Here is a 68,178-nt window from a genome sequence, read left to right as displayed (position 1 = left end):
TTTTTAATAGGACACGTGGCGAGATGTAGACCGTTGGATGAAAAAAATTCCCTCCAACATTTCTTCGGCTATTGCTGGGGATCCCGATCTCGGGATCCCCAACAATGGCTGGGAATTGCCCATCAAAAATGGGTGAAATCTTAGCTATTAAATTTCATCCAATGATCTATAATTTGCCACATGTCCTTTTAATTAAAAAATGCCAAAATATTATTTAAGTTTTAAAAAGAAAATATAAAACAAAATAATAATAAAATAAAAAATTAGAAAAAAAGTATGGGGTGGCCGGCCACCCAATCTGAGACATGAGCCACCCCCTAGGCCAAACTCATTTTTCTTTTATTTTGGGTTTGGCCGTAGGGGTGGTAAAATACTCGCCACAAGAACCCTTGAAGCAGCGATATTGTGGTTAGGGGTGGTGAGACTCTCCCACGAGATCTGTTGAAGTGCTTGGTAAATTTGGAAATCACTGAGAGTAGGGCATTTCAGGCCATTACAGCGGCAACAGGATGAACTGAAGCCAAATGGAAATTTGGCCAGAAGCGACCGCAGAATTGATCATCTTTTATTATAATTTTTTTATTATAATTTTTTATTTTTTTATTTTTTAAATTTTTTTTAATTAAATAGACATATGGTAGTGTATAAATCATTAGATGAAATTCAATGACTAAAATTTCAGTCATTTCTTATGGGTAATTTCTCGCGGGATCCGAATCCAGTTATTAAAGAGTATCAAATTTGACGGCGACAACTTACATTTTGTTGCGTGAGTTTTATTTTGCAAGTGAGTACATGGGCCCACCACTCCACCTTTTCGTTTCCTAAACAAATATTTAGATTAATTAAAGCATATGCTTTTTTTTATTATATCTATCTCTTTTTTAAGAGTTTGTTTGAAATTGTATTTGAGAAATAAAGTTTTTAAATCAAAAAAAGTTTTTACGCAAAAGTTTTATTTTAAAGCTTTTGTCAAAAGTGCGTTTTAACTATTTTTAGGCTTTTTATTAATTTAAACTTTTAAAATAAGTAAAAATTTAATAATATCATTTGAAAAAAAAAAAAAAAAAAAAGAAAAGCAGGCACTTTCAACCCAATTAGGCCCAAGCGCCTTGACTTTCATTCCACAAACGGGACAGGCTAGGGCTTAATGAATGATTTGTTTGGGCCAAGAAAGGCGATTGCACAAGAATACGGATACTTCAATGCTCGCCCACCACGGTCCACGGCACTAAAGGGCCGAGGAGAGATACTACTTTATAGTGATTCTATTCGAAGTTCGTAGAAAGTTTTTTTTTTTTTTTTAATCCTTTAATTCGGTCTATTAGATATATGATTCTCACGTATATTTTTTATTTTCACATATTTTAATAACACATATCAGTTCAATATATAGACAATCTTAGAAAAATTCCCTTCCACATCATTTTTAAAAAAAATATTGTGTATTCGAAATTTTATATATATAGGAATTTTTTTTTTTTGAACATGTCCGCAAAAGAGAAGGGAGGGGGATTCGAACTAGTGACCTCCGCTTCATTAGGCATGGTCCTAACCAATTAAGCAATCTCTTGGGGACATATATATAGAGAATTTTACGTTGAAGGGGATCACCTTATGTGGAGATGATTAGGTATGGGAATGACCATATATTTTATTGTGTGATCTCACCCTTACATCTTCACATGCACGTACATGCTGGTTCAAAAGGATGAGACTTAAACGTTTTCCTAATTAAACACTTACTCCTATGATGAGAAAACATTACTACGAACATGAGAATATGGGTGAAAACACATGGAAAATGTGAAAAAAGGACTCGCGAGGATGGTGTTATTGAATTTTGTTTCTGTATGCATTCAATAAGTAATGGGAAAATGTTTTCCTAGGAGTAGGTAAAATTTTAGCCTACCATAATAAAGTAGACCGACTCAAGAAGTAGGACAAAGATCCTCTCTATTTCAAACAAAATCAAATTTAAAGTTGGTGCATCTAACTGGTGCCCGAACGTTGAGCTTATGTATACATAGGGTCAACGTTTTTCTTTTTTTAAAACATGACATCATGTACCAACTTTAAATCCTGACCAATAAATGAATACTTTCAATTTTGTTTGAAATTGAGAAGATTTTATTCCTAAAAAGTGAAAATTGTCGTCCATTAGCCATGTTTTGTGATCAACAAGATTCAAAAGTACTCTAAAACACTAAAGCCGGCTAAGGAAAATGTTTAAATTGATAGGAATGAATGAATGAATTTAACTATTTAATTTATATTTTAACATTTTTACTTATGTGTGGCCCAATACGTATGATATTTAAAATATATATTGAAATGAGAGTTGATCGATTTAGCAAAATAATTAAATTCATTATTTATCATTTGTTTATATTTTTGAAATAGGTGAAGATTTAACATTAAATCAAAATAAAAGTAACATTATTGAATTCTAACAGCACTTCACAGTTACTGCAGAGGAGAAGTTTGAACCACATTTATGACAAGATCAGATTTTCCAAAGCAGACGCTCATAAATAAATAAAGAAACCTACGTAAAAGCTGAGAAAGTGTCCTCATTCCCATTGAATTACTGCAAATGAATCCTTGAAAGAAACATATGGAGACACATCAAGCCCATGTGCACCCTCTGGCTCTTCCCTGTGTGCACGTTAATACTCAGACAGAACCAAACTGTTGCAAGAGAACCAAACCCGGCCCCCAACTCCTTAAAAGAAACACAAGCCAGACAAAACAACAAATTCTAGCTATCTCGATCTTACACAAAACAGGCACTTCATGGTAACCGAAGAAACCAACCTCACTTTCCCTATTCTGAACCCGAATTGGAAACAGGGACCCGGAACCCCACATGTACACGTGTCCCTCTAGAAAATCACGTACTACTGTACAAGCTTCCTTTAATGGAAGAAATTTTGTTGGGCAACGGGCAACATAAATTCCCTGGGATCTACACATGGCAACGTATCAGTTGCTTTCACTCCGGATAACCCATTAAGTCAAAAGCGATGTTTCATCAAATTTCCTTGTTAAGAATCGTTGAAAAAAAAACACTGAGACCTCGCCGTGTATTCTGGAGGAACCGTCGGTGTCAAAAGGTGGCTATAACCTGTACCACATTACTATAACTAGACAGGGGTCTAGAGTTTTAGGTTGCTAGGTTTTTGGTCTTGGATCGGTTGTTGAGTGTGTGTAATATTATAGTAGCTAGCATAGAGCCAAAAGTAAAAACAAAGAAGGCGTAAATAGTGCCAATATTGATGTGATCTTCGCTCGCTGGCAACATAAAATAATGGTATATATTGAAATTTGTTGTTTATTCAAATTGATTCCATGGAGTTGGTGGACTATTTGGAGGGTGTAGAGTGGAGAACGAAAGTGTGGAACAAATTAACACTGGTGTTTGGAATTTATCGGAGGATCAAACGTACGTACGTGGGTGTAATATTACTTCTCTTGTTGATGTTGGTAATCATACAGGTAAAGAGGGAATTCATGTTGTGTGATGTACCGTGTACGTCACTTGGTAATTTTTTACTTTGGTCCTTTTGGGGATGTAGCTGAAGTGACTCTTAAGTGTCAGTTTTACTCCCTGTTTTTCACCCCTTCCAAAGCCCACTGTCAAATTATATGCATCTCTCTCTCTCTCTCATGTTCCAACTCGCAGTTAATTAGTAAGGGTTTCACCGTGTCAAACAAAAACGAATGAATCTGAATTGCCATCTTCAGAAAAACCTAGCTAGCCTGTAAAACAGTGATGAAAGTACTATAACAGCTGGATCACATCTCAAAAAACTTGTTTTCTTTTTCTTTTCTTTTCCTTTTTTTTTTTTTTTTTTTTTTTTTTAATTTGTTTTATTCTAAGCCAAAAACCTTGTTGTTAAAATGTCATGATCAGTAGTATGCTAGCTAGCTCCACGAAGTAATTCAGAAATTACATCTGTTTTTCAATTGAAGTAATGGGGAAAAGATGCTTTAGATAGAACACGACTTCATCATGTGTGTGTGTGTGTGTCAATTTTATCAACAACCACAACTTCGACCACCTTTGTCATTTTATGATCACAGCAAGGATCAAGTGGCAAACCCAGCTGATCATTATCATACAGGACAGCTAGCTCCAGAACAGATAGAAATGAAATCATCAGAAAAATTGGACACAATAATTAAGTCAACACCATTGAAAAACAAGCTTTTCATTTCATTAATCAAGATTCAATATAACCTCTGCCTGTTAGCTTTAAGATCAATAAGATCAGGTAGGAAAGGAAAGAGAAACAAATTAACATCAACGATTCTCTCTTCCATACAACAAACAAAATGCAATTACTTCACTTTAGGTGGATCACCAAGCCTGAGCTCAAGATCCAAGTCCTCAGCTGTCGTCTGAAGATGGTATGCATTATCATCTGAACAAGCCTTGAGAAAGAAGGACAGTGAAGAAACTGCACTAGTCTTAGATCTTTTGCTACTAACAAACGGATTATTCATGCCCACAGACAAATCAGTTTCAACATAATCATGATCATAACCTAGACATATAGAGTGATCTTGATGAGCCCTTGAAGGAGTAGTACTCTTTTCCAGTCTAACCCCCACAGTCTCGGAACAAGATGGAGCAATTACAGAAGAAGAATAAGCAGAGGCAAAAGTATGATCATGATTTTCACTTAAATTTTCTGGAATATTCGATAAGGCAGCTGAAACCCTAGAATCACCTGGAGATGCAACGGTAGTAGGGCTAGAATGGTCATTGATGGGGCTAAGAGATTGTTTGAGCCTTGCTCTATCCCTTCTATGGACGTTCATGTGGCCACCTAGGGCTTGTGCAGACCTGAATTCTCTATTACAAAAATTACAAGAATAAGATCTTGGAGGCCATATGCATCCCCCAAGAGCCCCGCCAGCTGCGTCTTCTGCAAACGCCCTCTCTTCCCATGAGTTGTTGTTAAGAGAAAAAGTAGTCATTGATGGCGGAGAATGCGACTGTAAGATTTGTTTCCTCCTCATCCACATCCAATAAGGAGCTGCTGGGGCTGGAGCTGGAGCTTCCTCCATCATTCTTCCACCGGCCGAAAATCAAGCCAATATATATATATATAAAAGAAAGGAATAGCGCTAGGGTTTGATTTTCCGGGAGGCTATAGGGTGTGAGAGATATAAGGTAATAATATTGAATGCATGAAAGCAACTGGAGAATCTATGAGGAGGAGAAAAGGTCTGGTTACTATATTTGCTTTCCCTTGGCTCTTGCACTGAAACTACTCTGTTGGTTTTTAGTAGGTTTGCTACACAGTCGATGTTACTTTGGCAATTTCTACAGGGGTCCTACTTTAAGCAAACTGTCATGCATTTGATTGATCCACATGGAGGAAATGACTAACGGTCATTGATATATATGAGAAAGCATAATATATAGTTAGGATATGATTTTGTGACAATAATTCTGAAGCTGCCGTGCACTAATTAGATTAGATGGTAGAAACTAGAAAGCTTCAATATTTTGCAATCCCTAATTATAGATTCAAAACCATCTATTCCATCTTTCCTGTTCAACCCCCAAAAAAAGGACAATAATGAAAACAACAAGAGGACCACATGTGCATGGTGGCTACTAAACAAATTCTTTATTTCATGAAGGCATAATACAGAAAGCTACTTTGTCAAATTCTTTTATCTCATATGAAGACAACACAGAAAGCTACTTTGTTTTAAACTCACAATAGGCATTTCTATAAGAGTAAGCATTTTTAATCACTATATAATATTGATGCGGCGGTCTCAACTAACGATTAAGTAATGCTATATATATATACTATATTTTTATCTTACAATTATCACATAATGCTGATGTAGCAGTTCTAATAAGCCATTTGATTATTATTTTTAAGCAATAAATGATCTAAGGATTGATTGATTGAAACGGTCACGTCAGTATTGTGTGATAAAAACATGGTTTCTAGTATAAATAACTCACTAACCATTTGATATGTTATTGTTATAAAGTCTATATGTCCAATATTGGTTGATTGTGATTGTTATATTAGCATTGTGAGACAAAAAAAGTAATATATAATATTTCTCTCTTTTAAATTAACGTGACTGTTTTATGTGAAACAAATCAAATTAGTTATTAAACAATTAAATTTATTTGTCAAATTTTTTTCTTAATCAACATGAAGGAATGTGCAATGTAATTGTAGTAAAAAAATGTAGTATTCCAAAAGCATTTTCCTTTTATAAATGGGAAGGAAGACTATCCTTGAAAACTATATTAGAAATTAAAGACAAGCATCTTTGAAGATTGATACAACATGACTAGCCTAAGCCAATGCTACGGCAATGATCATGACAATTCATTTAATTAGGTGATTGTCATTTCCTGAAGTCATTGGTTTTTCATTCCAAATATTATAATAATTCTATCCCCTAAACAAAAATATTAAAATAAACAAATAATTAAACAACATGCTGCATGATAGGCCTATAACCTTGATTTGGTCGTTTCAAAACTTCTGGATGTGTCGTGCTCAGAATCTTTGGGATTTTCCTTCCAAATCACGTCTAGTTAACAAGTCAAATAACGTATTTAAACACATTTTCTCTCTCTCTCTCAAGAATTAATTATCTTTATATATTGTTGTTTTATCACGAATATCCTTTTGGGTTTATTTCATTTATTTTATATATATAAGGTTAAAATAGAATAATTTACCGTATGTCTTTTTTTAAAACCAAATATCCTTTATATATATATATATATATATATATATATATATATATATATAAACAATTCAATTGATTATAAAATCACTTGGATCATGCAAACTTTCCACCCCAAAACTGATATATACTTAAATATTCTCTCCTTCGTAGGAAAAAAGTACAAAATTATATACTCTTTACAATGGATTATGGATCTAATTTCATGTTTGAACAAAATATAATAAGATGCGAGCACGTATTTTGAGACACGTGCCATATGGCAATGCATTGCCAATTAATGTCTGATCGAGTCCAATTTCACATAAATACTGGGCAGAAAAACCTGCAGACCGTATATGTACAACTAGTTCAGGAAATAAAGGTTCCAACATGTTCTAAAATAGAGATAATAGACATATATAATTCGGATCAGATTAATGGTTTATAATTTTTAGGGTATTTTATCGTGTAGAATTATTTAAAATCTTGACTATTACTTTCAAATTAAATAGTACTTTAGATTTCGTCACATTAATATTTATTACTTCTATGATCAATTCAGTGTTTAGTTACCACGTTTTACTACATTTTAAAAGTAATAAATTTTGACTTGGCAGAGCTGAAATCAATTAATTTGAAATAAATAGTTAGAATTTAAAGAATTATACATGATAATTATGAATTAACAAAAAAATCTTATCATATTCCTAAGTACTATATATGTGATAACTCTTCACACCTTTAACGCGGATAAGTTATTCATGGGTAGGTAGGAAAACTAGAGGGGAGGAACCGGATTCGGCCTCTCCGAGAAACTATTGTATGATCCAGATTAAATTTTATAGCGTTGATTTAACGGTATACATGCATGTCACTAACATCGAGTCTCCAAATAAGAACTTTTCAACCATTCTTTTTTTTTTGAGGGGGGGGGAGGTAGAAGCATTTTATTGAATTTTGTTCTGGATAGCACTTAATTTATTGAATTCCATCTCATCGGTGGTCAAAAGCCATTAATTTGAATTGAAGCACATATATATATAAAACTTAGATGGAAAGAATGCGGGTCTAGGTAGGTTACATGCATAATTCCAAAAGCTTTAAACAATCAGGCAAGATTTTTATAATATAATTATCAAAATGATTGACTGCTGAAGACTATATAATCCTTACTTCATTAAATATACTTCTAAGATTGTCTTATACAGATAGATTCTATCTACTATGTCTTATTTCTCAACTTGTGGAAGAAGAAAATTTGAAAGAAAACACGACGCCTACTCAATGTTTATGACTTGATCATAAACCAACAAAGAGATGGCTTAAAAAATGGCTTTTTTTTTTTAAATTTATTATTTTATTAATTATTAAAATCCATAATGGAGTGTAAGGAACAATTAGACATTTTTAGCCGACTGACAGATGAGTGGGCCGGGTTTGATATTTGGTATGACATGACACTTGGTGACACAAACTGCAAAAATAAGTTTAGTATATATATACACAAGCATTTATCAAATATGAAAGAGAATATATATATATATATATATATATATATATATATATAATGTTAATGTATTGAATTAAATTCATACCTACCTAGCCCAATGGCACGGCCCCTAAGATGAGAGTGTAGTAGACGACCATCACTCCTATCACTTCCCCCCGGTAGGGAATAGGGTGATGGTTACGGTAGTGTCAAGAAGCACGTATCTTAACATTAATTTAATAATGAGAGTAGAAGGACAGCGATATGGAGCAATTACGTGGACCTGGATCCTCTCCATTTCACTTGAAATGGACCCTCTTCATTTCAAGTGAAATGGAGAGGATCCTTTTCCCAATTACGTACCTTGCCACAAACACTGATTGAGAGTAACATCAAGATAAGGTTCTGGCCAATAACCGAGTGACTCGTGGCTTGAGCTATACAAAAGAAGAAACCCTTAGGGTATGTAAGGCAAGAATAACCATTCTTCAAGTATAACCCATTTCCACCATTCTTTTACACTTTGCTTTAAGATTACTCTCATCGGTACATCCAACAAAACTCTCTCTTCCTTTTCATCTCTTTAATTTGCAGATCGACCTCTCAACTTGGGCTCGATCGGTAGTGTGGTTCATTGTATCATCAATGGTATTCATTAGGTACAACATTTGCAAGAACAATAAATTATGTTTGCTGAGGGTTCTCCTAATTAAGTTGAAAATACTATATATATATAGTATTTAAGTTTTCTCTTGAGTTTATGCATATGGAATATATATGGGATAAGATTGACTTTCTTACAATCAAATTCCATGATCAAATGTCATTGATAGTGTACGTCATGCATACGTTGTAACACGCCATTTGTAGTTTGAAACTAGCTACGAAATGTTGCTTATTTTGTCTAATGTGAGCTGTCCTTTATTTACAAAGTCAGTATATAGAAAGAGACACTAATTGTTAATTAGTTTGTTGCTAAGAAAATGTTTAAGAGTATTACAATTTTTACTTAAATTTGCTTATAAATTACGTGACAGTTTAAATGATGTTTATTAAAGCCACGTGACAGCCCACATGACGTTTTCAGGGCGGCCGGACCCTCCACCGCGGAAAGGAGTAATTTTTTTTTAAAATTTAATCTAACCAGTAACATTGACATAAATATCTTAATAAATAATAAGCGATTGAAAAGACTCATAACATTTCTTTATTTTGACTAATTTTCACATTATCAGTGATAAGATTGTTACAATCCCTATTTTGACTAAACCCTACCCTAAACCCTATCCGTTATTATTATTATTTTGTAGGTATACTATATCAACATCTTGGTGACATATTTGTCTTCTCGTCATTCTTAAACACTTACTTATTATCTTGTCACACGTCATATTTGAGGTTTTATATAAATTCTATTATGTGGTAATTTTCGATAAAGTTGCAATTATATATATATATATATATATATATATGTAATATGTTCTACATTTATTTAGAACCGCTAATAAATTTTTAATGAATTTTCACTAGATTTTAATTCAATAATAATTTTATAAATCACGTATTGAAGTAAATTTTTGAACGAGCATGAGTGGCATAGCTCTTCTTGCAAAACAAGGGGGAAGCTTTCAGAAAGTTGTCGGTGTCGAGGGATAGAAAGTGCTTTGAAGTCCAATTCGGTGAAGGCATAGTGAAAGGAGATTTAGAAAGGATTTGGCTAAGGCTACTATTCCTGCTCTCTCTCATCTGGGACTTAGGGGCCTCTAATTAGACTTCTTATTCAGGGAATATAAGTGTGGTTTCCGGTGTGGGAGACCGTTACCTAGCCTAATGGGAGAAAGGATTGACTATGGTGTGTCTCATAGAGACGCAAGTGTTTCATTTAGTCTCGGACTTCGTGTGGACTTGGCCATCGGGCCCTTCCTTGGTCAATACTGGGGCTTGGGCCTAGGCATAGTTTGGCTGCTAGGCTTGGTCTTAGTATGGTTTCGGCCTTCCGACCTCTCTAGTTTTTGCACTTTAAACTTTACTTACGCTTTAAACTACCACACATTTCTCTTTAAAGTTAACAAAATTTGCAGTGTGAGTGTTCGATGTATCAACCCCTTTCAATCATCTCATTCTATTTAACTCAAACTATAACAAGTGAAATATCTTTTATACCATTTAAAAGTTATGAAATATAAATATACCCTTATTAAAAATAAATACAAATAATAATATTTAAAAAATAAAAAAAAACCCACAATTACGACCACAAGCCGCCCCACAGCAGGTTGTGGGTCATTGACGACCCACGGCGTGGGGTTCATCTTAAGTAATGCTTCCGTAGCAAAAAACAACAAGTGAAGGCAGGCTGTGTTCTACGATCATATTGTCCTTGGGCTTTGATTTTTTTTTTTTATGGGCCTTGATTTAAGAAATATGGAGATGGAGTAGGGTCAGGATATATATAATATATATATATATATCTTCTAATAATGCACAGTCAAAGGAACTTCAATACTTTTCGGGACTTTTTTCCCCCTCAAATTCATTGAATTTGATTTTTTATTTTTTTATTTTTTATTTTTACGTAGTACGTATCTATTTGTGCAAATGACCTCTTTCTCGGATCCTAAACTTATTTGAACTACTCTTTGAATCAAATTTTTAGGATAAAGAATTACATGCTTTAAAGACAATATTGGTCTAATAACTTGAATTGAAAGAGTTTATTTTAACTTAGTTTGAAAAAAAACTTTATCCTTACTAAAATAACATTAACAAGATGTTAGGCTTTGTCTAAATGTTTTCTCAAAGTGGCAAGTAAATCATGTGTATCGTGAGGCGAATAGGGTGGCCCATAAACTAGCAAAACTGGCTCTTAAACATGCCAATAATATTGTATGGTTAGAAGATGGTCCTTCTTATATCAGAGACATTTGATTGACAGAGCAATTGCTTTGTCAATGATCCATTTATGATATCTACCAATAAAGTTTTTCCAAAAAAAAAAAAAAAACATTAACATGTCATTCATATTAACTTACTTGACTCAAAAACTTATACTTATGATTTAAAACTTAATAACATGATGTTAAACATTCATATTTTTGTACCTATTCCAATACTTTTCTCCCTAATCTCAACTAGACCAAAGCAAGGGAACATGAATTCCTTTAATTGCTGGCCGGATTATGTTGTCTTCTTGCTAAACTAGAAATATAAATAGATGATTTAACTAATTAGCCTAGGTTCTCTCAACATTTGTGCGACAAGCTTAACTATAGATGGAGCTGTTTAACAATAAAATTATGCAACCCAATGGTACATGGTCCTGCCCTAAGTACTATTGATTTATTGATGCAAGGTGGCATAGTGGCTTCGCAATAGCAAACAACAATATAATCACAACTCTTCTTAAACCAAGATTTTATCAAGAAACCAATGCAAAAGGGATAGAAAATTACTCATAGAGTGTTTCATATTGATAGATTAAAAAAAAAAAAAAAAATACATAAACTCTGCCTTTTACATATTAGGTCTACTGTATTTATAACAATAAGCAAACTTGGAACAAAAGTAAACCCTATTATGAAAATTTATAGAATAATAAAGGAAATTATTACAATTAAATAAAATCATAATTTAAATAACGTAAATAGTAAAATAAAGAGGAATGATAGAGACACAACTTTAGCCCAACTTTTATCTTATGTGGTCATTTAAAAATAAAATAAAATAAAAATTATGAAGTAATAACATTCTATATGGTCCTTTATTTTATTTGGTATTTTTTTTAAAAAAATACCGAATAAAAAAAGGACCACATAGGATGTTATTACTTAAAAAAAAAATTATTTTTTATTTTGCTTTTTTTTTTTTTAAATAACCATATAAAAGAAAAGTTAGGCCAAAGTTGTGTCTTTAAGTTGTGTCTCTATCATTTTTCTAGAAGACTAGAATAAAACATATTTGATTGCTAGATTTATTTTATTTGCTGGAATAAAACATTCTCTAAAAGTCTTTTTTTCTTGAATGCTTGCCTTTATTTTCGTCCAGATTCCAAATATTTCATTTGCAGTCCGTTTTGACCTAGTAAACATCATAATTAGCCAAACCTCCTGAAATATGACTTTGTAGATATTTGAATTAGCTTTTTAACACCATCAAACTTGCTCAAATCCAGCATCCAAAACTGAAGATATAATTTTTTTAGTAAAACTCATCAAATGCGAATTTGTCGTTTTGATAATGATGGATGGATTTTAGGATTCCCTATAATTGGGGATTTTTAGTGAGGGGCTTATATGGTCCCCCTATTCTGATAAGGGCTCCCCTATGGAAGTCCCACAAAAGGTCCTGAAATTTGAAGCCCCCTGGTTTGTGGACAGAAAATTGTAGACAATCTCCATCCATCAACAAAACCCAGAGAATGGCGGACTTTACCACCGATCTGCATGACCCAACTAAAAGCCGAGACCCACGTACATATATATAAGGAATTGAAAAATGAAGAAAATATTTGGTATTTACGTTCAGTTCTTATTTTACGAAAACCCCCCTCCCCTCGTATCCTTCCGTTCTTGAACCAAAAATGCCGAGGAACTATCATAATGAATTTCCTCAAACCCCAAGAGAACCAAGGGAACCTGTGAGAGAGTCTCCTTTTCCAGCTAGTCAGGGCAGTTTCATCGATCAGAGTTCTTCGGGGATCCGACATTAACTTTCCATCAATAACTGGAAGGCTTAGGGCGTAGATGAAAAAGTTTTCCGGTGACCCAGGGTAGTCTCAACAATTCAGATTCTTTGGGTCCTTGGAAATTACAATTTGGGACGTAAGTACAAAACTTTTTGCTCAGAGGGCAGTTTCATAAATTAAGATTCTTCTGGAGTTCGACGCGTGCTGGGAATAAAACAAAGAGAAGATGAGTCAGACTCGCTCCGAAACGAGTCACGACCCGTTCAAATCCTCCAAATTCTTCGCTTTCCCAGAAAAACTCTCCGAGATCTTCGTGTTCTTCATGCGAGTCGGTCTCCTAGTCTGCCTCGTCGCGTCAGTCTCACTCGCTCTGCACTCGGCGTTCTCGACCCGGAGCCGGTGGCCCTCCTTCCCGGAGCGCTTGTCCCCAAACGTATCGGACCAGAAATCCGGACCCACCAACATCTCCCACCTCCTTTTCGGCCTCGCCGGCACGGTTCACACGTGGCGCGACCGGAGCCGCTACAGCGAGCTCTGGTGGCACCCTAACACCACCCGCGGCTTCGTCTGGCTCGACGAGAAGCCCGATGCAAACGTGTCCCGGCCCGATTTTTCGGTCCCGTACCGGGTCTCGGAGGACTGGACCCGGTTCAAGTACTCGAGCTCTCAATCGGCCGTTCGAATTGCCCGAATTGTTTTGGAAAGTTTCAAGCTTGGGTTACCGAACGTGAGGTGGTTCGTGATGGGGGACGATGATACGGTGTTCTTCACTAAGAATTTGGTTTCGGCGTTAGCGAGTTACGATCACAATCAGATGTACTACATTGGCGGAAACTCCGAGAGTGTCGAGCAAGACGCGCTGCACGCGTACGATATGGCTTTTGGTGGCGGTGGGTTTGCCATCAGTCACCCACTAGCGGCCCAGCTGGTCAAAATATTCGACGGTTGTCTCGATAGGTACTACAAGTTCTACGGCTCTGATCAGAGGGTGTGGGCATGTGTGAGCGAGATCGGTGTGCCTCTCACCAGACTACGTGGGTTCCACCAGGTACGTTCGGTTTGTTTGTTTGCCTGCATTTCCTTTATACGTGGCAGAGCGTATTTGTTGTTGCTACGTGTGAAGTCAAAGATTTTAGCGACTCATCTGAAACATTCGAACAATTAGTTAAGACGTGGCAAAGACCCACAGGGCCTCAAAACACAGACGTGTCGTTATTCGTTAATACCGGAGTTAGTCACACGTGGCAGTAAGCCAATAGTCGGTGAATATCGTGCAGGTGTCCATTGAGAATTTTATCATCTAAAGTTTTAGTTGAACTAAAAAACAGCCTCAGAAGTTCATGAAAGTGTTGAGGAAAATGTCTCATGGTCATCCAACATATTAGCCACAAAGTAAACAACACTGTTTTTCTTTTCCCTGGTTTAACAAACAAGTCTACAACCATTATAAATATTTGTAATCATAGTATGCCATAATCAGGAAAAAGAAAAAGAAAAAGAAAGATAAAATCAAGGGGGATCATTAAGGTCGTCAAATGGCATAATATGCAGTAGGATCATTGGATCTCCTCATCTCCAGATTTGGAATTTTTTTTTTGTTCGCTATAATTAATTATAGGAGATGCGAGGGTCGGATGACGTTGTTTGAACAATAAACTTTTTACGAAATCCTGCTCAAGCAGATCGAGATCCTGCTCTTACATAAGACTCAATTTGCATTATAGAATCAAATCTTTGAAAGCTTTAGGTGAAGATGTACGTATTGGTGGGGTTAGGTGTACCACTTTGAAAGTTGAGTCTCCACACTAACTTGTTGATTCTTGGGGTTGGGTGTGCCACTTTGAAAGTTGAATCTCCACACTAATTTGTTGGATGGGCTAGTTGATGATGACCATACACATTTTAAGCACTTTGGCTACGTACGCAATTTGAATTATTCCATCATTTATGGCCTTGTAGGAGGTTTTATAACAAGACCGAACGGTACCGTATAAAATTAAAGTCTCTTTGGTCCGCTTGTACTATCAATTAACTCCACTACTTTCGCAAAAGGTGTCCTGCACTAGACCATACTTTTTTCCAAAGTCTGGTTTATTAATTTCCTTGTCTGACATCTCACATCATAATTTTTACACTTAGTTGTCCTCCTTATAAAGAACTTTAATTAGGTCAACATGAAGCCCAAATCATGACAAATATATAGGAAAAAACAAAAAAACAAAAAAAAAAATCAAAAAAAGGAAAAAAGAGTGACCATTAGAAATGACCGAACCATCGGCTATCTTGGGAGTTAGATTTTTAACAAACATAAAAGTTCTTATGAGTTGTACCCAACTGAATAAGGAGGTATGTTGTCTGAGATAAGAGCATTCTCAAATTTGTTGAAATCTCTATTCCTAGTATAGTCATGTCAATTAGTGGTAAGATATGACTCGCCATTTTGTTGTCATTTAATATTAAGTGATTTTGCTGCTTTAAAATAATATGCTTATGAAAATAATTTTTTTCTTCTCATTCTTTGTCAATATGGTTAAGTTTGTTTAAAAATTATATCGCGGTGATTAATTAGCTTAAGCCCAAATTACGTGGACTTGTTAAGTCTTTGCTACCCTTCTGCTATGAGGTATATGACCCTGCTGATTATTATGAATTTTCAGTTCGACATTAGAGAGGACCCGTATGGCATTCTAGCAGCACACCCACAAGCCCCACTCCTGTCGCTCCACCACCTTGATTACTTGAAGCCTATTTTCCCCAACCAGACCCAAATAGGCTCCGTGAAGTCCCTCATGGATGCATACCGGGCTGACCCAACCCGAATTCTGCAGCAAAGTTTTTGTTACAACCACAGGCGTAAATGGTCGGTATCGATTGCATGGGGATACACCATTCAGATTTACACATCGTTTTTGACGGCTAAGGATTTGCAGACGCCACTGCTGACCTTCAAGACATGGCGGACTTGGAAGGATGGACCTTTTACATTCAATACCCGACCCGTGAGTTCTGACCCATGTGAACAGCCTGTTATTTTTTTTTTGGACAAGGTTCAGGAGGTTGGGAAGAGTGGAACTGTGACTACTTATAGGAGGTACGTGGCTAACCAAGGGAAGAATTGTGATACAGCAGATCATGCCCGTGCAATGGCAGTACAGAGCATTAGAGTCTCCTCAATGAAGATGGACCCAGAGCATTGGAAGAAGGTAGACAACCTTAAACTTTTCATATAGGCTAATTAGAACTTTTCTTAAGAAATATAACAGTAGGAAAAAAAAAAAAGAATGTTTTTCTTCCTTGAAAATTTGGACTTAGCTTTTGAGTTGATACACACAAATAACTCTATTAGGAAGAAGAAGAAGAAAAAAAAAAAAAACTGAAAAGTTGAGGTTATTTTAATATTTTTCATAATTTCTGTTAGGATTTAATGATAAATCCTAACGGAATAGGTAAATTACAACAAATTAGAAGTTCGATGAGTAAAATAGAGAGTTTTTGAACTTTAGATAATCATATCAAAACGCGTGAAACTTCATAAAACTCTGTTTTTTAATTGAAAAATCATGCATTCAACGGAGTTTGAATCCACAACCCTACTCTTAACGGATTGAAATCCTATGTTATTAGGCTACCCGATACAGGTAGGCATCGTATGGCCTCTCTTAAGTTGGCTGAATTTGTCAGTTACTCAGACAACCTAATAACAAGAATTTACGATCTACTTTTCACACTATTCTTATAGGAAATAATGGTAATTTGTTTGGATAATGGATCGGTGGTATAGAGGATAAATAAGAATTGAGGCTTTTAGCTTTGAAAATATATTTACATAATTTGAGTTTGATTCAGTCCATTCGAACTTCTTCCCATCAATAGACTTATTATAATATTTCATATTTATTTCTTTTCTAGAGTTATATATGCAAGGAATGGTGGACTGACCGTTTGTTATTTTACTGCAAAAACAGGCACCACGTAGACAATGTTGTGAGATTATGGATCGTGGAACCTTAGAGAGCAGCGGCATGCGAATTAGGATTAGAAAGTGCAGACCATGGGAAACTATTACCATTTAGATGTAGGAATTTTATATGTGCTTATAAAGAGGGTTTTCACTTGTGTAAATATATATATATGCAGTTAATTTAATAAGTGAGTTAATGCAGAGAAAATAATGAAGTAGAGCGGTAATTTTCTTTCGTTTTCTTTTCTTCTGCAATCCATTTAAAGTAAGTGTGTACAGAATTTGTTTAAACGGACCACATAGTATGGTTATGGCCCTATAGCTTCGTGCGCTAACTGAGAAAAGTATGTACAAATTTACAATGAACAAAGCTTTCTTTTAAATTCGATATTTGTTGGCTTATTCAAAATGTAGGAAGGCTTAGTGCGTCCAGCTGAAGGCCCGCTGGTACATGCCCCGAGCGCACCAAGCGGCGCACATACTAAAACCACTCTCCTTGTACATGTCTCCAAACAATAATAAATCTTATAAATAATAGAATTCGCCTAATTATTAACTTACCAACCAAAAATCATAGAGCTATTGACAATCTTGCGCAAGAGAAAGCAAGTTACAACTTACAAGCCTTAAATGACCTACCATTTGTAAATGACCTACCATTCAAAACCCATTTGATAAGGAAGGAAGGCAGACGAATTCAAGACCCATAAAAAGAAATTAAATTATGAAGATACATCACATTCTGTGTGAATCCTCTTACCAGGCCCGCTTAATAACTAAGGACAAACAATTTCTACAAAAGTAAAACAAACCGTGAATAAATATACACAATTCTAACAAATCTATTTATTTACATTCTAATTTTACACCTTATGAAATCTACTTTTACTAACTTAAGCATTAGAAGTGATTTTGTCATCACCGTCGACATGTCACTTTAACCTTTGACCTTTATGCAGGTACCTCACATCCGACGTTAGACATGCAACATCATTGTATAAACATTTGTCCTTAGACTTAGAGCATGTAATTCACATTTTTAATTTGATTAATTTCTTATGAAGATATGCAGAACCACCCAAGACAGAGAAATGGAAAGCGATATCATCATATATGAGAGAAGCGAAAAGATAAAGAGAAAATAATATAAAAAGGTCTGTCTAGATAAAGAAGCACATGAGTATGTCAGGTTTGAGTCGTGTTGAGACATGGACATAAAATTATAAATCAATCATAACCCAATGGTTTTACATTAAGTTTGTGTCGAGTTTGCAAGTTATGTAAAAAATTATTAACTCTAAATGCCGTTTTTTGGTTTAGGTCGTGTCGATATACAAGAATAAGACTATGTAGATTAATTATAATCCAAATTATTTAATTAAATGGGTCAAACCTTTCAATCATAACCTGCTAATTTCGTGTTGCATTCATGTTGAATTCGTGGCTTGTATCGAAAATTATTAACCCTACTTTAATAATTTATTCCATGTCCCAATAACTTTATGCATTTGAAATTGCCATCTTACAACATCACCTCATAGGACTGATACAAATAGCACATGATAAACACGAAATTAAAAAGATATAACTGCAATATATTTGTTAGCCAAAATCTACTAAGGATCTGTTTGGGATTGCTGTTTTAATAAGTGCGATTTTAAAAATTGTGTTTTTAAAATCGCTACTTTTTAAAATTGCAAAGGCGTTTGGTAAAACATGTTAAAAAATATTTTTTTATCGAATATTTGTTATGCAAAATCATGATTTTGGTTTAAATTCGCATTTTTTTCTTCAAATAAGCACTATCTAACCTACTTATAGAAATCGCATATATATATATATATATTAGATTAAGTGCTTTTTAAATCGCAATGCAAATACTTTATGTTTTGCGATATTTTTTGAAAACGCAGATTATTCTTGCGAAATCGCAATTCCAAGCACACCCTAAATCACGTCATGCATCTTGAGATCTTGCTTGATCAAAATTTACATTGCAAATTACTAAATGAACTACTTGAATTTCAGAGATTTTATAAAATAAAAAATAAAATATAAAATATAAAAACTGAAAGGAAAAGAAACACATGTTATGACCCGCCAACTGTAGGATAGGTTATTCCTTGATCTATCTTAATCACAATGGAGGAGAAAGAGCATGACACACATGCCTCATTAAGAGTTATTGTTAGGGTGGAATGAAGGAGTCATACCATTTTTTATCATGTTGTTAAGAGTGATTATCCATTTCCTTGGAAACCTTAATTTATTTTGCGTTTTCAAAAAAGCAACACTTTATGTGCGATAAAGTCTATGTTTTCAAGCAGGCCAGGCTCAATGGCTAGGCCACTGAAGCGGTCGCCTAGGGCCCCCAGTTAGTAAGGCCCAATTTTTTTTTTAATAAGGCCCAATTTTTTTTTTAAATTTTTTTTTTTAAATTAAGGCCTTTTTTTTTTTTTTTTTTTAAATAAGGCCCAAAAATTTCTCCCATAAAAATTTAAGACCTCTAAAATAAGGCCATAATATAATAAGCCAATTGTAAAATAAGACCAATTAACCCAAAAAAACAAATATGCCACATCAATTTTTTTGGGCAACTAGTTAAAAGTTAAACTTAAAAGTCATGAAACAACAATGAGAATGAAAATAATAATAATATTATCAAAATAAATATTATTTAATTAATATTTAAATATTAAAAAAAATAAGGTCCAACTTCAAAATTTCACCTAAGGCCCTCAAATACATTGAGTTGGCCCTATTTTCAAGTTGCAAGTTTTTAAAAACAGAATTCCAAACAATCAATTTTTATGCAATTTGGTTTAAAATCGTACTTTTTATTTTTGAAATCGTAATGCCAAACGTACCCTTAATAGATTATAACGGTCTTAAGCATGGAGGGAATTGAATTTCAAACTTACGCCGGAGGGAAACCTAGATTATCTCTAAAAATCCACTGTTTATTTTATTTTTAATCAAAATAAGTAACCTATATCCGGTTAATGGAATTTGGGTAGGCAAAACAGAAAAATACAATCACATTTTCACATTCAATAATGATTACCAAGTGAACTAGGATTTTTTTTTTTTTTTTTCATTTTAAATAAAATTGATAATATTTATTTAGTTGTCAAGATTTAAGTTTGAGAAATGCTACACAATCTCACTCACACGCTCCCGTCACTAAAAATCACATTTGAATTCAAAATTTAATAGTAATTTTTAGTGCCACATTAAGAAATGTAAACTTAAAAATGTGTGTAGATAATGCCACAGACGCGCTAATATTAACTTCACATATACCTTTAGATGCACTAACTTCAAATTTTAATTAATCCATTTCATTTGAATTTTTGAAAATTATATTACTTATCACACTAATGTTGTTATAAAGGCTTATATGACATGCTTGAGATTGCGTTTGAATGGCATAAAAGTACTTTTAATATTCAAAAAACTCATTTAAAGAAAAACGTACTTGTTTGGTAAAAAAATTAAAAGCGTTTTTAAGGGTTCAAAAAGCCTAATAATTGCCAAAAAAACACTTTTAGCAAAAGTTTAAAAATGAAGATTTTGCCTCAAAACTCTTTTTGGCTTAAAAACTCTATTTCTCAAACACAATCTCAAACAGACTCTAAGATACTTGCATTTTTATTTTTTAAAATAATTAACATTGTAAACTCCTTCACATTTCACTTTCCCCCATACCTTTTTAGATATAAAACCATTTATCTGGGGCTTTTCGAAATAACAACTATTTTCAGGGATTTTTCCACAAAATTTCCCTCGTAATTTCATTCTTTCGCTCTGTCTCAGAGTCGTCGTCGCTTTTCCACGCTCGGAACCCCAAAGTTCCCGGATAAATCTCAGTCTTTGGATCTACAAAGGTACGCCATTTTTCCCGATCATCTCTACAGTTATCGCGCAGTTCCATTCTCAACTGTTCTCACTTTGTGTTTTCTCTTCTAGTCCTTTTTTGTTGTTGATAATTTCACATGCCTCCCTATTAACGTCCAAAAGAAAATGCAATTTCGAATCTTAATTTTACTTGATTTTGTATTATTTTCAGCAATGAGAAATTTTGCCCTTTTGAACTAAGCTAAACGCTAGTATATAGTTCAATTTCTTTTCCTGCATTTTCCAGGCCACTTAACGACGGAGGATCTGTCGTTTACTTTACTTTTTCTTAGTTCATTGACTATGATCTGGTTGAAATAACAACTCGCCTGGCGTTCAGTTGGATCTCAACTTTGTGTGTTGTATTTTTTTTTTCTTTGTGATTTCTCGTTTTAAGTAGGAGGATTTGACTTTTATAATTAAACTAGGGTTCCTTTTTGAGATCACTAGGAATTTAGGTAAAATTTTGCGGATATGACTGAAATCTTTTAGTTTTGGGTGCTTCAGATGACAATGTGTAAGTAACTAAGACAAACATTAGGCTTGAGAAATACCTGATGAGTGCTCTGCGATTGTGTGGCACTTTGAGAATGTTATTTGTTGGTTCAATGAAATGGAAGTTCGTCCTTAGCTGTTATTGCACAGCTTAACCGTACAAAATTAACCGTTTTGCTTTATCCTTGACATTGGAGTGTCTAGAAGTGCAATCACGTAATGAAAATGCAGTGTGGGCATTCGAACAGGTATCTGCTAGTGGAGATTATGTGTGTAGTGCAAAGCCTTAATGCTTATCTGCACTGATTTGGCAGAAATAACATTAGGCAGCTAGATTTGAAATTTTGAGCTAGCAGGACACAGCTTTTGTTTTACATCTTTATGTATAAAGGAGCTACTAGTTGGGTACACTTTTTCCTCGGAACAATATTGATAGATTCTCAATAATTTTGGTATGTTCAGTACATTATTGTAGTTTGCTTTTTCTTTGGTACTTGTTTCACTTCATTCAACTTGCTTGGCATGTGAAAATTTCTAATAACTATATCTTGGTTTTCTCTATGTAGGTTTGCTTTGGCTAGGTTCCTCTACCTTCTTTGTATAGGAGTTGGTATACAGGAAGACCGTAGGTTTTATACAACAAATATTGTTCAAAGATGGGGCGTCTAAAGCTGCAAGCTGGAATCAATGCAATTGAGGAGGAACCTGAGGACTGTGAGGCCACCTATTCTAATAAAGCTACTGTAGCATGCATGATTAATTCGGAGATAGGTGCTGTATTGGCAGTCATGAGGAGAAATGTAAGATGGGGGGGTCGTTATATGTCAGGTGATGATCAGTTGGAGCACTCTCTAATTCAGTCTTTGAAGGCATTACGGAAGCAAATCTTTTTGTGGCAGCATCAGTGGCATTCTATCAAACCTGCCATGTACCTACAGCCATTTCTGGATGTGATTCGGTCTGATGAAACTGGTGCACCAATCACTGGTGTTGCTCTGTCGGCTGTCCACAAGATTTTAACCCTTGATGTGATTGACCAAAATACTGTAAATGTTGAAGATGCTATGCACTTGGTAGTTGATGCTGTCACTAGCTGTCGATTCGAGGTGACTGATCCTGCATCAGAAGAAGTGGTACTAATGAAGATACTACAGGTTCTTCTGGCTTGTATGAAAAGTAAAGCATCTGTTATGTTGAGTAATCAGCATGTTTGCACCATAGTGAATACTTGTTTCCGAATAGTTCACCAAGCAGGATCAAAAGGTGAGTTGTTGCAGCGCATAGCTCGCCACACAATGCATGAACTTGTTAGGTGTATATTCTCACACCTTCCAGATGTTGACAACATGGAATGTGCGTTGGTAAATGGCACCAATACCATTAAACAGGAGGTATTAGAGTATTTGCATTCCTATTTTCTTGTTGCGATATCTCCTTTTTTCTGTGAAACATATAGTACTTTCTGAATATAAATGCATTGTTCTTTGTGCAGATTGGTGGGCTCAATAATGAGTACACTTTGGGAAGTCGACAAGTGGAGAATGGCAACATGGGTTCTGATTATGATGGTCAACCATTATCCACAAATTTTGCTTCCAATGCTTCCACGGTTTCAGTAGCAACTGGGATCAATGAAAATACAATTGGGCCTGGCAACGGAAAGGAGGCTGTTTCATATGACTCGCATCTGATGACTGAACCATATGGGGTCCCCTGCATGGTGGAAATATTTCACTTCCTATGCTCTTTGTTAAATGTTGTTGAGCACATGGGAATGGGAACCAAATCAAATACTATAGCATTTGATGAAGATGTGCCTCTTTTTGCTTTGGGTTTGATCAATTCAGCTATAGAATTGGGTGGGCCTTCCATTTGCCAACACCCCAGGCTATTGAGTTTGATTCAGGATGAATTATTCCGTAATCTAATGCAGTTTGGCTTGTCAATGAGTCCACTTATTCTTTCAATGGTGTGCAGCATCGTTCTCAATCTGTATCATCATCTGCGGACAGAACTCAAATTACAGCTTGAGGCTTTCTTTTCTTGTGTGATTTTGAGGCTTGCGCAAAGCAGATATGGGGCTTCATACCAGCAGCAGGAGGTTGCCATGGAGGCTCTTGTTGACTTCTGCAGGCAGAAAACATTTATGGTGGAGATGTATGCTAACTTAGATTGTGACATAACTTGCAGTAATATCTTTGAAGACCTTGCTAATCTGTTGTCAAAGAGTGCATTTCCTGTGAATTGCCCTTTGTCGTCAATGCACATCCTTGCTTTGGATGGTCTCATTGCTGTTATTCAGGGAATGGCTGAGAGGATAAGCAACGCATCAGTTGGTTCAGAACATGCTCCTGTGAATCTTGAAGAGTATACTCCATTTTGGATGGTGAAGTGTGACAACTACAGTGATCCTAGTCATTGGGTTCCATTTGTCCGCCGAAGGAAGTACATCAAGAGAAGGTTGATGATTGGAGCCGATCACTTTAATCGTGACCCCAAGAAAGGGCTGGAATTCCTCCAAGGAACACACCTCCTGCCTGACAAACTTGACCCCCAAAGTGTGGCCTGCTTTTTCAGGTACACTGCTGGGTTGGATAAGAATCTTGTTGGTGATTTCCTGGGAAACCATGATGAGTTTTGTGTTCAGGTTCTTCATGAATTTGCTGGGACTTTTGATTTCCAAGAAATGAATTTGGATACTGCACTGCGGCTGTTTTTGGAAACTTTCCGACTACCTGGAGAATCACAAAAGATACAAAGAGTGCTTGAGGCATTCTCGGAGAGATACTATGAACAGTCACCACAGATTCTAGCTAACAAGGATGCTGCTTTGCTATTATCGTATTCGCTCATAATGCTTAATACAGATCAGCACAATGTACAGGTCAAGAAAAAGATGACAGAAGAGGATTTCATCCGGAATAATAGGCACATAAACGGAGGCAGTGATCTACCTCGAGAATTCCTGATAGAGTTGTACCACTCAATTTGCAAGAATGAGATCCGCACAACCCCAGAGCAAGGTTCTGGTTTTCCGGAGATGACCCCAAGCCGGTGGATTGATCTAATGCACAAATCCAAAAAGACGGCTCCATTCATTGTATCTGATTCCAGAGCCTACCTTGACCACGATATGTTTGCTATAATGTCAGGCCCAACAATTGCTGCAATCTCTGTGGTATTTGATCATGCAGAGCATGAAGAGGTTTACCAAACTTGTATTGATGGATTCTTAGCAGTTGCAAAGATTTCAGCATGCCATCATCTTGAAGATGTACTGGATGATCTAGTTGTGTCTCTCTGTAAGTTCACAACCCTCTTGAATCCATCATCTGTCGAAGAACCTGTGCTAGCCTTTGGCGATGACACGAAAGCAAGAATGGCAACTGTGACAGTTTTCACTATTGCCAATCGGTATGGTGATTACATCCGCACAGGTTGGAGAAATATTTTGGATTGCATCTTAAGATTGCACAAGCTTGGTCTTCTTCCAGCTCGTGTGGCCAGTGATGCAGCTGATGAATCAGAGCTTTCTGGTGACTCTGGACACGGGAAGCCTCTCCCAAATTCTTTATCTTCAGCTCACATGCCATCCATGGGTACTCCTAGGAGATCCTCTGGATTGATGGGCAGGTTTAGTCAGCTCTTATCTCTTGACACGGAGGAGCCAAGATCCCAACCTACTGAACAACAACTGGCAGCTCATCAACGCACCCTTCAGACAATTCAAAAGTGCCACATTGACAGCATATTTACTGAGAGCAAGTTTCTGCATGCTGAATCTCTATTGCAGCTTGCACGAGCACTTATCTGGGCTGCCGGGCGACCTCAGAAAGGGAACAGCTCTCCTGAGGACGAAGATACAGCTGTTTTCTGCTTGGAGTTGCTGATTGCTATCACCCTGAATAACAGGGATAGGATTGTGCTTCTTTGGCAGGGTGTTTATGAGCACATATCCAATATTGTCCAGTCTACTGTTATGCCTTGTGCCCTGGTAGAGAAGGCTGTTTTTGGACTCCTCCGGATTTGCCAACGGCTGCTTCCCTATAAAGAGAACCTTGCTGATGAGCTTTTAAGGTCACTACAACTTGTTTCAAAGCTTGATGCCCGGGTTGCTGACGCATATTGTGAGCAAATTACTCAGGAAGTCAGTCGTCTTGTGAAAGCTAATGCCTCTCACATCAGATCCCAATTGGGGTGGCGCACAATTACATCCCTACTTTCCTTCACGGCTCGGCACCCTGAAGCTTCTGAAGCAGGATTTGATGCACTAGTGTTTATAATGTCTGATGGAGCTCACTTGTTGCCAGCCAATTATTTGCTTTGTGTCGATGCTTCAAGGCAGTTTGCTGAGTCTCGCGTCGGGCAGGCAGAAAGGTCTGTGCGTGCACTGGATCTTATGGCGGGTTCTGTTAATTGTTTAGCAAGGTGGGCAAGTGAGGCCAAGGAAGCAATGGGGGTGGAGGAAACTGTGAAAATGTCTCAGGATATTGGGGAGATGTGGTTGAGGCTTGTGCAGGGATTGAGAAAAGTTTGTCTGGACCAGAGAGAGGAGGTTAGAAATCATGCTCTATTGTCGTTGCAAAAGTGCTTGACTGGAGTGGATGAGATCCACCTTCCACATGGTTTGTGGTCGCAGTGTTTTGATGGGGTGATCTTCACGATGCTTGATGACTTGCACGATATCGCACTGGGACACTCCCAAAAGGACTTCAGAAACATGGAAGGCACGCTCATCCTTGCCATGAAACTCTTGTCAGAAGTGTTTTTACAGTTACTCAATGACCTCTCACAGTTAGCTACATTCTGCAAACTATGGTTGGGTGTTCTCAGCCGAATGGAAAAATATATGAAGGTGAAAGTTAGGGCAAAGAAAAGCGACAAGCTTCAGCAGCTTGTGCCCGAGCTTCTACAGAAAACTTTGCTTGATATGAAAACAAGAGGCGTGCTTGTGCAGAGGAGTGCATTAGGTGGAGATAGCTTGTGGGAACTGACGTGGCTACATGTTAATAACATTTCTTTGTCATTGCAATCTGAAGTGTTCCCTGATCAAGATTCGGAGCCATTACACCATAAGCAAGGTCAAACAGGGGGAGGTCCTGTATCTGATGAAACAGGTTCTGTTCCATTAAAGGAAACCGTGACCTCTGAAGGTGCTGTGACTGGAGGTTAGTTATTGTACAGTGTTTTGGCTGCCGGGACACATGATCTTGACCGCTGAGAAGCTACTATAGTAGATAATCTCTATTAAGTAATTGGAATTTACAGAAATTGGTAGACCATATCTTCATTTGGTTGGAGCTGCTTAAGTGAGCCCTTGTTCGAATCCCCAGGCAGGTTGGTCAGTTTGTTGATACTCATCTTCATTTCTTTCCAGCTCCTGTTCCTTCCTTCTCATTTTTTGCCTCCAGGAAACCTTCTTGTTGTGCATTTCCGGCATAGAAATCTGGGTTTCTCCAAGTGTGGTATTATAGTTTTCTAGACTTCTAGTAGGATGCTAATTAAGCCGAGAATTTACCCGTTTTCTTTCCCCCTTTCTTTGGTTATTTGAAAATCTGGAGGGGAAGGAAGTAAGGAACGGATTCGTCCGAGAAATGTAGTCAAATCCTCGTGTAATTTTTGTATCGGCTTGCTCATTGATGTACATAACTTAAAAATTGCTACTTTTCACTTCTAAGCAGTATATTTACCCAGCATGGCAATGAAGCGTTCTTCGGCTTGATACTTCGTGAACTGCTTTGGGGTAAACAGATCTTCAGCATCCCAAAACTTGCAAGCTGTCAGTGAATTAAGCTTTGGACGTTTTTTCTCTTGTAGAGTGGTCGTTTTGTGATTATTAGGTGGGCAGCGAGCACTACACAGTTATACATGTGAAATATTCGGATTGAAATTTTCAACAATTTGCAAATATTTGGTTAGAGATCTTCATCAAGCACATTATGAGAGAGAGCTTATATAGGACTTACATACCCAAATATACTTTGGGCTGGCCGGCTACCTACTTAGGCAAGTAGAGTTTTTTTTTTCTCACGTGTTGCCCCAATTGTTAAATTGCTAAAAATCCTTCCCTGAAATATTCATTGTTTACCGACGGCCAAAAAGGGCAGTCATAACCAAGCGGAGCCCTAAGAATCATATTCCGTTATACTGCAAATAATATCCTATCATGTGTGTTATCTAATCATTAGATGGTACATAATAAAGAGGACCAAAGAAAAGAAAGAAATTTTTTTCTGATTTATAGTAGATATTCATTTTATAATGTATATTATACAGTTGCCTTATAAATAAATGGAGGGACTAGATAATGCTCTATTATTGCCAACATATTACAATAGTCGCAGCAAATCAAGTGTCAAACTCAACTCCAATGAAAGCCGCATCTCTTCCAGACACAGCAAAGCCGCTCCCCTCTGATAAACTATACACTGTGATACTGCAGCAATGAAAGACTAGCTGCAAAGCAGTGTCTCGCGTGTTGCATTTCCAGTTTTTGGATTCACCCTGATAACGAAATTGTGGTTAATTGTGAATAACGCATATTTTAGAAGGCAAATGTAGAAAAAAGTCTTAACTTTTTACCCATCTGCTACTTTGCAAAGGTATTCACGTTGATCATCTCTTAAGGGCACATCCGTGAAGTCTGAGCACATTCAAGGCAAATCAGCAACAACAAACAATGATTAATTACCAAATCTCCATTTAAGGCAAGAAGCATGTAAACCATGCTTGGTTGTCCCAGGAAAATGAAAATATGACAATGGTTCATTTCATTAGCCTACACCCCCACTTCAAAACCAAAAGAATAGTTGGTTTCCTAGGGTTGATTACCCGCACAAACTGATTTTGTAAAAGACTAAAGAGCATACACTTCTGACATCAACTCCCTTAAAAACATCAATTCCCAGAAAACTTTGTTAAAGCACTGTTTCAACGTACCAGCCCCAGTAATGTTGGATCCCCTGAAAGATGTGTTGCCCGTAGCAAGTGCACCTTCCAAGTTAGCATTGCTCAAGTTCACCTGCAGAAAGTGTTACTTGGTTGAATAAGAGAACATCGGGTGAATCTATATGTCTATAAGAGGTAGGAATCATGGAAACTTATCAGATTTTACAAAACATTCGAAGGAACTTCATAGGTTTCAAATAAATATGTATTAGAAGGGCATAATCCACTATATAATTGGCAGCTAACCCCATTTCATAAACCGTACATAATACATTACAGGAGTTGAAGAAGTATTTCCTTTGAATAGAACCAGGCATCACAATATAGAGTAAAAATTACCTTTGTCACATTTGCCAAGGAAAAGTCTGCCCCTCTGAGATCAGCTTCTGAAAGATCAGCACCTTGGGAGAGAAAGAAGAAGAGAGGAGACTAGATAATTATTATAAATTTAGTAAAAGGCTAATTTGTTTGTCACTATATAACACATAGACCATCAATGTAATTTCAACTTCCTAACACATAAGAATAATTAGCCATAAAGCGAGTAGATTATAAAGGAATTTAAGTGCAAAGTCTCATATCAGTTTCTTATTAGGTGAAATTGGACTTTATAAGCAATTCTAGAGAGGTCCAATTACAACTTGACTATTCATTTTGGGGTGATAATGTAGATATGATTAATACGTCGTATCCCTAATGAAGACGTCAGGAATTTAAGCGAGAAGATTGAAACACCCTAGTCCCACATTGGGAAGATGATTAGCCCATTTAGAGTGGATATATGATATATCATTAAAAAAACAAAAAAAAAAAACACCCCCCATGGGTGCTAAATTCCACATACTTCCTTACTAAGTGAGACGTGACTTTATAAGCACGAGTATAAAGAGCTCAATTAACAATGTTCTTAGTCATTTTAAAATAATAGCGATATGGGTATAGCTTTGCTTTTAGGTCGCTACAATTACAGTGACATGCCCTTATAATACATGCAAAAATGTAGGCGAGAATCACAAGTAATCTATTAAAAATGCATGATTTCAAAGTTCAGATATCAATTTAACAACACTCATTTGGATGCGTATCCAAACTGTCACCCTGCTTATATCATCATATATATTCATATGTTACTAAAGTTGTATGCACCATGCAACATTTTCCAAAGGAAAACCCACAATAAGCACAAGAAAACAATAAGAAAAAAAATATACCTGTCAAATCGGCATCGAAGAAGCTTGCACCAAGTAAATTTGCGCCTTTAAAATTTGTTTGCCTCAATATAGACTGAACAAACAAATAAATAAAACCAATTTAAATACATTGCACATAAATTAAACCAAAAAAACAAAAGAAAGAAAAAGAAAACATATATAAATAATTGAAAAGTAGACCGTCTTGAAGTCTTGCTTGATCAATGTCTTGCCGCTAAAATCCTTCCCAGTCAGATCCTGTCCTCTTGTCACCTCTTGACCGTACGGACCTCCACCCTTCCAAAATTACCATACTTTCACGTAAGAAATAAAAGTGACACAAGGGAATTACCGTCGGGTAATAACTGTGGGGGTAGTTAAATTTCGTTAATTTACCTTGAATGCGAGTGCTGGGTCGGCTAAGAACAGAGACGCGGAGAGGACAGCCAGCAGGCTTGCCTTGGAGACCCATTCGCCCAAACACACGACGATCGGACTTGGAGAAGCTAACGTGCGCTTTGGGTGAGAATGAATAGGGATGTGCAGTGTGCCTATCTGGGGCGTAGGATAGCGGGAGAGAGAGGAAGAAGAGCGAGGCTTTGGTGGGAATTTGAAGGCAAAGGAGACGTTGAGGAGAAGAGCCATTGGGGACGACCAAAAGTACTTTGTGATTGTGCCGTTTTATCGGAGATTTATGGATAAAGCTTAAATTTGCGACACGTGGTGGTGTTTCATGCTGCTCTGGGCCTTCATGGTTGGGCTGGTAAAAGTATGGGCCTGGTGGGTCAAGTTGGCCCACTCTTCGATGGGTTTTGTTGGAAAGAGACTTGTTAGCTGTCAACGGATTTGGTAATGGTTGGTGATATTCTGATCGCCGGTTTAGTGGAATATACGAAATCTTGAATTTCAAGCCTTGACAAAATCAACCACCAAAATGGGATTGGTGAAATGACAACAATGAGAATTGATGGATGCTCATCCCTGTCTTGAAATTTGAATGTTATAGATAGGAGTAGCCAATAAAAGAAAATGATGGGTATGGATATTATTGTTAAAAATCATGGGGAAATGTGGCATCCATGTGTTCCTTGAGATTTTTTTTGGTTGACCCAAGTGTTGTGGAAGCATATGAAGCTTGAAAGGGGGTGTACTTTAGAAAAGATTTGGGCTGATGAGTATGCATTTGAGAATATGAATAAAATAAAATAAAGAAGAAATCTAAATTGCGTAACAAGGTGAAACTGTTTTTTGGTTCGTTTTCTATGTCGTGCAATCTTCAGAAAGGGAGGGTGTTGAATTTACCTAACCGTGTACATAATATCAATATTAATAATAATATATTATATATACACCGTTACATATAACCAACTTTTTAAAATGATTCTATCGCTTTCAAAATAAAATGAAAAGGGTAGGAAAGGATTCACCAATTATGTGGAGATACATATTAATAATTGAAAAAACAAATATTTTAATAAGTTGAACGCCAATTGAGTAAAGAGGGCATGAAAGCAACATATTGAGGATGTTGATGACATGGGTCAATTCTTGTGTACAATCATCTCATTTTCATTGATTAGGTGTCTTCTAATTGCAGACCTGAAACTGATGTGTAGCAGCAAGCAGCGGTAGTGAGAGCTTTGAAACCCAACCATGGTTTTTTCGTTTTTTTCTCGAGCTGAACCGAACTGAAACCCTGCCAAGCTGTTGGTGATATATATCTTTGCAGGCGGAAAAGAGAGAAAAAAAACAAGTAACTTCTCAGGTGCAGGGCTTTTACCCCAGCGGGCAGTGGCATTGGTAATAGCAAAATTTCATAAAAGGTTGAGATAGAGAGAAGACTGAGTCATAGTGTGGGAGGGCTAGGCTGGCGGGTGGCTCGTTTTTTGGCGGTGATGTTTCAGAGGTAGGCAATAGATATCTTGTCGGGACTCGCGGACAGTGACGTGTTCCCACTCCTCATGCGCACGTTACCCCACGCCCGCCCAAACCACCGCACCATTCCCTCCCTTTCTCTCTCTCTCTCTTAGACAGCCAGAGAAACTCCACCTCTTAAGAAACCCTCGGAGCTGCTTTTTATTTCTCTACACCCTTTCCCATTAGATCTACCCAATTCTAAACCCTCTGGGCTCTACTACTAATGGCACATGACAAATGTTATAATTTCTAATTTTTTTTTAAACAATTAATTTCAAATGATATGTCATTATCTATGATATATTATTTGATAATTAACTTAAAAAAAATTTAATTAAAGTGTAAATATAGATTGATCCGAAAATTTTGATTCAAATCTAGTATAATATTGAGTATTCCTTATGCACTAGGATCATTTGAACATTTTCATGTAAAAGATTTTTTTATCCTGAGTAATTCTATAAGGAAAAATGATGTGACTATTAAAATTACTATTTGATCAAAATCTAATAATGATGAATCATAAGTTCAATGGTAATTTTAAAAGCCACATCATTCTTAGAGGAATACAAAAAAGAACTTGTAGTATTACTCCACTTGTTTATATATATATATATATGGTCAAAAAGTTTGACTTAAACCCAATGAAAATAACAAGGACTCAACTCACTCAACGGATTTCTTATTTATTTACCATCTTGTTTTTGAAGTGATTGTAATTGTTATTACTCTTTTTGTTTTTACCATAACTATAAAATGAACATTTTCACCCGTGAATATTATCAAACTTAAAGCTTCTCAACAAAATTGAAAATGCAATTTTTATTTATTTATTGAAAGGATGTACATCAAAAATTAAATTGCCCCGAAATTTAAATCAGATTTCAATGATATGTGTTTTATAAATGACATTAATTTCATTTAAACCGGTATGGAAGAAATATTCTTCAACCCATGTAAAATAGTGTAAAGTGTCTATAAATATTTACAAGCCACATTAAATTCATAATCTCGTTAATAGCAGTTTACTAATTTAGACTAAATTTAATGTGTCTTTTAAATGTTTATAGATAGTTGATACTATTTTACATGGGTTTGAGGATATTTTCTCTATACCGGTTTAGAAAAAATTTCTGTCATTATTTAAATAAGTGATTGAGTTAAAAATTAAAAAATAATTATTTTGTGTCTTCTATTTTGTTTATATTTTATGAACGCTAAATATATATTAGTTTTATTTTTGTATATATTAATTAAATCTTAAATTTGAACATATTTTTCATTGATGTTTTGACTCATTCGGTAAGAATTTCTGTTTTTGTTCCTGGTCCAAACTGTCCGAATGCATACTCACATATTTTACATCCACACAAGGGCATGCCGGTATTTTTGACAGCGACTAGATTGAATTTCTTATAAAAGCTGTTTTCGTTGCTGATTTGGGCATTTTAATGGGTTTTCGCAAGGGAGGGTGTAGAATATAAAAGCTCACCCAACTTGCAGCTCGAAACTTTGAACAACACAATACCGTTTACCAGGGAGACAAGAAAACTTTAGCCCTGCAAAACCGCTACAAGTAGACACAGTGATACACAAATCCTTATCGTACGCCAGGGAGAGTGCTAAGGGTCTTTAACGTACACCCACTGCTGCAGCGAAACATATTTTTGCTAAAGATGCTCCTTCAGAATACTTGAGGACCCCTACCAGAAGAGACCAGAAACCCTTGCTGCCCCGTACAAATCTGCTCTGTAGCATACAGGTAGGACAACCAAAGCTTACGCTATGCATTGGCTACTCACGTAGCTTCGGTTTCACGAAAATGGAATGCAAGAAAAGGTTTTTTTTTTCTGATTATATGGAGTGCAAGAAAAGTTTTGTTTTTTTTCTTCTTCTTTCTTTCTATTTGGTTTGAATTATTGGTTCTAGATCTTTGGTGTTCCTGGGTTTTGGCGAAGTGGGTTTTCTGTGGATTAGTTTTAGTGTTTTTTGCTGGATCTGATTTTTGCAATTTGTAGTGGGTACTGGTTAGGGTTTTCATGCAAAACAAGGGAAGCCCATGTGTGTAGTGTCTGATTCATGCAAGGCGGCTAGCTAGTTGGGTTTGGGTGAGGAAAAGGGGATAAGGTTTTGGATTGTATCTGCTGAATTTGGTGCTTTTTGTTGAGATTTAAATCTACAAAAACAGCAAACAAACAAAGAACGAGGAGAGGAAGAAGCTAGCATCTTTATCCATAAGTCTCTCTGTTTGGTGGATATACACATCCAAGCCACCTTTCTTTGTTGGGTGTTTGTCATTATTCGATTCAACAAGGCAAATAGAGAAAAAAGTGACAGAGACAGAGTCAGAGGGATACAAAACAAGTGGTAACAAAGAGAATTTATTTCCCTTCTTGCTTTGATTTTCTGAATTTCCAAGAGTTGAACAAACAAATGGCGAATCGATGGTGGGCTGGGAATGTGGCGATGAGAGGGGTGGACCCCATGTCCTCGGCCCTATCGCTTGACCTGAGAAACCCAGACGACGACAATGGCGGACTAAACCGACTCGGACCAAGAAGAGAGCAAGAGTTCTTGGACAACAACAATAACACTACTCCCACCAATAGCAGCACCAGCAACACCACCCCACAGAAGCAAAACCCTGAAGACGAAGATGGCCGAGACAATGATCTGGAATCGGAGGACCCCAACACCGGAGGCCAAGAAGCCGGCGAGCCTGGTAGTAGCGGCCGCAGGCCTCGAGGCCGGCCGCCGGGATCTAAGAACAGGCCAAAGCCTCCAATAGTGATCACGAAAGAAAGTCCCAATGCTCTCCGAAGCCATGTATTGGAAATCAGCAGCGGCAGCGATATTGTCGAGTGTATTGCCACGTTCGCCAACAGGCGGCATAGGGGGGTTTCGGTTCTCAGCGGCAGTGGCATTGTAACCAATGTTACCCTTCGACAACCTGCGGCCCCGGGCGGAGTCATCACGCTTCAAGGAAGATTTGAGCTTTTGTCTCTATCGGGTGCCTTCTTGCCTGCCCCATCGCCGCCAGGGACAACGGGGCTAACTGTTTATCTAGCTGGCGGCCAGGGTCAGGTTGTTGGTGGGACTGTCGCCGGTGCGCTCGTGGCGTCGGGGCCGGTTATGGTTATTGCAGCCACGTTTACTAATGCCACGTATGAGAGGTTGCCGCTTGAGGATGAGCCGGCTGGGGAGGGGATGCAAGTGCAGCAACAATCGGGGACCAGTGTAAATTCAGCCGGCCAGAGTTTGGGTGAACAAGCGGCAGCTTCAATGCCTCTCTACAATTTACCTCCAAATTTGCTTCCAAATGGTCAGATGCCCCCCGATGTTTTTTGGGCTCCTCCTCCTCGCCCTCCTCCTTACTGAGAGAAAGAGAGAGAGAGAGAGGGGGGGAGAGAGAGGGGGGTTCATGTTAGCTTTGTTTTGCTGACTTGTTTTTGTGCAAAACGTTTTGACATATTCTTGTAAGCATAGCAAGGAAGGTAGGACTTTTTATTTTTATTTATGTTTTTTGTTTATATCTTTTGCTTGTGAATCTGTCTCCTGAGTCCCGGGCGAAAATGAATCTGATCAGTTTCTCGGTGGTTTTTGCTATGTGTTAGTTCTCTCTCTAATCAAGTTGCTTTGGAAGAAATCGTTTTTTATTGTGTAGGTGAAGGAGACGTAGTTAAGAAATGAAGTTTTGGAGTTGCAAATTACGAAAGCAATTTTCTTCTGGTAAGCACTTCAATAAATGAAATTTTATGTTTTTTATTTTTAAATTTTAGATGGAACCCAGATTGTGCTCTTGCATTTACTTGATTATGTTTTGTTTTTCACGGAGAAATGATGCTGCTGAAAGCCTCTTATCACTTTGGGCTGTAGTACAATGACTGAACACTTTCTAGAGCTATCACACACACACACAGAGAGAGAGAGAGAGAGGTCATTTATAATTCCCAGAAGGGTTTGGCTGAGTACAAGTTCTTTTGAGTACTTTACACTTGTTATACTTGTTCCTTTTGGGGATGCTAGGGGCCATGTCTGACAACACAAAGCAACTTGACTATTCGGTGACGGTTTACGAGTGGTAGTTGTACGGAGTTATTTTATGAAGTATATAAAAGCACAGGGTGGATAACCAAATTTTATACAGTTTGCAATAAGGGCTACTATAGGTTAGGTTTCTTTTTGCTGTTTAACTTCTTGTAGTTGGGGGGTATTGGGTCATGGATGCCGTACAACAATCCTTGACCACGGTATTCCATGTGTATTATATAGATTATGAGTTATTTTAAAAGTTTAAACCGATTAAAAATGATAAGTTTAATTAATATTTTAACACTCTTTCATGTGTGGGTTTAAATTTTTTTTTACTTACTAAGGCCTAACACATAAAATATTAGATTGAAATGAGAGGTAAATGACAAAAACAAGGTTCTAACTCGACACCTTTGTTCTGATATCAGGCTAAATCTCCACTTATTTCAAAAACTTTTGGGAGAAGTGGATGTTTAACTGTCTATCCTTCTACGTGTGGGAGTGGTTTCTTTTGAATGAAAAAATATTGGGCAACTTTTGCAAATGCATATGGCATTTTAGTTTATTTTGTTGAAGCAAAATTGACCTAATGGGGATAGGCGGATAGCCAAGTTCATTTCCCTGGTATCTTTACTTATCACTTGATTGTTAGTTCACTTGTTAAACAAATTCCGAATGGTAAAGGGAATTTGACCATATTACAATATATTTTTAAGCTTCAATGGAGTTCTTTCACTTCAAGTAGTTTTTGATGCAGTCTGAGGACTTTCTTCCAAGTTTCCTGTTTCACAAACTCTGAAAACCACTATTGCTATTTTTCAGTAGAAGATTTCTACAAATTTATAATGATAGTTAAATTTGAAGGGGAATATAAAAAATGAATACCTCTTCTGCCGTATCATAATGAATATTATATAGTGTGCTAACTGGCATGGTAATGTTTTATAGCCATTGTCATATATGATGGTTACTTATAGGTAAAGAGCTTAAGATTGCTAGTTTATATAGCCCCATGAGCCATTAATACAAGAATTTTATACTTCTATTAGCTATTAATATTAATGTTCCTTTAATTTTAGTAAAGTTATGATAATTCATGAAGAATGGTATTCATTTCTTATCTAATCGAATATTAAAGTTAAATAGTCAAAGAAAGTGCGAGGCATAAAAGAACATCATATGAAATTTAAAACCATTTTATTGCAAACATGATTATTGTTATGCTTAAGAATAGTATGTCATTATATTATCCATTACCCAATGTACATATATTGCTTACTATTGGGATATATACAACTTTTAACCCCCCTATCTCCACCTACATTGGGTTGAACTTATCCACCTCTCTTTGGAAAGAGAAGTAAGTGCAACTTGCCCACAAAGACAGGTCATCATTGTAGGTTTTGTATATGTTTGACAAGTCACATGTGATGTTTTGTTTGTATCTTTTCGCCTTCCCTTCTCTTCTTTTGGTCTAAGGTGGTTGAAGCTGGTATATGACAAGTTGCCAAGGTATTGGTAGTGATTGAAAAAATGCATGCAGGTGTCAAAACGTAGTGATTATCTTTAGTTCTAGATAGCTCCTTGTGTGGCACATAGTATTGTATGGATGAAAATTCCCATATCTAATAAATCAACTTGCATGCACCACACACATACCTTTCTGCTTTAACACATTATAGAAAATTTCCTGTAATTGATCTAGAGGAAATTTGGTTTGTGTTACTGAAGAATATATATTGATGTTTGGAATAAGTAGTGATTTAACATGTTATTCAAGCCGAGATCATGAGTTCGAATCTTGACTTTACAATTTGTCCTTCGTTTTAATTAAAATAGTCCAGACATGCTTCAATCTTGATTTTGGTGTACATTTGAAAGTAAAAAAATATAAGATTGTAACTTGTGGTAGAGTATAGCTTGGATTATTGAATTATTAGCTTAAATTTTTATGATAAGTGGTAATTCAACACGTGGACTGTGCTTCTTGAGCAATAAGTATATTGGAGTTGTTAAAATGTATGTTGTTTATGACATTGCCTATGAAGGTCTCTTCTTCTTGACCTAAAATGATTTATTCTGTCTCTTCGGGCCAATTGGGAAATATATATATATCCCTTCTTGAAATTTTCTGACATTATATAGTCCTCAGAGATGAAGTCTCAGATGTTGGTAACAGTTCAAACTTGTTGGAATTATGACGGGAGAGGAAGAATGTGATTCCACTTAGATTTTGGAGTCATCTCTTTTGAGTTGTGAAGAGTTTCCAGGTGTTCAACAGCTATGGCATAAAGCTGTTGATTGTGCTTTTGCTTTAGTTTTTGCTGTAGCTCTGAGAAAAATGATTCGGCCGTGCTCTCCAAGGTGTGCTGCTCTCTTCCCCAACTTTGGTTTGGTTTTTGGGGTCAAAAGAAAATGTCAGGGTCATGATTTCTTGGGTTTTGGAAAGACTGCGACTCTGCATGTGTTAGAAGTCGGAACATCCCCCCTAGCTACAATGTAGTACGTGCTCATCCAAAAAAACAAAACAAAAGGTATCCTTCGGCTTTCTTGACTTGGACATCACTATAATAACTTGAAAGTGAATTCTCGACATAATTGACTCAACCTGTCATATAACTTTAAGAGGCCATGCCAAGTGGATTGGGAGAGAGAGGGTAGAATAGTTATAAAAATTAAAATTACAATTTTACCCTTATGAAAATAAGGGATCGGCTCCTCTTCAGCCACACATTTGCGCATAAGCTTGTTTTTATTTGTATAACCATAACAATATTCAATAAAAAAAAAAAAAAAAAAAGGAGCATAAAATAATGGCACTAAAAAGTATAAAAATTCAAGCAGAAGACCATTGTCAACCATTACATACATAATAGTCACCCCTGCATATGAAAAAAAAAAAAAAAAAAAATCCAACTTACGTGTATCAGTACCTTTACCAAAGCTACTCTAGAGAGAAAATTATGGGGAGAAAATAAAAAAATAAAGCGCTTATAGAGAAAGGACCAAGTCCCCACTAAAAGAACCAGGCTAATCGGAGTGAAAATGCGGGCTGATAATAATCATCTGTATATGCTATCTGCATATGCGGATGGCAAAAATTAATATTTGCAAATGCGAGAATTGATTGATATGAGAAAAAAAATTGTTTTGCATTGATTTTTTTACTTAAATAGTAATAAAAGATTATTGATGCGATATAAAAAAGTGGAAGTGTTGGAAGTAAAATTTGTTAGTTGAATAATAGGGGGCTCTTGTGTCCAAATAGACACTAAAATTAACCCTTCATATTTAAGGGAGTTTTTTTTTTTAAATTTTGTCAGCCTAGGTAGAAATAATTTTTTTTTTTTTTTTAAATGTTTGGGGATTGAGAAAGCCCAAGGAGCAATGATGATGTGTAGTGTACTTTATTAAAAAAAAAAAGTAGAAAAATAGACAGTTGGGGACTGAGAAAGCCCAATGAGCATGATGATGTGTAGTGTACTTTATTAAAAAAAAGTAGAAAAATAGACTGACTTTTCGCTTATAATATATACACTCTATTAGTAGACCCTTCATATAGAAATTTTTTTTTTCACAATTCATCAATTTTTTTTTTTAATTTATTTAATAGTTAGTTGGATGTGGATGATTTTTCACTCAATTTTTCATTCCGGCTGGATTTGAATACCCTTAAAATCATAATTCAACAATATGTAACTCTTCTAATCTATACCCCCACACACACATATATATATATATATATATATAAATGTTCTTTTTACATTTTTAATTTATCTACTGGCCATTTCCTTACAATTTTTTTTTTTTTTCAAATAAACCATTAAATTTGTCCCACAAATCTAATAATTGATTTTTTTTTTTTTTTGTAAAAAGACAGCATGTAGACCAAAATGGGGACTTGGATCCTCTCCATTTCAATGAAATGGAGATAAACAAATTAGTTGTTTTTAGAGGGTAATTTTGTCGTTTTGGGGCTCTATGTTTCTCATTTGGACAAAAATGCTCTCTTTTCAACTAAATAGATCTCCTCCATTTCAAATGAGGATCTGGCTTACATGCCGTTAGTATGCTGTAATTTAAACAACAATCAAGATTGAATATCTTAAAATCTTTATTCATTTTCTCTCTCTTATTAAAAGTTTTTAAAAATAAGTCAACTTTAAAATTTAATCTTAACAGTTGCTTACACTGCAATATACATACTGTTATTAAAATAATAATATGTAAACCGAATCTTAAAATGAAATGAAAAGAATCCTTCTCCCCAAAATGGAAGGTAGCATATTTGTTCAACATACATATGTGATACGTAGTACTAGTGCAGTCTAGTTCGTGTTAGAGTACACGTGCGCCTTAAAACATTAAAAAAAGCAAAAAGAAAATCCCAGTTCGAGTCGTCCGGGAGAAAAAATAAAAATAAAAAGAAAAGCGGAGCAGACACACTCGGCCTCTCGCTCTCAACCCGGGACGAAGTGTAGGGTTTATTTCAGACTAAAACCCTAGCTCGACACCGTCTCTCGTTGCCGGCGATTCGCTCAAAAGGTAGTCTCTTTCTCTCGTATTCTTGTTGTTACCTCGTATCTGATCAGTGAAGGATTGGGACTTATTCTAGTTGAATTGATAATCATATGCTGGTATGATTGAGTTATAGCGTCGTTTTTTCTTTAAGCGGGAGGATTTATGGGATTTTTGTTTTCGGTGGAAGTTTTTCTTGGGGAAGTGTTGAATTATTGATCTGTGCAAAGAGTAACTTTTTCTTATTATTCCCTATGTGTTATTAGTTCAGGCCTGACTGTCTGAGGGAATGGCTGGTGTTCGGGAAATCACAGCGGTCGAATTCTTGCAGGTATGTTTTCATTACCACTCTGTAAATTTTGTGGGAAAAAATACCAAAGAATTGAGAATTTCTTGATGGGATGGGTACCAAAAATGTGAATTTTGTCCTATTCTATGTTCGCTACACATTTTCTTTGGTGTCTAATCAAGCAAGTGAAGTTGTAACGTTTCTTTCTTTTTGGTGCATATTGGTTGTCTTTCTGGGCTGTGGCCTAAGCTGGCAAATCTGATACAGATGTGTTTTTGGCTTGATTTATATTACAGGGTACAAGTAGGCAAAATCTGTTTTTGCGTAGAAATTTTCACAGTCAGAGAAGTCGTTTATTATGGGGTACACTGCGTCGACAAGTTTCAAGGCTGGGTATGTCCAATAGAGAAAGTGTCTCATTGAGATGTCATGTTCAAGCAAAGCCCAGGGCTATTGTTTCTGGTGTTGTGAGCAGTACAGTAGATGAGCAATCAAACTTGCTTGACAAGCCTGCTGAGGAAGTTATCCATTTTTACCGGCTGCCGCTGCTCCAGGAAGGTGCAACCGCTGAACTTTTGAAGTCTGTTCAAAGCAAAGTCTCGAATCAGATTGTCAGTTTGAGAACCGAACAGTGCTTCAATATTGGGCTTGATTCAGGGCTTTCGAGTGAAAAGATTCCTGTCCTTAAGTGGCTCCTTCAGGAGACTTATGAGCCCGAGCATTTGGGTACGGAGAGCTTTCTTGAGAAGAAGAAGCAGCAGGGGTTGAATTCGGTTATAGTTGAGGTCGGGCCTCGGCTATCTTTTACAACAGCTTGGTCTTCTAATGCTGTATCAATTTGCCGAGCATGTGGGTTGACAGAGGTGACCCGTATGGAACGGTCAAGGAGGTACTTGTTGTATAGTCAGGGTGCGTTGCAAGAGAATCAGATTAACGAGTTTGCTGCAATGGTTCATGATCGGATGACTGAGTGTGTTTATACTCAGAAGCTCGTGTCATTTGAGACCAATATGGTTCCTGAAGAAGTTCGTTATATACCTGTCATGGAGAAGGGCCGAAAAGCATTGGAGGAAATTAATCAGGAAATGGGCCTGGCATTTGATGAACAAGATCTACAGTATTACACCCGTCTCTTTCGGGAGGAAATCAAGCGGAATCCAACAAATGTGGAATTGTTTGACATGGCACAATCCAATAGTGAGCACAGCAGGCACTGGTTTTTTACTGCAAAGATGATTATTGATGGACAATCAATGAATAGGACTCTCATGCAGATTGTGAAGAGCACTTTGCAGGCAAACCCAAATAATTCTGTTATTGGATTCAAGGACAACTCCAGTGCTATAAAGGGCTTCCCTGTGAAGCAATTGCGACCTGTTAAGCCTGGTTCAACATGTCCGATAGAGACAGCTGCTCGTGACCTTGATATTCTGTTTACAGCTGAGACACATAATTTTCCATGTGCAGTGGCACCTTACCCTGGTGCAGAGACAGGTGCAGGAGGTCGCATAAGGGATACCCATGCGACTGGAAAGGGGTCTTTTGTGGTTGCTGCCACAGCTGGTTATTGTGTCGGGAATCTCAATATAGAGGGTTCTTATGCTCCATGGGAAGATCCCTCGTTCACATACCCGTCAAACTTGGCATCACCTTTGCAGATCCTGATAGATGCTAGTAATGGTGCATCTGACTATGGGAACAAATTTGGAGAACCCTTGATTCAGGGCTACACTAGAACTTTTGGAATGAGACTTCCAAGTGGGGAGAGGCGGGAATGGTTGAAGCCAATAATGTTTAGTGGAGGTATTGGGCAGATTGATCATACCCATATAGTTAAAGGAGAGCCTGACATTGGAATGTTGGTTGTAAAGATTGGTGGACCTGCATATCGTATTGGAATGGGAGGAGGGGCAGCATCGAGCATGGTTAGTGGCCAGAATGATGCAGAGCTTGATTTCAATGCTGTGCAGCGTGGAGATGCTGAGATGGCGCAAAAATTGTACCGCGTGGTTCGTTCCTGCATTGAAATGGGGGAGAATAACCCGATTATCAGCATTCATGACCAGGGGGCTGGTGGGAACTGTAATGTAGTTAAGGAAATTATATACCCGAAGGGTGCTGAGATTGATATCAGGGCAATTGTAGTTGGTGACCACACGATGTCTGTTTTAGAGATTTGGGGTGCAGAATATCAGGAGCAAGATGCAATCTTGGTGAAACCCGAAAGCCACAACCTGTTAAAATCAATCTGTGATAGAGAAAGGGTTTCAATGGCTGTTATTGGAACAATAAACGGTGAGGGACGTATTGTTTTAGTTGATAGCTTAGCTATTGAAAAATGCGGTTCAAGCGGAGCCCTTCCTCCTCCTGCTGTGGATCTTGAGCTCGAGAAAGTACTCGGTGACATGCCTCAGAAATCCTTTGAGTTCCGCCGTGTGGTTCATGCACGAGAGCCCCTTGATATTGCTCCTGGGATCACAGTGATGGATTCTTTGAAGAGGGTACTGAGACTACCATCTGTCTGTTCAAAACGTTTCTTGACAACTAAAGTGGATAGATGTGTAACTGGTCTTGTGGCACAGCAGCAAACTGTTGGTCCCTTGCAAATTACTCTTTCTGATGTTGCAGTCATTGCTCAGACTTATACTGATTTGACTGGAGGTGCATGTGCCATTGGGGAGCAACCAGTTAAAGGTCTGCTGGATCCAAAAGCAATGGCAAGGTTGGCTGTTGGAGAAGCACTCACAAATCTTGTTTGGGCGAAGGTCACTTCTCTTTCTGATGTTAAAGCAAGTGGAAATTGGATGTATGCTGCCAAGCTTGACGGGGAAGGAGCAGCCATGTATGATGCCGCTACGGCCCTTTCAGAAGCTATGATTGAACTTGGTATTGCTATTGATGGGGGTAAGGACAGTCTTTCCATGGCAGCACATGCTGCAGGTGAGGTGGTAAAAGCTCCCGGGAATCTTGTGATCAGTGTCTATGTCACTTGTCCTGACATAACTAAAACTGTAACCCCGGATTTGAAGCTAGGAGATGATGGTGTTCTGTTACACATTGATTTGGCAAAGGGAAAGCGGCGGCTAGGTGGATCTGCTCTTGCTCAGGTTTTTGACCAAGTTGGGGATGAATGTCCTGATCTCGAGGATGTTCCTTACCTTAAAAGAGCTTTTGAGGGCATTCAGGACCTTATTGCAGATGAATTGATCTCTGCCGGTCATGACATCAGTGATGGGGGTATATTGGTTTGTGCCTTGGAGATGGCATTTGCTGGAAATTATGGTATCATTTTGGACTTGACTTCGAATGGGAAGAGCCTCTTACAAACACTTTTTGCAGAAGAACTTGGTCTGATTCTTGAGGTAAGCAAGAAGAACTTGGACTCTGTAATAGGAAAGCTTAGCAGTTTTGGTGTTTCTTCTGAGATCATTGGAAAAATAACTACCACTTCCTCAATAGAGCTAAAGATTGATGGTGTAACTCATTTGAATGAGAAAACTTCTCTGCTTAGGGACATGTGGGAGGATACCAGTTTTCAGCTGGAAAAGTTCCAAAGATTGCCCTCTTGTGTAGAATTAGAGAAAGAAGGAATGAAATTTAGGCATGAACCTTCATGGGAATTGTCCTTCTCTCCTAGCTTCACAGACACGAAATATATGAATGCAACTTCAAAACCAAGAGTAGCTGTGATCCGAGAAGAAGGCAGCAATGGAGACAGAGAAATGTCTGCAGCGTTTTATGCTGCTGGTTTTGAACCATGGGATGTTACAATGTCTGACCTGCTTAAAGGAACCATTTCGCTGCAGGAGTTCCGTGGAATTGTGTTTGTTGGAGGTTTTAGCTATGCTGATGTGCTTGATTCTGCAAAAGGTTGGTCTGCTTCAATACGATTCAATCAGCCCCTCCTAAATCAATTTCAGGAGTTTTACAAGCGGCTAGATACCTTCAGTCTTGGCATTTGCAATGGGTGTCAACTCATGGCTTTGTTGGGGTGGGTCCCAGGTCCTCAGGTTGGTGGTGTGCTTGGTGCTGGTGGGGATTCATCACAGCCAAGGTTCATTCACAATGAATCAGGACGTTTTGAATGTCGCTTCACAAGTGTGTCAATAAAGGACTCACCTGCTATAATGTTCAAAGGAATGGAGGGTAGTACATTGGGTGTTTGGGCTGCTCATGGTGAGGGAAGAGCATTCTTCCCTGATGATGGCGTTTTGGATCATGTGCTTCACAAAGACTTGGCCCCACTAAGATATTGTGATGATGATGGGAGTGTGACGGAAACTTACCCTTTCAATTTGAATGGCTCTCCTTTTGGGGTTGCAGCGATTTGTTCTCCAGATGGGAGGCATCTTGCCATGATGCCTCATCCGGAGCGTTGCTTCTTGATGTGGCAGTTTCCCTGGTACCCGAAGCAATGGAATGTGGACAAAAAAGGTCCTAGTCCATGGTTGAGAATGTTCCAGAATGCTAGAGAGTGGTGCTCTTGAGATGGTTAGTTTCCTACTGTTGTTTTTAATGATTGTTTTCTGCTTTAAATGCTTACTAATACTGTGCTTCTATGTTGTTGATCTACAACAGTGTGTTCAATAGCAGGAGGCATGGCTTTTTGAAGGTCCCAGGATGCTTCAAATCTTTTTGTCTTATGAAAGTTTTAGAGATGACCAAGGTGTTAAATTTCTTCTTTTAGTTTTGTTTGTCGACTACATAAGGTCAATCGGATGGTCATTGAGGTTTTCATGATTGCAATGTTACTTAAAGTACATTTTGATCTCTCTTTCTATTTGTATGGTAACACAGTATGCATGACTTGTGGAGAATTCCAAAACCATGCCTTTCGATTTTCATTACTATGTTAATTACAGTGGATAACTATGATTAGCCGGGTAAAGTGATAATGGGCTTTCATCTGACCTCCTATGGACGTACAATTTTGTTAAGTGAAGTAATTAGTGAGACTGATCTCGCAAATTTAATGCTTCTAGGGATAATATATGGTTGTTTTTTCTTTTTATTACCTGCATTGTTCTGATCCAGCTAGCAAAAAATGCTTTCTTTGTAAAGGAATAGGTACACAAATAGGCCAATAAAGTATAGTTTTCAAGTGACCTTTTCAGGACTGACACATTTAGGAAACTAATGTCCGTATAGTTGGCAATCTCATGTTTTTTCTAGGTCTGTTTACCTCTAAGCAAATCAATTTAGTGTTCTTTCAAGGTGTAACTCATGTATGCACTCATTTTATGTATACTGTCTATTTGACATGTTTTGGTTTACCTTAATATTTTTCTGAGTACTCGTGTGGGACGCTGATGCAAGCATTGATCCAAAATCATTATACCTGTACATCTGCAATCAAAATGCCTCTGACATGACACTGTATGAGATATGGTACAAAAATAGAGTAAAAGTTTCTAGACGACTCTGATGTGAAGGCATGAGGTCAAATATATAGAAGGATGTTTATTAAGGGTATAAACTAGAATAATCTATGCCTACACCTCAAAAACCGGCTTAAATTTCAAAATCAGGCCTAGTACAAAACTTGTTACCATACGAAGCTGAAAGGAGTCAAACACAAGCTTTCTGTTCTTTTGAAAGCAATTAGTAAAATTTACAGCTTGGACTCCCCCAGTTTTAAGCATTGGTACTGTTGTAGTGTGAAGTTCTATTCTTCTATTTCCTCAAGGAGGCTCTATTCCCTCAAGGAGGCTCTCTTAGAGATTTTGGCGGGAGACATCCAATAAGTCTTGGTTTTCCCATCCGTATAAAGGATGGAGTGGTATATCCATCTGGCTATCATAGGCCTGTTTGAGAGTTATACTTTCTGCGTGGAAAAGTAGTGCAGCTTGTTGTTTCGATACTACATACACTCCCAAGTATACACTTCCTGATGTGGCAGTGAAAATTACCATTGAATTTTGAATGGATCACCTCTAGATCTTGATTTTCACTGCTATGTCAAGGAATGTGAGTGCATGTAGCATTTCTCTTTTGATAAAATTATGTATATCACATCATGTTGCTATGAGAATTGTAATCCATTGCATGGGTTGGTAGATGCTTGAGAAATTCCGCCACTAGCAACACCAACTACGAAATTAGCCATTTGGCTCCCAAGGATTTCTATCTCCTCTTGTAAGTGCGCAACCTGCGAGGCCAGGCAAACAGTGTATCGCTTTGGTTAACTAATTATTCAAGCTTTAGTGTGATTTTACAGGCTTTGGAGAAAACTCGAAGTAACAGCATGGCAACCTGTTGGAGTGCAAAGATATCAGCAACACAACCGTATATAGGGTCCCGCACCTGAGTCAGTTCTTTGTAAGAATGGTGGTCGCAGCGTCACTTCAGTTGTGTACTGGTAAGTGTAATTGTAACTTGGAAACGTTACTTGCACTGAACGCCTTGTGCACTGCTGCAAAGTGAGTTGCAGCTTGGTCATAACAGAAGTATGGAGCAAATATGCATTCACTGGTGCACTTTCTCAGGAATTTGCACGTTCCACATGAAGAGCCAGTACCAGTCAGACCTAAGCTTCTTTTTTTCTTTTTTATTTTATTTTTTATTTTTATTGAAATACAAAACTCTCCATGAACGTTTTAATTATTCTGTTCAATATCTAATAAGTGGCAATGTCTCTAGCCTTTCTGCCCATGTACTCTCTGTTTTTATTTAAGTTTTATCCTTGCTCATAGAAAGGAGAAAAAACCTGGTGGTATTTCCCGATGCCACAGCCTTAACATGGCTGTAGAAGAAATTATCTAACAATGGTTTTGGGGAGGAGAAATTATTCTCTGGTTGCTGAATGTTTTGTTGAAAATTAGTGCAGCAGCACAGTTTTTTGCTTTTCTTGTGATAAGTTGTGTCATTGTCCTTCTACACTTGGTTGATTCAAATTGTTTATCTGATATGATACAAGTGCTTATGGAACTTCAGAAGAGTCTATCAGCCATCTCATAGCACACTTTCAGTAGGTTCTTTTCGTTCATATATTATGGTACACTACTGGTGGTGTTGGTGCAAATGCACAGGCCACGTGTGTTGCTTATGAGACCAAAATGTGCGCATTAAGATTATTAAGTTATTTTACTATTTTTAACATATTTTGTTGGGCTTGTAATATTCGTAGTGTAAAATTGTAAATATTCCATTTCGTATGAAAACTTTTGTATTCTTTTTTACAATTTGTAGTATGAATGTTTAGATTACTAATAATTGAATAATATACTTATGAATGTTTTGATTACAGATTTTATATATTTAAAAATTTAATTTAGGTATTATATTAAATTTAAAAAATTGAATAAGAATTTATATGTATCTGCAACGACAACGAAGTCGATGTCGTCGCTAATGTTGTTAAAATATTCGCGATGATGACATATTAGCAACCACTTGATGTGTATTAGCGATCAACTTTGTTGTCAATAATAGGAGAGCATTAATGACGATCATCCGTGATGACTAAAGTCGTTTATGCTCGCTAGCGACAACTTTTTGAGCTGCTGTTGTTAAAGTTTGAATTATGATTTGTTGTTAAGTGAAGGAATGAGGTCAAATGTATACAAGAGAAGGATATTTATTAAGGGTTTAAACTAGAATAAGCTATGCCTACACCTCAAAAACCAGCTTAAATTGCAAAATCAAGCCTAGTACAAAACTTGTTACCATCTGAAGGAAGCCGAAAGGAGTCATAACACAAGCTTTCTGTTCTTTCGAAACCATTCAGTACTTTCTCATGCAGAGACTGCAACTCCCTCAAGTTTTGGCATCGGTACTGTTGTACAACCATGGGTAACGTGTGAAGTTCTCTTCTTCTATTCCCTCAAGGATGCTCTCTAAGAGATTTTGGCCAGAGTCATCAAATAAGTTTTGGTTTTCCCATCCATACAGAGGATGGAGCGGTATATCCATCTGGGTATCAAAGGCTTGGTTGGGAGTTGCACTTTCTGTATGGGAAAGTAGTGCAGCTTGTTGATTTTGATAGTATTGTGTGTGTATCACATCATGTTGCGATGAGAATTGTAATCCATTAGATGGGTTGGTAGTTGCTTGAGAACTTCCACAACTAGCAACACCAACTGCGAAATTAGCCATTTGGCTCCCAAGGATTTCAATCTCCTCTTGTAAGTGGGCAACCTGCAAGGCCAGGTAAACAGTGTATCGCTTTGGTTAACTAATTTATTCAAACTTCAGTGTGATTTTACAGGTTTTTGGAGAAAAGTTGAAGTAACAGCATGGAAACCTGTTGTTGGAGTGCAAAGATATCAGCAAAACAACCATACACAGGGTCCCGCACCCGAGCTAGAGCTTCGTAAGAAATGGTGGCTGCAGCATCACTTCGGTTGTGTACTGGTAAGTGAAACAATAACTTGGAAACATTACTTGCACCGAACACCTTGTGCACTGCTGCAAAGTGGGTTGCAGCTTGTTCATAGCAGAAGTAAGGAGCAAACACGCATTCACTGGTGCACTTTCTCCTCAGGAACTTGCACGCTCCACATGAAGAGCCAATCCCAGTCATTGTCCTGAGCTTTCTTATCTGTGATAATTGGGTTTTCAGTAGTACAAACACTTGGACTGATTTGTTTAAGAAGTAGTTGAGATTTATTCTTTATAGCCGTGACTTACATGGGTTAGAAGTTTGTTTTGTTGTCCCCAAAGGACATTCTTACTTTTGGTTAAAAGTATATGTTCCTCTCAGGTCTCCTTTGTGGCCTACATGGTCATTCTTAAATTGGGTAACCTTTACTATTCTGGCCTTTAAGGGCTTTATTCAACTAAAAAAAAATTATGTGATGGCTGAATACCTAATCATTACTGTCATAAGTTGGGCCATGAAAGAGCAATAATTTTTTAAAAGTATGTTAACATAATACAGTCTCAAGCAAGTACAAATGCTGCCTCTCCCTTTTGGCAATTATTATGAATTAAAGTTCCTCATTCTTGAGTGAAAGGATGATGAGAAAACGATAAAGGGGATTTCACTTTAAAAAACTTATAAAATCGACAGCAACTAAGAAGCTTTTAGTTGTTAATAGCCTTGTTAAGTATGGCACACCAGATGATTCCTTGCATTTTCAGTGGTGTTTGTTCTTTGTGGTAGGAAAGTCTAAATAAGCTCAAAACAAAGAAACTTTTAAGGCAGTTTAGATCTATTCCCACTCATATTGCAGAAGAGGTTAATTAGGTAACCGCATCTTAGGCCTCTCTCTCTGTGGCTCCAGCAATGGTTGCAGCTTAACAAGTCCAGAAATTACATTAAAAAAATATCTTGTAGCATAGAATTTTTACTTTCAGTCAAAATCAGGATAGGGTTGGACAATTATGCTCAAAACATGGTCACTACGGATGGCGGCTATTTGTCTGGATGTTACTAATTCTCCATAAATATGCATATTTAAATCCTACACTAGTGTGTTCATTCTTCATTATTGGCATATTTTAATGGCATATTAGATCAGGTTTGGCTGTTGGCCACTTAATTTATGCATGGGTGGGTGGTGATTGACCCCCCCTTCCCCCCCTTTTGTCTTCCCAATAGAACAAAAGGCCTCAATCAGCATGCTTCCAATTCTATCAAGTCCAAGACAGAGGCTCCCGCACCGCACCTCTCATGCAACACATTTTTTTAAGTGCATAAACTTTTATGTATCTGTATGCTTCATGGCTCTAGAAGTAAAGCAAACTTCATGCATGGCTCTAGGAGTAAAGCGGAATTGGGCTAATGTGTGTGTGTGTGTGTGTATGTGTGAGAGAGAGAGAGAGAGAGAGAGAGAGAGAGAGAGAGTTGGGAGACAGCATGCCATTTCCAGTAATATGAGCTTAGCTTTCTGTCATTTCAGATGTACTGTAAAATATTTGTTTTTACCCGAAATTATATGCATGAGAAAGGGAATTTCGAGGGATGGTGGGAAGGTAGCTTTTGGGCTTTTGAGTTTAACGATGAAAGTGCCTTTCTTTATCATGAATCAATTATCACTTTGTTCCATCTGCAATTCTAGGCTTTGCCGACTCTAACAACGTTTTTCGTTTGTTCAGTCCCGTGAACCTAAATACCGTGGTTAATTTTAGACACACAAAATTCTACGGCCTAAACTTCATGGGTGTGAGCCCGTTCCCCCCCCTCAAATCATGATGTTCTTGCATAATTTGCAGAGGATTTGAACTGCTAAGAATGTGCTTTCAGTAGTTGTCTTGCCCTGTCATATATGTCTGTTTCGCTCTTCTTTGTCCAATTTGTATGGCATCTTAACGAGGCTTGTTTCTAGCCGAAAGAAAAGTATACTACTCGATCGTTTTCCGTAGGCTCACAGATGGGTGAAGATATTGTTTGGTTTGTGAGTAAAATCTCAAGTGTAATATGGGAGGCCTAATCAATGGAGTTAAGAGGACCCGTGGGCAGGAAAGGCCTACTTTGTAGAGCGCAACCTTTGGATCAATGAAGGAGTGGCACAGAAGGCATAGCGTGGGGACCCATGGGCAGGAAAGGCCTACTTTGTGGAGTGCAACCTTTGGATCAATGAAGGAGTGGCACAGAAGGCATAGCGTGGGGACCCATGGGCAGGAAAGGCCTACTTTGTAGAGCGCAACCTTTGGATCAATGAAGGAGTGGGCACAGAAGGCCTAGCGTGGGCTGGCACGACTGGAGACTCTGTGCCCAGTTTAGACAAATATGTGAGCCAATTGTGAGGGATTCAGATTCCTAGCAATTAACTGTCTGAATTGTCTGCATTGATGATAATTTGGGCAGTTAATTGTGAGAGGAGTCAAGTGAATCGAATCTTAATCTGATTGTAAGTTATGGGTTTCGAGCTGTACTTAGGGCCTATTTGAGATTGTGTTTGAGAGACTTAAAAGTGTTTTTAACACTAAAAAAAAGTCCGTTTGAAGAAAAAAATACTTGTTTGGTAAAAAAAATTAAAAGTGTTTTTAAGGGTGTAAAAAACTTTAAAATAGTCAAAACGCATTTTGAAACTTTTGTCAAAAAGCTCTTTTTGACTTAAAAGGCTCTATTTTTCAAACGCAATCCCAAATAAACTCTTAATAGATAGGAATATCCTAAAATTCATTAAATTTACTATATATATATATATATATATATATATATATATAAACAATCACATTTCTCTATTTTAGTCGCCTACTTTTTCAAATATATACATCAAGATCAGCATTTTAGCTTATCTACCTTCATTATTCCATTTAAATATTTATTTATTCTTTTTTCTAACAATCATATCACACTTCTGCCTTCTCCATATAGTTTAATGTTTTGTTTCTTTATTTGATAAGAGAACAATGCTCACTGAATTCGGTGAGCACTGCTCACGCTCACAAAATATTCACCACTTTGGTGAGCCTAATGGAGTGCCTTTTCTCTCCATTTTAGCGTTTTAGCTATTTTGGCTAGCCTACTATTAACTATGAATGCTCTTAAAGAAAGCCGCAAGGCATACCAACCTTGAGTAGCCTATGGTGTCGAGCCTGCTTGCTCAAAATAAGTGAGTCTTACGGTTTGCCTATCTTAAACTACTTGAATTTTTGTGAAATTCGGTCTGTCTAGTTTTTAAGAATCATAATTCATTCTAATTGTATATTGTCTAAAAGAAATTGGGGATAAACATTTTAAGATTGTATATCAAATGTTTAATTGAATGTATAAAAGAGATTTTTTTAACAATAATATAAGTAACCTTTTATTTCGTAATTCTATGTGACCCCCATGCTTTTTAAATTTGTGGACCGGAACTTTTAACTTCATAGCTGAATTTCATTAGCAATTGAATATTCCTAGATTAATTTCATATTCGGCAAGTTCTACATTAAGTTTTATGTTCACTAATTTCTTTTTTCTTTTTTTTTTTTTTTCTTTTTTTTTTTTTTCACTTATGCATTTATTTTCTTCTCAAAGGCCCAAATACTCATCTTTAATTAATGGATTACGCATTCACTTTGATTTATTTATTTATATATATACATCATTCTAACCAGAAGTTATTGGTGGAATTGCTTTTAGTAAATCATCTCAAAAATATATTTCAAAACAAAATAGTAACATGAATACTAGTGATGAGAACTGAAGGGTAGTTTTTTTTTAAAAAAATTGAATGAGGAAAGGGCTACGAGGAGGAAACTGAAGGGTAGTTGGTTGGCAAATAGCCTCACTATTTTCTGCAAAAACCATCCAACATTAATCCAACCAAAGTTTTTTGAATTTCTTAAGCATAATATGCTAGAGTAATTCTTTCCGGTTGGGTCGGTGAAAGACTCTTTTAATTCAGCCTATTAAACTAATATTTGTCCTAAAAACATTTAATTCTCACATTTATTTTTAATAAAAATAATAGAACATGAAATTCTCAAATACATTTTTTAAAAAAATGCATGTGAGAATTACGTGCTTTAAGAACAGATGTCAACATGGACAAAATATGACCCCTCCCCCCCTCTTCGGTTATAAATATTTTTAGTTAAAAATTTTCCTTATATATAAATTTCGACTTAAAAATTAGGACCGACCATTATTCAAGCTTTTTTAGCTCCTCTTGATAATCTTTTTTTTTTTTTTTTTTCAAGGAAAAAAGGAAGAAGACATTTTTATATTTTAGGAATTATATTATAAACCTTCCAAATCCGGGCATCCATTATGGGACCCATAACAGCCCATTTCAAAACAAAATGCACCTCAAATAATTGAAAGCAGAGTCATGAAAATCACAAACATATTATTCACCTCATCTATATTTCTCTTTTTCTTTTTAAAAAATACAACATTGAGAATAATGCCTTTTGTTTTTTTATGCGTGTGGTAATAAATTGGCCCAAATTTAAGTGGAGAAGAGAACAGCGGAAATGCTAGCCTCAGGGACCAATGAGGACTCAACGTCTAAGCACCCTCTGCTTGCCACGTGTAAGTCATCCAATCTTGATTGTGTGGCCGTTAAGAATTCAAAAACCAATCCTCTGGATATCAATTTCTGTACACTCAACAGAACTACTATAAGTCCTCACCAGTTCCCTCAATTCCTCTCCTCAGAAATCTCTCTCTCTCTCTCTCTCTCTCTCTCTCTCCATTGGCTGCCTGAGCACTGCACTCTGCAACTCCCCCACCAGCTCTCACTGCCGTAGGGTACCGGATTTCGATGGCTGCAGCCGTCCCCACCATTGGAGCCGTCAACCGAGCACCGGTTTGTGTCTTTCCCGCCATTTCAAGTCTTCACTCATTGCATATGATCTATGTCATCAAAAATTTCTCCTCCCTCATGATATATATATATATATAGAAGAAAAAGAAGGGTGTTTTTTTCTTTCTTTGTTTCTTTTTTTCTTCCTTCCTTTTTTGATAAAGATTGAGACACATTAAATTGTGTTGGTGCAGCTGAGCTTGAATAGCTCTGGCGGTGGAGCTTCAGTTCCAAGCTCAGCCTTCTTGGGAAGCAGCTTGAAGAAGGTGAGCTCAAGATTTAGCAACTCAAAGGCTTCCAATGGGAGCTTCAAGGTTGTTGCAGTGGTTGAAGAAGAAGGGAAGCATCAGACAGAGAAGGACAAATGGAAAGGCCTTGCTTTCGACGAATCCGATGACCAGCAAGACATCACCCGAGGAAAGGGTATGGTTGACTCACTCTTCCAGGCTCCCTCCGGAACTGGAACTCACTATGCTGTCATGAGTTCTTACGACTACATCAGCACTGGACTTCGCCAGTAAGAGTTTAAATCACCTCTTATTCCAAAACCTTAAACTAGTAAGAAGGGATCAATTTAATTTATATTCTAATACTATATACTATATATACATATACATATTTATACATGTATGCGAGTTCTTTCTTGATTCAGATAATGGTTGCATATATATAAAATTTTATTTGATCATGCTTTAGGTACAACTTGGACAACAACATGGATGGATTTTACATTGCACCTGCCTTCATGGACAAGCTTGTTGTTCACATCACCAAGAACTTCATGACCCTGCCTAACATCAAGGTACATGAAAATGGTTTTGACTTTGACCTTTAAGTTAAGTTAAATTACCAGAAAAGTGAACAATTTTTTAAAAAACTTTATTAATTACAGGTTCCTCTCATCCTTGGTATTTGGGGAGGTAAAGGACAGGGAAAATCTTTCCAGTGTGAGCTTGTGTTTGCCAAGATGGGAATCAAGTTAGTTATTTCATATTTCTTTTAACTTCTTTTAAGATATGATTTAGTTTCTTGCACTTTGATCTAATTAATTTGCAAATTAATGAAATTTCAGCCCCATCATGATGAGTGCTGGAGAATTGGAAAGTGGGAACGCAGGGGAGCCAGCGAAATTGATCAGGCAAAGGTACAGAGAGGCAGCTGATATAATCAGGAAGGGAAAAATGTGTGCCCTCTTCATAAACGATCTGGACGCAGGAGCTGGTAGGCTTGGTGGAACCACACAATACACAGTGAACAACCAGATGGTTAATGCCACTCTGATGAACATAGCTGATAACCCGACAAATGTCCAGCTCCCCGGCATGTACAACAAGGAAGACAACCCCCGTGTTCCCATCATAGTCACCGGTAACGACTTCTCAACATTGTATGCCCCTCTCATCCGTGATGGTCGTATGGAGAAGTTTTACTGGGCACCTACAAGGGACGACCGCGTTGGTGTCTGCAAAGGGATCTTCCGGAATGACAACGTTTCTCCTGATGACATTGTCAAACTTGTTGACACCTTCCCTGGCCAATCAATCGGTAACCTTCTTCCCACTACCAAGAAACTTTTCTTATCATATATATATATATATATATAAAACCGGTTTTTTAAAAAATTAAAAAATCGGTCATTAATTAGCATTATTAATTGCATTAATTATATTTCAATATAATCCACATGTCATTAATTGCGTTAACTACGTTATAATCCATGTATTCTTCTTGCTAAATTTTTTTTCTCTATATTATTCATTTTAAATCAGATATACTTATAGGAATAAAGATGTAATTTTTTATTTATTTAAAGACGTGAGATATATTTTTATGTCTTATAATGAAAAATAATGTGTTTAAATTTTAAAATTAAAGGTTATAAGCTAGTAATTCTTAATACTTTTAACAGTCTGTCACCAAAATGGTCATTTTGTTTGCTATGATTTTGCAGATTTCTTCGGTGCCCTGAGGGCCAGAGTTTATGATGATGAAGTGAGAAAGTGGATTTCTGGTGTTGGGGTAGATGGAATTGGGAAGAAACTTGTGAACTCAAAAGAAGGACCCCCAACATTCGAGCAGCCAACGATGACCCTGGAGAAGCTCCTGGAGTACGGAAACATGCTTGTCCAAGAGCAAGAGAATGTGAAGAGAGTCCAACTTGCTGACAAGTACTTGAGTGAGGCTGCTCTTGGAGATGCTAACCAGGATGCTATTAAGAGTGGAAGTTTCTACGGTTAGCTCCTTGATCCTAGAGGCCCTGATGGGAGGTTTGGATTCTTCTTTTCGCAAACTTATGGTATATCTACTCATGAGATAGCGTATTTAGCTGAAAACCACGTCTTATGAAGCAGATGTTACTCAGCTTAAAATAAGAATCCCTCATGAAATAAGAATGTACATAATTAAGAGCAAAAAGGAATTCTGCTAAGCTTTTGTCATCTTTTGGTGCAGGCCAAGCAGCCCAGCAAGTGAATTTTCCTGTTCCTGAAGGTTGTACTGATCGAAATGCAGCAAACTTTGATCCAACTGCTAGGAGTGATGATGGGAGCTGCCTTTATTCATTCTAGGTCTTTTTCTAGGTATTGGGTGAAATTTTCAAAGGATGTTAGATAAACATTAATTATGATGTTACTCTGTTTCAAATGGCTTCTTAGCCTCTAGTTTTGTGTTATAATGAATACGCTTTCAAAGGTGTATGCTTTCTTTCTTACCACCAGCTTTTTAGTGGCAAATGGCCAGCACAGTACACTTATACTAACAACAAAAATTGTAAATCCAACTGCGATTCATAAAAACTAAGATAATTCAAAATTTTAAATCACTACTTATCACAAAAGAATTATTTTATTAATATTTTCAAATTCAGCGTAGGTATAAACTCTTTTCAATAAGTGAAGCCCAATATATAAAATATTTAACCGAAATTGAGAGTAAACTATATGGAATGTGATCTTCATAAAAATCATTTCAAATAAAATGAATAAATATTTAAACAATATAAAGTCATATACACTACTAGATACACCAACTTTAAATAATAGAGATGATCATTGTCTCTTCATAACAGGTATAACTCTTACACGAGTTACATTTGTTTAAAAGATACAACCCTTGAAAGGGTCGTGCTTGTGTTTGTTCATGGTGAATAAACATCTCCCATGAGAAACCTATCACCATGAGAAGTTATGGTATGTGAGGGTGCAAACTATTATGATGTGATCATCCATCACATTCCTTCATCGCTCACTTGAACACACTATAATAGTAGTCGATAGGATTTCTAGTTAGACATGATTTACCTTGGTACTAAATTTTTTTCTCCAAATTAACCTTTCATTTATAAAACCTATAGATCGGTGCAAATCGTGACATAGCCCCACGTGTGCACACGCTTGTCACTTTATGTGACCACACCCTTTTTACCATAGGATCTCCCAATGATAGCATATTAGGGGTGGCCTCGTATCACAATATTTCAAATGAATGGAGTCAATTCACTATGATTGGGAATATAGTCAACACCCATACCACCATAGCGACTTTAAGCGAACACATAATCCATGTGTCAATATACGTTAATTTTTTTTATCAAGTACTTGTAAGGCTCAATTCATGGGTTTTCTTCAATATACCTTATTAGTGATTTTACATTATACAATAATAGATACTATAGAGTATCATCATGGTGCATACCCGTGGACCAATTATGTCCTCTAGGTACCATATTTGTATTTTATAACTATTTCACAATATTGATATGACAGTATTAATAAAATATTAAATTTTATTATTATTATTTTAGCAATGACTAATCTAATAGTGAGTTGAGACTGCTACATCAATATTGTAATATAGTGAGATAATTGTAAAATAAAAATATAATATGTATGACTCATTAAATTAGGCAAGAGCCTATGATTCTACCAAACTTGGGCTAATCAGGCCAGGCACCACATAAGCTTTTTGGGCCGGATCCAAGTACTTATATAAGTGACAATTCCAATTGATGATGGAACGGGCTGAGGCTAGTTTTAGAAAATTTGTGTTGCCCCACAAAAGCCTTCGTTAGCATCATGAATTGGTCAAGCTCAATGTGCATTTGTTTTTTGTTTTCTTTTTCTTTTTCAATAAACTTAACAACTTTGAATAAGTATTCCATGCAATTGGCGGTTAGAATTACACATATTTGCAGTAACTCTTGCAAAGAAATGGGCCACAACATAGACAGTTTAAGGTATAGGGCCCTTCTACCTCGAGTAGGTAAGCCCGCAACCCACCTCTCTAGAATAAGTTGGCCCCACAACTCATCTTTCCTTAAGACTAACCGAAAGCATCCAAGGAATTTGGATTCTAATAACTTCATGTAATGACAGAAAACATACTGACGGAGTGGAACTAAAATTTTAGGTGGGAAACAGAACGAAGTTCCTGCCTTGCACGCCGAAAGCTATGCATTGACAAACCTACGGCCATCGTAAAAGCCAAATCTATGAACAAATTATTGTGTTCATACGGAACCATAACCTTAAGAAGGTATTCTTTTAGGGACAACTTTATTCTAAGGGTTAATAACTTTTTTGGTATCTCAAAATTTTTTTTTTTTCTAAGTTTTAAAATATGACAAATCTAGTACCAAACCTATGGAAAAAGACGGAATCATTACCTTCGTTAGCTTCCGCCAGTCCCAACTAACGGACGTCCACATTATCACCAGTTATATCGCGACATGTGTCCACCATTAAAAAAAAAAAAAAAAAAAGTAAATCCGCTTCGTTTAGATAATTAAACAAAAAAGTAAAAAAAAAAAAAAATCGACGTTTCCCCCCTTTTTCCCATTCTTCCCGTTCGTCGTTGGCCTAGGCTTCATAAGAACCGTATTTTCCCCAAATTTTTGTTCTAGGGTTTCCATTTAGGTGGGTTGATTCTCAATTGCGATTTGGCTTACGATTAGAAGTATTATCGGCAACAGTTTGAGTGTTTGAGTTTGAGTTTGGGTGTGGACTGGTAGTTTGGGTTGGAGTTTGGAGGAGTATCGTGGCTGGATTGGGTCAATTTCGGGAAGGAAATAGACCTTGCGGCATGGTCGGACTTGATTTGAGCACATTGTCTTAGACCTTGTACATAGGAGGAGCAAAATGGGACGACCTCGGAGAAATCGGAGAGGTGAAGGTATGTACTTTTGCAAAAAAGTTAGAGAATAAAATAGGGGGTACTTTTGCTTTGCTGAATTAAATCTCCCACTAGTGGGATGTTTTTTTTAATACTATTGAACATATGGGTTTGAGACGTTGCAATCACTTTATGGCTGCCTATTTTTTTAGTTGTCCTTCTGTGTAGTATTTTTTGTCTGTTTCGAAGCCAAGTAGAAAGTTCTGACCTTTTTCACATTGGAAACTTTTTTTTTTTTGACATGTTGTACAAGAGGGGGAGAGGGATTCGAACTAATGATATCTGCTTCATTATGCTTGGTCCCAGCCGATTGAGCTACCTTTTAAGGACTTCACGTTGGAAACTTTATTATATGGTTGTCGTGTTGGTTGTCAGTGGGCTATTGAAGACTTTAATATATGCTTTTGAAGACTTCTTTATTGTTGCTGCTTTAATGTGGGATTATTTGGTGGGTGGGGTCCAATGTGCATGATAGATTGAGTTGGTACATAGGTCTGGAATGGAATCAATTGATTTGTTGATGCAGGATCACCACTTACAAGATCCATTGATTTCGTTATTCACTATCATGGTTCATTTTGTAGACCATGCATGGAGTATGTAGGGGGAAAGTGATGATTTTTCCTGATTTAAATATTTATGTGTTAGGCTACTCAGATATTACAAACATAGTGAAAGTGTACCTTGGTTATCAGTATGGAAATGTGTCTGCTCTCTATTACAAGGTTGATGATTATAAAGAAATTCGTGGACTTACAAGGAGAAATCATGTCCGACAGATGTTTAGGGTGTTTGATTGTAAGTCCAAAACCTTCCATGTGTTTGTAAATCATGGAGATACAAAAGTTAGTGAAAAAGAAGGTGGAGTTGTAGAAGAAGTTGGAGTTCTAGTTGGTAAAAAGGATGGAGTTGGGGAAGTTGAAGAAAAAACAAATATAGTCAATGTAGAAGATGGAGCTCGAGTTGACAAACATAGTTGGGCTATTATTGAGGTTCTAGATGGTTTTATAAATAGTTATCGACCAGTGGGGTATGGGGATGAGTTTGTGGATTATGAGGATAATCATGGATATGAAAAGGTGCTTATGAAGGAGATCAAAAAAGAAAAGGTTGAGCAAAATGTCAAAGAGATAGAAAAACAAATGAAGTAGCAAAAGAAGGTTGCGCAAACTTCTTCCAGGGAGAAGAAAAAGGGGAAGATGCAGTCCACGGCCAGGCAATCCATTGCCAGGCAGTCCATTGCCAGGCAGTCAACTGCCAGGCAGTCCACATTCAGGCAATCCACACGCAGGCAGCCTTCATGTCATGGATATAACGAAGATGACCAGGATGAAGATGAAGAAGATGACTAGGATGAAGTAGATATTCAACCTCTTCCATTAACTGATTTTCAAGATATTGATGGAAGGGAGGATGACATTTATGTCCATCCCAAAAATGAAGAAGTTCTACAGGTTGCAATGAAGTGGTTGAACCATTGGGTGAAGCATCATCATCAGCTCTTAAGGAGGTTGACACTGGAAATGGCAAACTCAAACAGCCGAATGAAGAGGGTGTAGAAAGTCTTGAACTACTCAGCCTAGAAAGTGAAGATGATGATGAGGATGTTGAAGGTACAACCGAAAGAAAAAAGAAAAATGAGAAAGTATCTGGAATGGTATGAACTGTATGATCTGAAAGAGAAGGTTGAAATAAATGTGGGACAGTTATTTGCAAACCAATCTGAGTTTAAAGAGGCACTACAGTTGTATGCAGCACAAAATTACTTCGATTACACATACATGCATAACGAGAAAAAGCGTGTTTCAGCCTATTATAAGAAAAAATGTGGATGGAGAGTATATGCGTCATGGAAGAGTAATACGAAATACTTTCAAATAAAGACATTAGAAAAAGTTCATAATTGTGGAAGTCATTACTTTAATAAAAGAGCGTCAATCAAGTGGGCAGCACACCGATACATCGATAGCTTCAGAGATCAATCAAATTAGAAGGCTAGTGCTTTGAAAGAGGCGATTTGAAGGGATTATAATGTGGAGCTAACTTTACTTGCATGCCACCGTGCCAAACGAATGGCATTGAAGTTATTAACCGGATCAGATGATGAGCAGTACAAACTTACGAGAACATATTGTAATGCAATACGTAAGTGGAATCCCGGTAGCTCAACTTACATACAAAGAAATGAGCTATTCTTCATAAGGATATACGTTTCCTTAGAAGCTTGTAAGCGAGGTTTCTTAGCTGGATGTAGGCCGATAATATGTGTGGATGCCTGCTTTATGAAAGGTCAGCATGGTGGGCAGCTACATGCTGTCATTGCATGGGATAAGAATGATGACATTTTTTCAATAGCATATGCTATATGTGAGATTGAAAGTAGAGGCACATGGACATGGTTTTTGAACACTTTGTTGGAGGATATTGGGAATCCAAGGGAGCACATGTGGTCATTTATGTCCGACAGACAAAAGGTAACAACCTAACATCCTAATTGAATGAATACTTGATTAAATTGTGCTAATAACATGTGTTAATTAAATTGTTATCTTCTTACATAGAGACTGAAGGAAGCCATGAAGTACCTGATGCCTGATGTGGAACACAAGTTATGTGTTCGACATTTACATGCAAACTTCAAGAATAAGGGTTACAAGGACAAAGCGTACAAGGATGCATTGTAGGGTGCAGCTCGAGCAGCAAATGAAAATCAATTCAATTACTACTTGTCAGTGATAAAAGGAATGGATATTGCAGCCCATGAATACATTGCTAAGGTAAACCCAAAGATGTGGTCAAGGCATGTTTTCAGGGAGACCAGTTGCAGTGACATACTTCTGAACAATACAGCTGAAACTTTCAACGCATGGGTACTTGAAGCTAGAGATCAGCCCATTCTTATTGGCATGGAGATGATAAGGCGACAACTAATGAATCGGATTAGCCAAAAAAGAAATGGTGTAGCAACATCAATCAATATTATTTGCCCTAAGATTGTGAACAAGTTAGATAGGAACAACTCAGAGGCTAGAAATTACATCTCCCACTAGAGTAACGACTTGACATTTGAGGTTGACCATAGTCATGAAGTTAGGAGGGTTGTCAATTTGAAATCGAGAACCTTTGGATGTGGTATGTGGCAAAAGAATGGGATTCCAAGCCCTTATGCTTGCTATGCAATTTACCAAAATAGGGAAACTTCAGAAAAGTATATAAGTGACTAGTACTTAATGGATACGTATAAGAAGTCATATGCATATAGCATTGAGCTGATGTTTGGCCCTAAAGATTAGGCTATTGACAATGATGAGAAAGTCACACTGCCACCTTTACCTAAAAAAACAACGAGGCAGGCCGAAGAAGGTGAGAAGAAGAGGAGCTGATGAAAACGAGCCTAATGAAAATGAGTCTGATGAAAGTGTTAAGCTGAGTCGAAATGGGTATAATGTACAGTGTGGAAACTGTAATCAACTGGGCTACAACGCTAGGAGTTGCACTCGACCACAGAATCCAAATAGGAAGATATACCCAAAGAAGGTTAAGAAGCCACAACCGAACATTGACACTAAGATACGTTTCTACATAATACTCTAGGGTAGTTTGACATTTGATATTTTAAATGTTTTTCATATTTATGTTTTTTTTATTATATGGTGTGATAGGGAGGTACCTCACAGACAATGCATCCAACTGACATACCCCAACCAACTGCCACCCCAAGTAGACAAAGTATAAGTTCCATCAAGATGGTAGGTAGAAGGTCGGCTGGGTTACAAACAATGGTAAGTTCATCAGTTTTGTTTCTTGTGTAGTAAGGCTAATTCGTGTGCATAGTGTTAATTGTATTGCCTATGTTGATGCAGGCTAAGCCATCACAGCCAGTGGGGCAACACCAACCTTATCCATAGTCAACATAATTCAAGGCAACAAAATAGGGAATGTAGTTGGAATGTGACATGGAGATGTAATTTTTTGAACACTTTTTTATGTAGGTTAATGGAAGTTTGTGGCACAATTGTATTGAAAATGTGACATGTTTTTTTTGTGATAGTAGCATATAGGAATTACAGTTTTTTTGTAACAATATGGGTTAATGGAAGTTTGTGACTTATTTGTTTATTTGGAATTTATGGCATATTTGGATGTTTTAGTTGAAATGTACATGATGTGGTCCAGATTGTGAAAGTACTTGTTTAGTTGAAATGTTTATGATATGGTCCGAATTGGGTTAATGAACAATGTGGAATGACTTGTTTACTTGAAATTTATGGCATATTTGGATGTTTTAGTTGGAATGTACATGATGTGGTCCAGATTGTGAAAGTACTTGTTTAGTTGGAATGTTCATAATATGGTCCAGATTGGGTTAATGGAAAATGTGGATTGACTTGTTTACTTGGAATTTTAGCATATTTGGGTGTGGTCCAAATTAGACCAATATACATTGTTTGAGTATGGTCCAAATTAGACCAATATGCAGTGTACATTCCAAATGGTCCAAATTGGTCATATTTGGAATATACATGGTATGCTCAAATTATGGTCAATATTTGGAATGTCAATAATTTGGTCAAATTAAGTTGTACAGTATTGACAAAACATTTAGTTAATTAGTGCAATAACACACAAGTCAATAACTAATCACTTGCATAAACACAACATTACAAAACATTTAGTTAATTAGTGCAATAACACACAAGTCAATAACAAATCACTTGCATAAATACATATATTACAAAACACTCATTTACTTAGTGCACTAATGCCAATCAACATTAATATCAACCATGATAACAATAAACCAAACATGAGAAATTTCTCTTTTGCCCTATACACATCATTCTCCTTTTCTAAGTAGGTAAGCATTTCCAATTGTCTATCATCCTCCTTCTCTAGCTGATTTACTCTTGCAATGTAGCCATCACGTTCAGTCTGAAGGTCATCACGTTCAGTCTCAAGGTCTTTCACTATTGCCAAATATTGACAGTTTACATTCTCCAACTCTTTCACCTTATCCAACAGCGCAGAAATAATTTCCATAACCCTTTTACAAATTGATTTGTCCATCTATTTGAAAAATCGGCATGCTGCTTTTCTCTACATATACATAAAATATAAAATTATTAATCAAACCATTACACTCATTTCATGCAGGAATAACTTTCAAACCAATATGCATTGTGCAATGAAACTACTCACGTTAGAATCATAGGTAGCACAACCCCAAAATCTCCTTCCAGGGTTTTTTGGAGTCCAGCATGTCTTCAAAGGTGCAGGTAACGAGTAGTAACAAACCCAGGACATCTGAGTACAGTCCACCGAAGAAGACCCAGATGCAGATGATGACTTCATCAGCTCCTAAGGAAAATAACGTGAACCCTAGCTTAATTTCGGTACAGTATTCACAAAAAAAAAAACCAAAGCTGAAATTTGGGTACAATATCCACCGAAAGAACTAAAGCTTAAGATTAGTTTGAGTAGATACCTTATCCAAGCCGAGAGAAGATTCCTTTCCTTTGGATTCCCGTAATCGACTTGATGACATTTTCTTCTCTACGCCTTCCAGTACGAGTTCTCAAGGTCGATGGATGAAAGGCAGTTTGATATCCCTTACGCGTACGTCTGCAAACCAGATTGAAGCTCGATCTGGGGACAATCGATTTAAGCTCGATTCTAGGGTTCAGGTCATTTGGAGATAACCAAGGAAAGGGAGCTCGACCTTATCGTACCTACGCGTGAGACTGATTTAAGCTCAATTCGAGTAGCAAGAGAACGGATTGTGGAGCTTGTGGTCTAGGGTTCATGCGATTTAAGGGTAAATGGGGAAGGAAGCTCGAGTTTGAAGGAGGAAGATGAATCCTGTTAACTTATGTGGAACCAGGTGACAGATGTCGCCATTATAGCGTAGTTACGTGGTGATGATGTGGAGGTCCGTTAGTGGGACTGACGGAAAATGAAGGAGGTAGTGATTCCGTCTTTTCCTATAGGTTGAGTACTAAATTTGTCTTGTTTTAAAATTTAGGAAAAAAAAAAAAAAAAAAGTGAAAACTGAGGTATCAAAAAAGTTATTAACCCTTATTCTAATAATAAACTTTTATATTTAACTATAAATTCATACCAATTCGATTTGATTAAGAGGTCATTACAGAAGTTACAAATAGACTCCAGAGGTCTTTGCCCCCTCCATGAACGACCTTTATTCCCGTGGGCCATGACTATATTAAAGTAATAATCAAAGACTTTGCGATATGCCCCATTTTAACCCCAACTCCTGGAAAGGAGGAAAACAAAAAATGCTATATTAAAGTACTAAACAAAGTCTAGCAATTGGTGGTAATTAACTTTTGGAAAGAAAGTAAAAAAAAAAAAAAAAAAAAAAGGTAAAAAAGGCATTTCCACTGATTATTTAGTGCTTTCTTCGTGTCAAGAAGTAAAAATCAATTCGATCTCTTCCATCATAGTAACTAAACTTTGGCAACTTTGCACTTCAAGAAAAAAAAAAAAAAGAAAAAAAAAAAACTAAACTTTGGTAACTATCAAACATAGTTAGGACCAGTGTGGACCCAAGGCCCCAACCCCAACCCCTTAAAATTTGTTTTTTAAAAAATTAATCTCAAAATTTATTAAAATAAAATTAGGTTTTTTTATTTTATTTATTTATTTTTTATTTATTAAAGATGGCTCCTCTAATAATTATAAAAATAAATAAAAAATAAAAAAAATCATGAACACAATCTGATCTTCCTAAATAAAATTCCTAATTAATTTCGTCCCTGATTAGGACCACCCAACTTTGTAATATTGGAGAAACTTATGCCCCAAGGTTCTGATTCAAGTCAAATTTGGTGGAACAAAAATAATTCCAAAGTGGTAGTTTCAGTCAAACGATTCCCAAAAGCAATACAAATGGGAAGGGTTAAAGAGGAGGCCTTCGTCGCTTCTATGGCAAGTTGGCAACCACCTGAGGAGGGTAAGTAGGAGAACTTTCTTACACGCGGTGGAAAGTTTCGTACACGCGGCCACTTAAGGAGGCCCACTGGCCCAGTTAAAGATGTACTATTAGGTTCACACGTCATAGCTGACTTGCTTTACAAATAAACTGCTAAATGGCAGTGGTCGCTTTTACCGCTCGATCGAGGCTTTTAATTGAATCTTTTTGTATGTCTTTGTGTATTATTCTGTTGTGGGACTTTTAGAGAGACCCGAATCCTTTTTGAATTTATTGTTTTCATATTTGTATTGCATTTTTTACTTGGGTTTTATCGTTTTTTTTTTTTTTTTTTTTTTTTTTTAACCCTTATCCCATTTAGATAACCCGAGGTAAATCACGTTCCCTCATTTGAAAAATGTACTCATAAACCAAATTTCATTAGCAATTAATAAAAGTTCCAATTGATTTTCCTTAACAATACTTCCATGCCTTAATTAGGCATCCACCGACCATTGAGATTCTCTAAAATTAAACTGCTTAAATTTCACAAAAATTCAAAAAAACTTAGAAGAGGGTTTGAACAAATAGGCCCACATCTTGAATGCCAGAGACAAAAAGGCCCACCTCACCGTACCCCACTCTCTTAAACAGCAGGAATTTGTACGGCCAAATTTTAAGAATCTGATCCGTGTCCCACACAACAAACCTTTTATTTTTTATTTTATTTTTTTTGCATATTCGTTTTTAGACTTGACTTTGGAAATGGATGGACACCGACTTGAGAGTCTTTTTCTATCCTGCCATGGAAACGCTCCAAACTCTGCTAGCATATGCTGTGACGTCCGGAGGAAAAGTACAGCACAACAGTAAATATAGCTTAAAAAAATCTATCTTATTGAATTAATTAAGATGTGTTTTCTTTCTTTCTTTCTTTTGGTTTGAATACCTTAATGGTCAGTTAAACCAAACGTTTACTTCATATATATATATATACACGTGCATAATTAAGTTTATAATTAACATGAAACTTCACAAATTAGTCTAGATTATGGGAACCACTTCCAACAACTTCAGTTTGTTTACTCTGCATGTTTAACAACTTAAAAGTAAACTATAATAAACCCTAATTAAACAAAAAAGTTCAAATATTAATGGCAGGATTGAGCTGGAGTCCAAGGTTATTCATTAATCATTAGTCGACCAAAGTCTACACAATTGTCTCCTGCAGGCTGCACCCAAGTGGCAAATTTCTTAACTAGGTGAGCTGTACACGTCATCGTACAGTTGTCACTCCTTCCCATACCAATAAAAGCCACGTCAACTCATGTGGCAAATATTGGAAGTCATTCATTCTAGATCGTTTACTTATTTTTCTAATGAATTGGGTCGTGCTTCGTAAACATGATTATCGATGCATCATATATATATATATATATGCATGATTAGGTGGAGTCCAAGTAAAGGAAAAGTAATTGGGTGGAACTCCCATAATTTATTACCAACAAGAATAAATCAGGATGGACTTCTAATATTGCGAAGAATATTCACAGGCGGCGTTTCTTTGAGACAGGTTGAGCCACCCCCACTAAAAACCTATCATGAGCATATCGTTTAATGAGCATGACTTTTGTCCCCTCGTACAGACTCAAACTAATGTCTTTTCCCTCACCTATAATCTCATTTATAAGTAAAGCTAATTTGTCAATGTTAACAATCTATCTGCTTAATTTTGCAGTTTTGTTTTAGTAAAATCTTCATTCATTGTAAGAAAATATGATAGATCGAATTAAGCTTCCTTTAAAGAATTTGCTTTAAACACTAGTATTTGGATTTCCTTTAATGCAACATTTTCAAAATGCTAGCTTTATTATTAGGATTTTTTTTTTTTTTTTTTGGCGGGTGGGAGGATGTGGAGTTTAAGATTTATATTAAAATATTTAAAGAATATAGGATGAATCGAAGATTTGAGATTGTTATACTATAATATTTTTAATTAGAAGTGGAGAAACTCCTTTAACAACTGCAAATAACAAATGGTGCATGTTCGAGGCAATCATAATATTCACTTCAATTAAAAAGTGCAGCTTGTCCACTTTTGGCCTGACGATATGAGTACGTAACCTGCTGTCATTAGAGAATATGAACCCTTAATGGAGCCAAGGAGGAAGCAGTTGCAGGCCAGGGTCAGACTTAGCAAGTTTCTGCTGCGAGTCTATTATTATTATTATTATATAGATGAACAGGTGCAAGAACAACAACAGCAAAGAAACAAATACAAAGAAAACAAATGGAAGAAATTACCTCTAACAACGGTCGTAGTGGCCGCCCAGTGAGCCTGCCAGCCTATATATTAATCTTAATTAGAGCTGTTAACATCAACGGATTATATGTATTTTTTTTAAAAAAAATTAATTATCATACGAGTTTATTGTATTTTACTATACAAGTAGTGGTAGCCGGTAGGTAAAGTTAAGCAAGTTGCTCATAAACAGCTCCAAAAACTCCAGTAGTGGTATGTAAAGTTAAAGTCAGAGCACCATGGCATGCATGCCTGCCAAGGAGAACTGTGAGCCTTCGAGATGATAATTGATAGGTGGAGATAAAAAAGGAGGGCAAAAAATCTAGGATGATTGTACGGGTAGGGGAAGTGATATAATATAATTTAAAGGATTAAGTTTATCATTTTTTATCTATTTAAATTTTTTAGATAAGTGATAATTTAATAATTTGTCCCAAATTGCTCCAAAAACT

General features: G+C 36.9%; 8 protein-coding genes across 9 annotated transcripts; 5 read left to right on the top strand and 3 right to left on the bottom strand.

Annotated features, from left to right (window-relative positions):
• Window positions 1-4,344: 4,344 nt before the first annotated feature.
• LOC132188105 (probable transcriptional regulator RABBIT EARS) lies at window positions 4,345-5,076 on the bottom strand. Its single transcript, XM_059602511.1, has one exon. It carries the CDS (start codon window positions 5,074-5,076, stop codon window positions 4,345-4,347), a length of 732 nt encoding a protein of 243 aa, XP_059458494.1.
• Window positions 5,077-12,743: 7,667 nt separating this feature from the next.
• LOC132187649 (uncharacterized) lies at window positions 12,744-17,094 on the top strand. The gene is made up of 3 exons (XM_059602036.1): window positions 12,744-13,944; window positions 15,554-16,099; window positions 16,862-17,094. The coding sequence occupies exons 1-3, from the start codon at window positions 13,123-13,125 to the stop codon at window positions 16,967-16,969; spliced, it is 1,476 nt and encodes a 491-aa protein (XP_059458019.1). The 5' UTR covers window positions 12,744-13,122; the 3' UTR covers window positions 16,970-17,094.
• A 3,543-nt stretch (window positions 17,095-20,637) lies between these two features.
• LOC132186465 (ARF guanine-nucleotide exchange factor GNOM) lies at window positions 20,638-26,976 on the top strand. Its single transcript, XM_059600445.1, has 3 exons — window positions 20,638-20,744; window positions 21,816-22,640; window positions 22,742-26,976. Exons 2-3 carry the CDS (start codon window positions 21,906-21,908, stop codon window positions 26,420-26,422), a joined length of 4,416 nt encoding a protein of 1,471 aa, XP_059456428.1. The 5' UTR covers window positions 20,638-20,744; window positions 21,816-21,905; the 3' UTR covers window positions 26,423-26,976.
• Window positions 26,977-27,465: 489 nt separating this feature from the next.
• On the bottom strand, window positions 27,466-30,049 carry LOC132187467 (thylakoid lumenal 15 kDa protein 1, chloroplastic). Its single transcript, XM_059601786.1, has 7 exons — window positions 29,784-30,049; window positions 29,589-29,684; window positions 29,409-29,481; window positions 28,537-28,598; window positions 28,189-28,270; window positions 27,832-27,892; window positions 27,466-27,753 (listed from the first exon to the last, which is right to left on the bottom strand). The coding sequence occupies exons 1-7, from the start codon at window positions 30,030-30,032 to the stop codon at window positions 27,702-27,704; spliced, it is 675 nt and encodes a 224-aa protein (XP_059457769.1). The 5' UTR covers window positions 30,033-30,049; the 3' UTR covers window positions 27,466-27,701.
• Window positions 30,050-32,751: 2,702 nt separating this feature from the next.
• LOC132188525 (AT-hook motif nuclear-localized protein 15) lies at window positions 32,752-34,910 on the top strand. Its single transcript, XM_059603006.1, has 2 exons — window positions 32,752-33,066; window positions 33,323-34,910. The coding sequence occupies exon 2, from the start codon at window positions 33,738-33,740 to the stop codon at window positions 34,680-34,682; it is 945 nt and encodes a 314-aa protein (XP_059458989.1). The 5' UTR covers window positions 32,752-33,066; window positions 33,323-33,737; the 3' UTR covers window positions 34,683-34,910.
• A 4,834-nt stretch (window positions 34,911-39,744) lies between these two features.
• LOC132188561 (probable phosphoribosylformylglycinamidine synthase, chloroplastic/mitochondrial) lies at window positions 39,745-44,987 on the top strand. The gene is made up of 4 exons (XM_059603055.1): window positions 39,745-39,881; window positions 40,121-40,185; window positions 40,440-44,634; window positions 44,722-44,987. The coding sequence occupies exons 2-3, from the start codon at window positions 40,144-40,146 to the stop codon at window positions 44,628-44,630; spliced, it is 4,233 nt and encodes a 1,410-aa protein (XP_059459038.1). The 5' UTR covers window positions 39,745-39,881; window positions 40,121-40,143; the 3' UTR covers window positions 44,631-44,634; window positions 44,722-44,987.
• Window positions 44,988-47,407: 2,420 nt separating this feature from the next.
• Window positions 47,408-48,664, bottom strand: LOC132188563 (LOB domain-containing protein 33-like). Its single transcript, XM_059603056.1, has 2 exons — window positions 48,386-48,664; window positions 47,408-48,279 (listed from the first exon to the last, which is right to left on the bottom strand). Exons 1-2 carry the CDS (start codon window positions 48,662-48,664, stop codon window positions 47,899-47,901), a joined length of 660 nt encoding a protein of 219 aa, XP_059459039.1. The 3' UTR covers window positions 47,408-47,898.
• A 4,517-nt stretch (window positions 48,665-53,181) lies between these two features.
• LOC132187759 (ribulose bisphosphate carboxylase/oxygenase activase, chloroplastic) lies at window positions 53,182-56,037 on the top strand. 2 transcript variants are annotated; one of them, XM_059602180.1, is made up of 7 exons: window positions 53,182-53,330; window positions 53,522-53,844; window positions 54,024-54,129; window positions 54,220-54,305; window positions 54,400-54,872; window positions 55,279-55,560; window positions 55,779-56,037. In XM_059602180.1, exons 1-7 carry the CDS (start codon window positions 53,286-53,288, stop codon window positions 55,892-55,894), a joined length of 1,431 nt encoding a protein of 476 aa, XP_059458163.1. In that variant the 5' UTR covers window positions 53,182-53,285; the 3' UTR covers window positions 55,895-56,037. The 2 variants fall into 2 exon arrangements, with proteins under 2 accessions (XP_059458163.1, XP_059458164.1); XM_059602181.1 differs by having other exon boundaries at window positions 53,183-53,330; window positions 55,279-55,594; window positions 55,779-55,869.
• The last annotated feature ends 12,141 nt before the right edge of the window (window positions 56,038-68,178 follow it).

This window comes from Corylus avellana, chromosome ca7 (assembly GCF_901000735.1).
Source record: "Corylus avellana chromosome ca7, CavTom2PMs-1.0".
Classification (NCBI taxonomy): Eukaryota; Viridiplantae; Streptophyta; class Magnoliopsida; order Fagales; family Betulaceae; genus Corylus; species Corylus avellana.
Note: the sequence above shows the minus strand (reverse complement) of the source record. Positions and strands in the feature narration are given on the sequence as shown.

What these genes read in the sequence shown, in the direction of transcription:
- LOC132188563 (XM_059603056.1), bottom strand. Translation starts at nt 48,664, where the DNA reads ATGACTGGGATTGGCTCTTCATGTGGAGCGTGCAAGTTCCTGAGGAGA. An exon ending in TCTTTGCACTCCAACAACAG is followed by an intron (nt 48,280 to 48,385) that starts GTTTCCATGCTG and finishes CTGGCCTTGCAG; the next exon opens with GTTGCCCACTTACAAGAGGA.
- LOC132186465 (XM_059600445.1), top strand. Translation starts at nt 21,906, where the DNA reads ATGGGGCGTCTAAAGCTGCAAGCTGGAATCAATGCAATTGAGGAGGAA. An exon ending in CCAATACCATTAAACAGGAG is followed by an intron (nt 22,641 to 22,741) that starts GTATTAGAGTAT and finishes TTCTTTGTGCAG; the next exon opens with ATTGGTGGGCTCAATAATGA.
- LOC132187649 (XM_059602036.1), top strand. Translation starts at nt 13,123, where the DNA reads ATGAGTCAGACTCGCTCCGAAACGAGTCACGACCCGTTCAAATCCTCC. An exon ending in GACTACGTGGGTTCCACCAG is followed by an intron (nt 13,945 to 15,553) that starts GTACGTTCGGTT and finishes ATGAATTTTCAG; the next exon opens with TTCGACATTAGAGAGGACCC. An exon ending in ACCCAGAGCATTGGAAGAAG is followed by an intron (nt 16,100 to 16,861) that starts GTAGACAACCTT and finishes CTGCAAAAACAG; the next exon opens with GCACCACGTAGACAATGTTG.
- LOC132187759 (XM_059602180.1), top strand. Translation starts at nt 53,286, where the DNA reads ATGGCTGCAGCCGTCCCCACCATTGGAGCCGTCAACCGAGCACCG. An exon ending in ATCAGCACTGGACTTCGCCA is followed by an intron (nt 53,845 to 54,023) that starts GTAAGAGTTTAA and finishes ATCATGCTTTAG; the next exon opens with GTACAACTTGGACAACAACA. An exon ending in TGACCCTGCCTAACATCAAG is followed by an intron (nt 54,130 to 54,219) that starts GTACATGAAAAT and finishes TATTAATTACAG; the next exon opens with GTTCCTCTCATCCTTGGTAT.
- LOC132188561 (XM_059603055.1), top strand. Translation starts at nt 40,144, where the DNA reads ATGGCTGGTGTTCGGGAAATCACAGCGGTCGAATTCTTGCAG. An exon ending in CAGCGGTCGAATTCTTGCAG is followed by an intron (nt 40,186 to 40,439) that starts GTATGTTTTCAT and finishes TTTATATTACAG; the next exon opens with GGTACAAGTAGGCAAAATCT.
- LOC132187467 (XM_059601786.1), bottom strand. Translation starts at nt 30,032, where the DNA reads ATGGCTCTTCTCCTCAACGTCTCCTTTGCCTTCAAATTCCCACCAAAG. An exon ending in CTTCGATGCCGATTTGACAG is followed by an intron (nt 28,599 to 29,408) that starts GTATATTTTTTT and finishes TTCTCTCCCAAG; the next exon opens with GTGCTGATCTTTCAGAAGCT. An exon ending in CTTTGCAAAGTAGCAGATGG is followed by an intron (nt 27,754 to 27,831) that starts GTAAAAAGTTAA and finishes TTTCGTTATCAG; the next exon opens with GGTGAATCCAAAAACTGGAA.
- LOC132188105 (XM_059602511.1), bottom strand. Translation starts at nt 5,076, where the DNA reads ATGGAGGAAGCTCCAGCTCCAGCCCCAGCAGCTCCTTATTGGATGTGG.
- LOC132188525 (XM_059603006.1), top strand. Translation starts at nt 33,738, where the DNA reads ATGGCGAATCGATGGTGGGCTGGGAATGTGGCGATGAGAGGGGTGGAC.